The sequence below is a fragment of the Athene noctua genome, chromosome 1, assembly GCF_965140245.1.
Source record: "Athene noctua chromosome 1, bAthNoc1.hap1.1, whole genome shotgun sequence".
NCBI classification, from domain to species: Eukaryota; Metazoa; Chordata; class Aves; order Strigiformes; family Strigidae; genus Athene; species Athene noctua.
The window spans coordinates 184,543,285-184,615,373 of NC_134037.1; positions in this window are offsets into that span (position 1 = coordinate 184,543,285).

The window sequence follows — 72,089 nt, forward strand, 5'->3', positions numbered from 1 at the left end:
CAAAAAAAATCCCACTCATAGCAGTGAAGTGATCTATTCCTGGAACACCAGCTGGATTGCTGTAATAAGTTATTAAACTAGCGTAGTAAAATGAAACCCAGATTCACTATGCAGATTATATAGCAGATCTATTTCCTTGTAGAGCGTGGTTTCATTGCTTTAATTTTAGATTATTGGTCACTTGCAGTGACTAGAAAGATACGCAGGAGATTGACCTTTCATTCACAAGTTTTGAACTAGTATGCCCCAAATTAAAGTTGTACAGGACTATGCCCCTAGCACCCTTAAATATCTTCTTCCATTTCAAATGACTCAGTGAGACAGACTGGCAGACTTATTTTACTAAGAAACTATATCCCAGACCTGGAACTGAGATAAACAGTTACAAAAGACCATCTGAGAAAAGCAAAATCTCTAATGCACACTGATGTAACACAGTTTTTCTTCTTGCAATAAAGAGGAATTTGAATATCTAAAAAGAGATGGAACTGATCTTCATGGCCATGTGTAATAGCACCATCTTGTGATCCCTGCCAAAAAAAATAAAAAGAAAAATTTCAACTGGAAGCTGTGCTCTCTGATAACTCAGTCTTTTCATTTGTGACTCTAATTAGCTTGGGACTAATATGTGACAATATACTAAACATTTGGCCATGGACAATATAGTAATTGAACTTGGTGGAACACTGCATTAAAGAACTAGAAAGGTTGAGATTTGTGATTTTTGTTGTCTTTATCTTTCTTGCTGGTGACAGAAGAAAACACCAAAGAGGTCCTAGTTCTGCTATCATACAAGAAGAACCAAGTGGCTTTTCTAGTTATACATACTGTTTCTTCTTATAAAATAATGTTGCAAAGGCTATCTCAGGAATTGTAACTGAACAGTATCACCACCAGTAAAAGTACACTGACTAGCTAGCCTGTTAGCTCTTGCTTTTAGTTTTACACAATGAGGACTTTGATATTTTAGTCCTCTAGGAACTAAGAAACTGTAGGAGTAGAAAACAGAAGAACACCATCCAGTCTGTTGGTTATTACGGCTGTCTAAACTCCAGCTGAAATAGGGGGAGAACAGACATCTGAGGGTAATAACAGAAAACAAAAACCACATCGGGCTACCTTTCCAAAGCACTACCTTTCCAAACGAGGAATGAGTAACATAACAAGGGTCAGTTGCAGATAGATCTGCTCCAAGCTACTTAGGAACACATACTCCCATGTCTCAGATGACACAACCTATGGTAAATTTAAGCCATAGTTACAAGTAATTAGTGTCACCAATGGGAAAAGCAAGCAGGATACAGATGATTTCCTTACTACACCTGACTGCCTTTCAGAGTATGGGGAATGGAACCAGGCCAGTGGCCAGCAGAATTTTCCTTTAAGCCAGGGGTTATCCGTCTGATGCTTTGCTTCGTAATGCTGTCAGCCTTTAGGCAGTATTTCATATATGACCCTTAACCTGGCAATTGAGGCAGTTTTTAGTTGAGTTCAATGGATTTGAAAATGCTCAATATTTGTCAAAAACCAGCTGGTGAATGATATAAGAACTAGAGAACCTCTCCAGCATTCATTTCACATGTGAGATTTTGATGAGACTTATTAGAGATAAGAAAGGCTGAATTTTGAGTCAAATTTCTCTGCCTGACATTTCAAGTATAGCAGATATTCAAACAAATACTATCAGTTAATTACTTACTGTATTCTCTGGTTCCCCCACCGAGTGATATGTGACACCTTTACTGACACAGAAACTAGCCATCATTTTTGGTGGGGCCAGCCACAGGTTCTCTGGGTTATAGAGCTGCTACAGAGTTCACATAAGTCTTCCTAAGCCTTCTCAGTTGCAGTGGCAAGGAAAGAATGTTTTTTGTTCAAAAAGTGCTGATTTTTCCAGTGTGGTAAATTAAAGCCATTCATCTGTTATAGCTGCCTATAATATAAATCAAAAGCATTATTTATATGTATTAACCTGGGGACCTTACAAGCCAGGAGAGAGCGCTTTATAGAGTTGACATTTGTCCCTGTAGAAGCCCTCCCTCCAGCTGAAATAGGCTATGTTAGCACAGGCTAACAAGATTTCATTTTTTCTAATTTAAAGAGATTTGGGGAGGGGTGGGGGAGAAGTTTGCTGAAAGCGACTTCGTTATAAATTTCTGAAGAAAGACAAATCTGGTCTTTAAGAAATACAAGGTACGCTATATGTTTCTTTATGTTGCAAGACTTAAGTTGCCAGGCACTTCTTTTATTTCCATTTTTGCTGTTATTGCTGAGGTGTTTGACGCAATTGCAGCTGCTGAATACATCTTCCTGCTCTGGTTCTCTGAGCAGACAACCTCTGTTTTGTTAGTGCTTACAAATAATTGAATAAGTGTTTATAAATGTTTTTGTAAATAAGATTTTGTAACTAGAAACAAAGAAAAAATTGGGTTGCTACATCAACAAGGTTAGTGTGTGTGTTAATGCTAATGGTCATGTATGTAAGAGAAATATTAATATATAGAAACTTTTTTTCTATCATTTCCACAAATGGTTTATTTTAAGTCCTGAGGTTATTAAATTAGGTTTTCGTACATCTATCTATGCAGAAATAGATACTTAAAACATGAAACCAGCAAAACAAACCACATTAAAAAACAGAAACACAAATTGTTGGTGCCCTGGGCTGTGGTCACTGGCACCATTAAGGCAGCATGCACCCCAAACCATTGCATGGCATGGTGTTCTTCATGTCACTCAGCAGGTGTTACTGAGATGAGCAAAGGTACTAAAAAGGTAAATCATGCTCACACTTATGTTTAAAATTTATTAAAAACTACTGTGGCTCATTGGCTCTTGACATCCTCTTTGTTCTCGATCTGTTATGGCCTGAGATAGCGCAAGTTGCAAAGCACTGCTGCATGGATTAGTTCTGGGTCTACGCTAACAATCTCTGCTTCTTAGCTGTGCTGTTTCTTGACCAGAGGACAGTGCCTTGCAGAAATACTAGCTTTGGTTGATGCTAATTTGAGGATCTCTACATTTTTGCCTCATTATACATTGTAGGAAGCTTGAAAAATTGTGAAAACTTTGGGAGCAGATGAAACAGATGTAAAAGTCAGTAGCAGAGTATAGGAGCAGTCATGCTATCTGAGGCTCATGACAGCAAAATCCACAAAGCTCAAATAATAATTTGTGGCACATCTTGAAGGATGAAAAAAAAAAGCTCTTACGAATAGGCACAGACATGTGATACCCTCTAGCAACTTGCAAAGATTAAATCTAGATAATTGACTTAACCTAAAGGTTACCAATATGCAGATTAAATTCTGGTTTTGTCGTTTTTCAAGGCTTATGAGTTTAAAAACCAAGTTGGCCAGCATTACTTGGCATGTTTTAAATTCCTTGGCTGATTTAAAATCAGCCAGTACTAGCAAATGCTGTTTCCTATTCCTGGATGTGTCCCCTTCAGGGAAATCTCTCATTTTTCTGTCTTTTTTTTTTTTTTTTTTTTTTTTTGTTTGAATCAGAGGTCCACAGAAAGCCTGTCTGAAGAGTTAATGAATATGTTTCAGTGTACAAGTGTCTCAAAGTAATCTTACGTACTCATCAGACTGGCATCGATGCCTGGCAGTGGCTTATGGCACATATGGCAGTTCATTTTACAGCTTCTAGATTCCTACTGTGGGCAAATTGAAGGTGAATTCATTTTATGACAACATGTAAAACAACCACATTATTTCACAATTTTGTCTGAAGATGTAGAGTAGAAGAGTCAGCCACCTTCATAAAGAATCTTACAAACTGACACTTTTTTATTTTTATAGCCATTACTATACTACAAGGCAATAAGAAAAAAAAACCCTGCAAACTGATCGTTATCTCTATTAAGGATGGAAGGTAATTGCCCACACAGGTTGTCATAAACCCATGCTTGAATTCCAGACAGAAACATGCAAAAAAGAACATAGAAGCCAACAAGAAAATGACATAAAACCCTTGAGACAGAAATTGGTTGAAAGATATCAGGGAAAAAACATCTACAATTTTACTCAATCTGACCTATTTACTGTGCACTTCTACTATTATTTCAGTTGATTACTGCAATTATTCACTGAAAAACAGATTCATTAACTATGTTCCATAAATAAAATCATGCTAAGCTTATTTTCTAATCACCAATCATTGTTTTTATACTTGTAGGGTGGATATGAATATATTAAATATCAGTAAGCTATGTTTATCAGGCTATACTCATAATTTAAGCTTGATATCACATTACAAAATTAAATCACCCTCTGTCACAAGCCTAGAAAAGAACTAAAAATTGGAAATATGCAAAACAGTTCAGCAAGATGGGGATAACTGTATATTTTCTAGCTAGAGCTGGAGAGCTGTTAAAATACTTATGTCACAGGGCTGCATGACGAGACTTTAATAGCAGAGTTGGGAAAGAGGCTTAAAGTTGGGCTCTCCCTGAACAGAACTACCCCTAGCTCAATGGCCGAAAACAGCCTATCTGTGTCTTCTCTAACACTATTTCTTGCATTAGCCCAATTAGAAAGGCGTGAGAGAAATTGCCTGTCTGTTAATACAAGCACTCATATGGAGCACAATTAATGCAAGTCTACATTTTCTGACTAAGCAGGTTTTTTCACTTTGTTGATGGAACTGATGGTGAGCAGAGCTAACATTGTTCATTAAGAAATGGTGTGTATAAATAGTTTCTATGGGAAGGGAATTACCTCTCCTATGCATGAAAGAATTAAGAATGCATACATCCTAGAAGCTCTTGCTCTTTGGGAGAATAGCATCCTTCTTATTTTTTCAACTGTTGGAAATAAAGTCTTAGCAAAATCATTCAACACTCTATAGAGGATGCGTATATACTGTTACATTCTTAAGACTTATTTGACCAAAATTTGGGATATTGCAGGCTACTTCAGAAAAAAAATATGGCATTGGAGTGTGTCCTGGTTTTGGCTGGGATAGAGCTAATTTATTTTTTTTCTTCCTTCTTAGTAGCTACAATAGTGCTGTGTTTTGGATTCACTATAGGATTTGATATGAGAAGAATGTTGATAATGTACTGATGTTTTCACTTGTTGCTAAGAAATCAAGGACTTTTCACCTTCTCATGTCCTGCTAGTGTGCAGGTACACAAGAAGCTGGAAGGGTGCATAGCCAAAACAATGAACCTAAATTGGCCAAAGGAATATTCCATATCATCGAGCGTCATGCTCAGTATATAAATAAGTGTTGATTTGGAAGCCCCACTTGGATTTTTGTGATGGTGGTTTCAGGATTATTTCTTCTGTGAGATCACTGCTTCTGTGGGTCAGAGGGTGGTGAGCAATCACACATTGTGCATTACTCATTTGCATTTTCTATTATTACTATTTTATTTTATTACATATTTTATTACATATTTTATTTTAGTTCAATTATTAAGTTGTTTTTATCTCAACCTACTAGCCTCCTTACCCTTATCCCTCCAACTCGTTGACCCATTCCCTGGCAGTGGGGGAGGGTGAGCGAGCAGCTGCGTGGTGTTTGGCTGCCATCTGGGTTTAAACCACGACAGAGGCATGTTCCTGACACTCCTCTACTCAATTTAGAATAATATATGAAGTCCTGCCATTTCACAGGAAAAATCAAGCTACCAGCAACAGTTACAGCTGTATGTTCTGTAACTGACATCATGAGCTAAAAACTGACTCCTTAGGCTCCTTTCGTTGTCTCACACTGGTGTTGGGTTGAGTTTTCTTTTCAGTCATATTTCCTCTTTATTTTTAAACATCCTTTCTCAGATCCCAGCCAAAAAAATACCCAACCCACCTCTGCCTGGAGAGCATTTAAATTGCTGAGCAATGTTATATGCACATGTAGGTGGGGAAGAAGGGAAAAGAAAAGGAGAAGAAATATGTGTTTAGCAGCCTTAGAAAATTATCCTCAATGACAGACAGCAGTTAGTCTGTCTCAGAGAGGCTCAATACAATCCAGAGGAGCCATCTGTTTCCACAGAGCATCAGATGGAAGGACGTGTTCCACACTAGCCCTGGTCTGAATCTTCTCTCTTGTAGGAGACAAATGAGTTAAGGTGGTACCAGTGAAAGTTGCCTCACAGAATACTCTCCCCTGCATTATCGTCTTCACTTGGGTAATTGACTGGCAATTCTGTCAAAGCAAATGCCCATGACACTAGAGTAGGCGTGAACTATAGTCTGCCTAGAGCCTGTTTTTGCTATTCTCTTTGGTCACAAGGTTTCAATCCGAAATTACCCTTATATAAACCTTTCTATTTCCCCTGTTCAGTTAGTTCATTGTTCAGGGTTACAGTTAGAAGCAGATGCCATGTTTTTGTGACAGTACAGGTGAAAGGGACGTTGCTGTATTGTCTGAAAGTCCATCTAAAGAAGCACCATAAATAGTGATGGACTTTTAATCAATCGTTTAGATCCAAGGAATACATTCTGCTTACCAAAGAAAGTGGGAAAAGCCTCTCACCACAGCTTTTCCTTATTTCAAGATGAAATTACGGTGGTGATTAAGAGAAGCTGTTATTAAATTCTCGGCAGTTCACAGAATTAAAGTGAAGACAGGAGTCAGTGAAAAAGGATTGAGTTCAGAGTACAGTCTGTACAGATTGATTGTATATGATGGAGGAATATCTTAGTGTACTAAGGAGTAAGTCTGTACTTACTAAGAATTGAAGTGATTCTGACTTGCAACTTGCTATCTGTATGTGTGTACATGCACACTACTGTAGGTAGGCATTCTAGATCAGCATGGCCTTCACAAATACACCTAGAAATGCTAAAAGTGTAAGTCAGGCTCAGTGTGACTGAAGCATATGAAAACCATAAGTAAATGCTTTCTTCATCCCATCAGCTTTGATACACAGCATCCAGAGGAAGTGGCAGGAGGAATGTGATGGCCCATTGTGGGAGGGCTTTCTCAGATATTTTAATGACTGTGTCTATATCTCAAGGGACAAATTTTCACTTCATAAACCAAACAGTATTTATCTGGACCTCCAACGGGCTGTAGTTTAGCAAAATAGACACTAGACCAAGACTGTAAATGTTACCACTGAAATCACTCAGTCTATAACACAGATGATGGATTATGAAATATTCCAAATGCAAAGAAAATTTAAAATCCAGTCCAGAGATAAGAAATAGGGCTGCTGCGTTTTCAAAAAAACTGGGAAATCACTTTTGTTTTCACTGTACAAATGAAAGAGATGAACAAAGTTCTCTTCCCAGAGTAGGGAATCCTGTCACCCCTTAATCTTCTCTTTAAAGAGATTAAATAAAGAATGTGTTTTTTTCCTGAGGTATGTTTCCCAGTTGTGTTTCTCCTCTGTAAACCCTCTTCACTTTTGGCATCTTTTCTGAAGTGGATATCATGATCGGATACAGCAACTCAGTAGTAACATCAGCATAAACTGGTATGCATTATATCAAAAGTAGACTGGGTAACTGCAATGGAAATTATATGGATTTTAAAAATATATAAAATCTATACAATGCCTGCTTGAGAAATATGCAGTATAAATTTGAGAAGATGTACTTGTTTTGCTGATTTTTACACTTGTAAGATCCAACGCAAACTCCTGTTGATAAATCCATATTATATTGCCACTGCCGGTAAATTCTGTGTATGATGTATACGACGAGGATTGTGCTGCATACGTGATCTTTTCATTTTGTATATTCCCACAGAATATAGAAGCAGAAATTACAAGACACACATGAACAAACAAAGCAATGGGAAGCATTGGGAAATGATGGCAGCAATGGGAAAGAGTGTCCTTACTTACGTTGTCTTAGTATTGGGATGATATAGAAAAACCTGAACTTGAGAAGCACATAAACATTGTGAACTTTGTTAGGGGAGAAGGATCACTGAAAAGTTCATATAATCTTACATTAGCTATAATTTAATTTGAATGCTGTATTGCTTGACTGGATTCTAACAAAGACTATAAAATGTCAAATGCAGCTGATTCTCTGGGAGTACAAAGCAACACATTTATGTTTAACACACACTGAGAGCATTTAAATAACATATGAAGTGTACCTGTTAGTCATATTTTAAATTTATGTAAATCCTTTTAATTCTTTCTGGTTTTCTTTTTTGAATAAGTGAAAGAATAAAATTTGGCATTTGAAACAAGCTATTATAATGAGCAAGGCAGAAAATTCAGCTATTCAAACCTAATGCTATTTTTATCCTTCATTTTTTCTTTTGTAATTTCATGGAAACATAAAATTTCATAATAAGTGACCTTACTGATGTAGTTTCTTCTATTGGAGAGTAGATAAAATTCATAGATAATTTGCAGAGTGATTACTGACCTCTTGGGTTGCCTGTCAAAAGTGAGAAACTCTTTTGACTGCAGATTCTTAGTATTCCTTATTCTATATTATCTTCACACAGGCAAAAAAGCATCCAGAGCAATTGACAAAGATACCACTAGGAGATATTTATTGTGCTAGCTTAAGTAGGATGCTTTCTACCTCATTTAGTAAATACCTGTACAACAATCTACTTGTGCCCAGAGAAAAATGGGAAGGACACAGAGTAAGAGCTAACAGCAGTAGATAACAGTGGAATCTTATTTCAACAGGTATGACTCAGAAATTTCAGTTAAGCATATGTCATTTTTGTAGTAATTTTTCAGATAAATTAGAACATAATGCTTAAAAATTTTGTCATATTTACTGCTCTTCACCCTAGAGCAGGTTTGCAAGAATGAGTTGGACTCTACTTCTTACTCATTAAACAAAATTATTTCCTGAAGGTAGACTGGTTGGCCCTAGACCTGAAAGGCGTTACGAAGAAAAGCTGGTGGAGTGAACATGATTGTGAGTTAGCAGTGGGATGCATCTAACTTGATTTTCAGATTGCCGATTTTTCAGGATACTACAACAAAGTTGTATGTACATATTTTCATATATGAAATTGCAGAGAGAGAATCAAAGATGAAACATATTTTTATATGGTGTTGTTTTTCTCTACAAAACAGAATTTTTTAATAATCATATGAGGTGTGAACCAACCAGGATGACAATTCTATAAATAAATTCAGGTAAATCAAATCTAACATAGATATTAGTGGATAAGTATGAATCCAGCAAGACTCTACTCAGAAAATTAGTAATTTGACAGATAGTGCAAAGCTCTAGAAAGCAAGAAATACTCTCTAATATACACTGGTCATGTCATGAAAGAGGATTTCTTCCAGGTTAAAATGCTAAATACATCATCAGCTAAACTCTGAACTCCACTATCAACTCATAAGCTAAACTGTATCCACTAGATAGAGACAAAATTAATAAATATTTTAATTTGAATAATGATGATTACATTCAAAATAATTTGCAAACCAATGACAGGAGACCTGTCTCAGAGTCTAGTTCTTTTGGAGTTAATGATACTAACTTCAACAAATGCAGAATATTTTCCTCCCATAAGAGCATGACTTATGGCAAGACTTCCTTTTCAAAAAATAGTAAACCAAATAATTTTTAATCAGTGGGATATTCTAATATGATCCACAAATCTCACGTATCATTTTGTTTGCCCCTGTTCTGGACATCTATACCTTCCCTTGTCCTTTTTAAATTTTTACCTCCTTTCCCTCTATTTTTTTAATCTCTCTAACGCACTCTGTTTCCTCATATAAATCATTCATTTTGCCTTCAGATAACCACAAGAATTAACCACAGATAACCCCAATGACTTATTCTAGGATGGACTACATCATGGTATATAACTTGTGTATTAATCCACAATTTATGCACCATTCCTCCCAAGTTATGTTTTCTTATCCCCTTACATTCTTTTCTAACCTATGGTATTGGGATATTTCTCACATATTTTTCAGAGAAAAATCTGTTTCTTTTCTATCCAATTTTATTTTTCTTCCCATCCTTATCATGAATACTGGTAATTCATATTTGATTATATGTATGGTGACTTCTCCTGCCCTGGAAGTTTTTAGGTGGATCTGAGACATTTCTTATTCATATAATGGAGGAATTCAGAGTAACCAGATGTCTCAGATCAGTAGAAACCTTTAAAGCTTCTGCTCGTATCTATGCATTAGGTATTCTTTATTAGCCTTTGCAAGTCCTTATACTTTAGGATACAAGACAGCAAAGGGTATAGAAATTGAATAGGAAAATAATTTTTCTGGAAAAAAAAAATCCCATTGAAAAATACATTTGATCTGGATGTTAGAACCACTAACGTTGTAGGGGATGCTTCAATCACATTGAGCATAAAATTCACCCAAACCAGCAGAACACCTTTGTCTCTGCCAGTTTTGTGCTTTCTGGAGTAGGCAATTGATCTACACTGCAGGCACTTAACAGTGCAGAAGCTGAACATCCATTTAAACATGGGATACTGTGGTGAATAGTGAGGGGCATCAAGGATGGAAGAGAGAAAAATCAGTAAATACAATCTGTCAATGCACTTAGTAGACAGTGAATGTATTGCTACATGTAAACTTCTCATGCCAGGTGCAACTGTTTTCCAGGTTTCTAGTCAGAGATAAGGAACTAGTAGAGTTAATGTAAAAATATGGACAAGAGGTGGTAAGTCACATTCTTTTTATCTAGGAGAATTGTAGCTTTGATAATTTTAAGAACTTTGTTCATGGTAGGAAATGAAAATAGCAGGTTTAATTAAAGCACTTAATCCTTATACGAAATCTGATTGTATGAGATACAGCACACATAACATATTTCACAACCTCCACTCTGGGCTAGAGACGTGGAAAATTCCTCTAAATCAGCATACTGATGTATGGTCCATAACTGTTCTCAGCAGCTATGGTTAGAAAAACATTAACATAAGATCTCTTCATGAACTGTACAGTCTAAATTGTACTTGTTTGCATATATTGTTAAAGACATTTTTTAGGTACTTCTAAATAAACAATAAAAGCAAATAAAATTCTCTCCTCTTCAACACACACATTTCTCCTCAGAGAACTAAAATAGCTTACAAATTCTCTACATATGCTTGGTTCCTTCTGCCTTTCCAAAATACTCCTCCTGCATTTCTGCAACATAAAGCCTTGTAGAGGTTGCTGAGGTGTTGCACTTGTTTTTAAGCATTCAAGGAGCAGCAATAACAGAATGTATCTTTTCCCAGGGGACAGCTTGACCAGCAGATGACAAGCAGTATCATCAGATGCTAGAGACAACCAGTCTATTGTGCTAGTATCTGTTGCTAGATTTTTCTTGTGTCCAAGATATTCTTTATCCTTCCAGCATCATCCCAAAGGAAGCCTAAAGAAAAAATATGGGAGCATCATTTCATCATGTAAATAAATGTGAGTCCTTGTTGTTTTTCATCTGGTTGGATCGAGATTATGAGAATTAAGATTTTTGAGTCTTCTGAATGAGTTTCACACCAATCCGATAACGTATTTCAGACTTCATTAGAAATAAAATGAAAGCTGATATAAGAAATAATTTACCGAGGACAGGTTTCTCTTGACATCTGGAGAAGATTAAATGTGAGCTTGATTTTTAAAGCTGAATATACAACAGCTCAGGAGTCTACAAAAATTAGTCATTGTCCTCTCAAATGTTAACTCTTAGAAACTGCAAACAAGTTGGTGACAGGGTGGAACATTTTTGCGATGCAAGTGCAACAAACCACCTATCTGTTCCATCTTCCTGCAGCTAGAGTCTCTGACACAAACCTTTTGTTAACAACCTTTATTATTAACCATATAGGAACAGTGCAACTGAAATGAGAATAACAGTCATAATTCTGTGCTTTTCATCATTTAAAATGCACAAAGTCCATTATAATCTGTTCTCCTTCACTAACACAATAGATTCATTTGCTGTAACAGCCAGTTTTTCAGCCATCGTTCAAAATGTCCCGTGATGGGCTGCACTTACTCCCTTTGTATATGTCTCTGGAATTTCTAAAAGTGAAACAGCTCAAAAACTTACACAAATTCTTATTCTCTTGAAGAGAAAGTAGGACACATAACACAGATATTTCACACCCACCATCCATTTGCCAGTCTATCTTTCCTCGGAAAGTCCTTGGAACAGGTACTATTTAATACTAGTAGGAGGAGTTGTTCCTAAGATGGCTTCATTCTTCATATTAAGTATGAAAACATCTAATAACCATGGACACTCAAAACAGAATTCTCCTTAAAAATTATAAGCAGGGTATTTTTGACCAAAACTTCTTGAATGGAAATGTTTCAATGGAAAAAGATCGGACCCAGATCTTAATTATGTTTTTTGTTGTGGGTTTTTTGTTTGTTTGTTTTGGTGTTTTTTTTTTCCAGTTTGGTAATTTGATTCAAAAGAATAAATTTAAGCAAAAGACTTATTAAAAAAATTATAGAAAGCCAAAGAGTGGTTCTGTCTATCTATACCCAAGTTCATTTATTCATTAACTCTTGATGCAAACACAATCATGGATGCACTCATATGAAAGAAAAGGTAATTTTGTCCTTTTGGAAATATTCTGTGAAGAGAGAGAAAAAAAAAGTAAAGAAAAGGCACTGTAGTTCATGTACTACATTTTAGGTACTTTATAGTTTTATTTCTCTCATGTTTAAAGTCAGATTATATAATTTTTTTCTGACCTAAGTTTAAATCCTACAGGGCATGCTAGTTTTTTGAGACAGAGACAATACATAAATAAAACCTCATGGTACAGTCTTGTCATTTTCTTGTTTTCTTCTCTACTCTGTTACTTTATGGACTGTTTTAGTAATCCATAAATATATGTACCACTGTATTAATAATGCAAAAGACTTACTTTGTAGCTAAGCCATTAATATACATCATCAGTTGGTTTTGAAGAATGTCAACAATAGTGGGTTTTATAACCTTGTCATTCATGGGGAGACAATATTCAAAGAAACTTGACTTGCCAGAGACTCACCTTTACAGTAATGATTAAAGGCTTTCAATATCCTGAGTGGCTGTCAGTATATAGAAATTACTGTTCTAGAAGATCAGAGGGAAAAAAAATCCAAGCAAGCTTTTCTTAAACAGCTGACTATCTCCATGATCCACTGTAATGTCACATTGTCAAGGTACGGGTAAACAAATATGCTCCAAGGTATAAATTAGTGAACAGAGAACCATAAGGGAATTTCTTACTCACAGACTGAATTCACTACTTAGCTCGTTTCTTCTGAAGTGATGTGCATTCAAGTGTGCCTTTCTTTGTAACATCATGTGTTGGACAATCCCAGGGCACATGATACAGAACACAGTAGAACATGGGTAGGATGCAATACTTTTCATTCTTAGAGAAACTTGGTATTTCCTATGTTGTTTTTCAATGTTTGAAACTCGTATTTGTTCTTTGCTAACTTTGCAATGGTGCTCTGAGATGATCTACACTATGAGGAAATCTTGTGCTGAAGCAGGAACACAGTATTGCCATTTCCTGTAGAAGGTAGGAATTGTGAGCAAAGATTAGACTGTCCTGCATTCCCATCCATCTGCAAATCTAGAAAGGCTCTGCATTAGATGTGGTAGTGATTCTGAGGTATAAGAGAGAGATAAAAACAAGTATGGGTGGCAGTGACTGTAGTTTCAGAAATATCTAGAAATAAGTATCTTCTAGAGGATTGGAAGATACAGGAGAAAAGTGATGAAACTACTTAAAATTTAAAATATAGACGTACTATAAATGTATTTTTTAAAGATCACAGGAGAGGATAATCTTGTTCAAGGAGACAACTTGCTCTGAGCTGAGAGCTTAAAAATAACAGCTTTGTTTTTCTGTCTTATCATGCACCATCTCACAGCTTTAAGCAATGCAAGGTCTGAGGTGGGCTTATAATATGTTAAAAGGAAAAAGGCAGCATGAAAAATTTCCCCTAGCAACAGAGGCATAACATTTAAAAGTTGTCACACCTGAAAACAGTGTCACAAAAAGATTGGGTGATGAATCTGAAGTTATTACATAAAACTTTATCTCCAGATGTAACCAGTTCACAAGCAGAAGGCAGCTGCTGAACTATCTACTGCTATGTCTTTGTTCCACCACACCACTGAAGCAATGTGATAACTGCTCATGCTTGAAAATTCCTACTCTATAGTACTAAGCATGTGTATCATTGTAACTAGGACAACACTATGGTTACTACAGGAATTAAAGGAAAACAAAGAACCAGACACCAAACTTAGAGCGCACAATAAAGTTCTGCTTCAAAATTAGAAACAAAAAGGGATGATAGACCATGTTGTACATATTCTCCAATTCATCATTATTTATCCTTCAGTGTTATTCACAGGACAAAGCAAAAATCAGCAAAGAAAAAACACCTGCCAGCCACCCTCCATATTCAAAGTTTGATATGAGTTGTAGAAGTATACGTATCACATAATTCATCATACCAGTTTCTTTTTTTTTCAAACAGCATTGTTCTTTAATGTTTAACCTTAAATTCACAACATAGTTTTGAGTCGTTAAACTCTTAGACTGAGTAAAATAAGAGTATGAGAACACCACAGGAATTGTTGCTTTGAGAAATCCTGCTATCCCTTGGGTCCACCTCTATTAGTATTTTTGGTCAGATCAGATGGGCCTTTTGGAAGCAAATCTCCCCATTGTCTCCACTGACTGTGCTTCAGTTCACATTATGGAGTGGTCTCTGAGGCCTTTCAAATGAATTTGAATGAGAAGATGCACCCCAAAAGCACACCTAACACCCTACAAATACCGGCAGGAGTTCAGTCCATGGGAAAAAATGAAAGTAAGTGTGAAATAAAATCTCATGATATACCTCCAGTATAGATGGTATGTTCTTGGTAGCAACCGTTTTGCTCTGCAGATCTCTCCTCTTGATGTTCTCTACTTGCTGATGTTGCTAAACTCTAGACAACTTTGACACACCAGTAGTATTTCAGATAGCATTTAATGTTACATGTGTTATGTTGCTGTTATGTAACCACGTGATGCCCTGTAAGCAGCTAACAGAAGATATTTTGCCAGAAAAAGTAACACTATTAAAATCAGAGTTATCACCCAGTTGTAAAATGTGTTGTAGTAAAATCCAGCATCAGCCGGCTCATAAAAAAATAAGTACTGAAAATGATAAAATTTCACCTCTCCCCTCTGTGGCGTATGATAAAGGAGTTGATGGTTGACACCATCTAAATGACAGACTGACCGGAGAGAAGCATATTATAATTAGTCCTAAACCAGAGATAGGATGCCTAAAAATCAGAACAACTATCTGTGTGCTGCTGAAGGTGCAAACACAGGTTATATTCCAAAAACAAAACTCAAACCCATCATAAAACAGAGCGAGAGACAGTTCTTATTTAGAAAAAAATATAGAATCATAACATCATAGAATATGTCAAGTTGGAAACGACTTATAAGAATCATCAAGTCTAACTCCTTGCTCCTCTCAGGACTACCTAAAACTAAACCATATGTCTAAGAGCATCATCCAGATGTTCCTTGAACTCTGACAGGCTTGGTGCTGTGACCACATCCCTGAGGTCTCTGTTTCAGTGACTGACCACCCGCAGTGAAGAACCTTTTCCTAATGTCCAGTTTGGTCTTCTGATGCATTTTCATTCCACTTCCTCATGTCCTGTTGCTGGTCACCATAGAGAGGAGATCAGGACCTCCCCCTCCACTGCCTCCCTTGATGAAGTTGTAGACTGTGATGAGGTCACCTCTCAGCTTTATCTTCTCCAGGTTGAACAAACTAAGTGACCTCAGCCACAACTTGTAAGTCTTGCCCTCAAGACTTTTCACCATCTTGGTCAACCTCCTCTGGACACATTCTAATAGTTTTATGTCCTTCTTATATTAAGGCACCCCAAACTGCACACAGTACCCAAGGTGGGGCTGCACCAGTGCAGTGCAAAGTGGAACGACCACCTCCCTCAACCAGCTAGCTATGCTGTGCTTGGTGCACCCCCGGACACAGTTGGCCCTTTTGACTGTCAGGGCACACTGTTGCCTCAGTTTAACCTGCCATCAACCCAACCCTCCAGATCTCTTTCCACAGGGCTGCTCTCCACTCTCTTACCCCCCAGTCTGTACATATAACCAGGATTACCCCATCCCAGGTGAAGAATCCAGCACTTGCTCTTGTTAAATTTCATACAGTTGGTGACTCTGGAGCTCTTCAGTCTATCTAGATTTCTCTGTAAGGCTTCTCTAACCTCAAGGGAGTCCACAGTTCCTCCCAGCTTAATATCATCAGCAAACTTACTTGATGTACATTCGATTTCTGCATCCATATCAGATATTTATAAAAACGTTGAAGAGAACTGACCCTAAAATCAAGATCTGGGGAACACCACTGATATCTGGCTGTCAGCCTGATGTAAGCCCATTTATTATAACCCTTTGAGCCCAACCCATCAGCTAATTGCCATGACCAATATCCGTGTTGTCTGTCAAGTGTTTTCCAATAACTCCCAGAATAACCTTCTCCTTAATTTTACCAGGCACAGAAGTGAGATTGACAGGCCTGTAACTACCAGGATCTTTTTTTCTACCTTTCTTGAAAATTATGACACTTGCCAGCTTCCAGTTGTCATGGGCCTCTCCGGACTCCCAAGACCATTGAAAAATAATGGAGAGAGTTCCCATGATAAAGCTATGTGACAGTAATTACCTGCACCCCAGTAGTAAAAATATTAAAAAGGTGTAGCACTGCTTGAGATTTAGTGTGATAGAGACAGTCCCTAAATGGAAAACCCATGATTTTTCAAAAGCAGCCAAAACAGAATGAAGATATCAAAGCACAGAGACAATAAGGCACACAGATAAATATATATTCTTTATTTTTTCTTGTAGAAATGCTATGCAATAGAATTATGATATTTTGCCCTTTGTGATCTCATTTGAAATATATATAATTAAACTTTAACCCCATGGATTTTTATCTTAGAATATCCTCTATTCTTTTTAATTCCACAAATGATCCTGAGACATAAAACCAAAGATAATTTTTTTTTTTTTTCCGAGAAACTGAAAGTTCAAAATGAAAATTGTTACTTCCTATGTGGGTTTCTGTTTCAATAGCAAGTATTTTCTATTATATGTTTGAGAGATTTTTTTTTTTTTTGATTGACGCCTGTTGTAATGTGGATTTTTCATTAAATTTTAGGTTATTTACTCAGAGGGGAATGGCAATCTGGCTGCTGTCCAATGATGGAGAAATAATATTCAGGCAATCAAATACCACAGAGATGTGTCTGGTCTAAGAATAAACCAGAGAGGCTGGGGAAAAAAGGTATCAGTCTTCTCAGAAGACAGGGTCCTAAATGGAGGAAGTCATAGTCTAAACAGGTGTGCATGGCAGGGGTTATCACCACAGGTGGGTGGATTTCTTGCAGAACAATTTAAGTTCAAAATTACAGATTTTTTTAACGGTGGGATGTGTGTGTACATTAAAAAAAAAATCTCAAAATCAAAGACTACAACCATTTTAGTTTTCTAGTTAGCTAATGGGATCACTTCAGGCCATTTGGAAAGGAAATTCAAATGAAATGATTCTGTCTCTGTTAATGGTATGGGACCTCATATGTCAGCTGCAATCAGTTTCAAAAGCTCTTTTCTTGGGGGCTTTGCTGAGCAGCTGTCTAGGAATAACATATTTTTCTCATTCTGTTCTTGGACAAGTACACTTAGAGGTTTAGGAAAGGGGCAGGAAATGTCTGTCAAAATACTTGCTCTCAAAGATCCTATTTAGACTTTTACATCTTTTATGATGGGGTACTCTTCATGAAGTGTGCAAGACATGGAAGATGTCCTGCATTGGGAGGGGCAGTGAAATAATTTTAAAATGAATTCAAAACTGAGTGCTCCATTAAAATGATCCTTGCAAAGTAACTTGTAATCAACAGTAAAAATGCAGTATCAGAGGACAGCATAAAGGCACTCTCACTCACAGAAACTTCAAAGATTTCTATATGGGGAATATAACTTACCCTTTATCACAAGAGTCTCATGGGTGAAAAAAGCCATCATCTCAGCCTTTCATTCTGTAGTTTGCTTGGAAAAAGGACTGGTGGGACAGAAAGGTTGACTTATTTCACAGACATTACAATATAGGGTATTTTTGCCTCACAACTGAACTGAATGCACACTCACAAATTGCTCTGCTTTGGAACTGGCCAACAAGAAGAGATGATAAACAAAGTGACCATGGCCATCTCCTTCTGGGTTCAACCGTGTATTTTACTTGCTTACAAGAAGAAGTCTGTTTCCATTGAAATGAGACCAGTGAATCTCATTCATTTATGCAAAAGTGGAGCTGTCTGTGGATCTCATCATGATGTGGGAAAGTCGAGCCAAAGATAGTCAGTGCTGCTGCCCTGCCTGATATTTAATGGAATGAACATCCAGTTATGGATTTAGGGGACAAAATATAGGGAAAATGTCAAAGGTGACTTTACAATTGCTTCCTCTGAAAGGAATCCACACAATGGTCAAATCTAAAACCAGAGTTAATGCTCTCCAATATTCCCTGGCCCAGCCCTTCCCAACCTTGCGATGCCAATACCCTGTGGAGGCGCTCAGAAGCTCCTTGTAAGAACACCACAGGAGTTTATTTTTCAGTCAAGTTTAGGAATCTTGCCTCTGTTCACTTTGACTTGAGGGTGATGCCATAAAATGTGAATTATTATATTTTATTTTAAAAATAGCTCACATACTCAAGTAACGTAGAGTTCTTTTTTTCTTATTGTTCAAGAGTAATGAGTTGTCAGCTTCCTCCGCACTTTCCTTTACAGAATGAGATAAATACATCATCTTTCAAAAGAAGCAGCACTGCCGTGACATTTAGAAAATGTTGTTCTAGTGTATGTGTATATATTCTTAAAGGGACTACAATTTATGAACTAAAATTGCTTAAGCAATATGAACAAAGCTCATTTCTTCATGCATGCTTTATACAGCAACTGTGATGTGTCTAAAGGTTATACTTCATCTCACTATAATGGGTAGAACACAGAAAGGCTAGTCTGTTTTCACCACTGGCACTGACTGGAGTTACTTTTTCCAGGAGGAGTACCATACCTCAGTGCTGAAAGGTTGTCTTAAAATCTTGGCGTAGAGCCATGACATGGAGAGCAGGCTCATAGCAGGGTGAGTGTGTGGGGAGAGTACTTGGAAACTCCAAGGAGAGGACTTCTCACATATTGTGGGACAAAGTCTAAACGACTGGTTGCACACCAGTATGCAAGGCAGGGGGATAATAAGGGACAGCAGGGGCCCAACAAACAAACTGGAAAGAGCCACCCCCAGGGACACAGGGACAGGTGCAAACCAGAGGATCAGTGTCTTTGGTGGGGCAGCTCTGGAAGGAGCAGATGACTTTAAGAGATAATTAACTTTCCTCCAGCTCAGGGATCATGGAGAAATTCCTCTGTACTTGTCAGGCTGATGCACTGTGGGCTTGAATTTTGAACCAATTCGCTGTGCAGTAAATTACATTACGTTTTAGTCAGTTGCCTTGCATCATGTGCTTAAATTCCTCTCTTAAATTCAGAACTGAAGGATAGGGCTGGAAATTGCTCTCCTCCCACACAGGGTCCAGAGCAGTGCCTAACACACAATTTTCTTGTCTTTGTACCTGCAGAACAAAGCTGCTTAAAAAAGTAAAATGACACCCCCACACACATGCTCTGTACACATATCCCACCATTAAATGATGCAAATAAACCTATCTGTTTACATTGCAAATATAGCTGAACTGGTAGGGCAATAGGGAATTAATTGAAGAACTTACTCGACAATGAAGACCCTTATGAAAAGGAACTCAACCATTAAATTACTTGCAAAAGTGAACGGTAATGGTGATTGGAGCCCTACTGAAAATAAAGGCCAAATGAGATGGAATGAATAATTCCCAGGATTTATGTACAGCACCTTATACACCAGATTTTCTTGCATAACTAAACCAACTTAAAGGAAAAAAAGAATTACAAAAGGGAATAATGTGGTAAAAAAAAAAAAAAAAAAAAAAGGAGGGAAAAAGATATAAATGTCTCTGAGGAAGACAGAAGCATGAATGACAGCAGCAAACCAAACAGCATTTCTCATGGCTATTGCTACTTAAATATCTGTCAGCTCAAATATATCACACCTTATCTCTGAACCTAAATTTTTTCCTCTCCTTCTCCATACAGATAAATTTTACTATTTGCCATTTCACAAGGGAAGAAACTGAGGCAAAAGAGGGAAGCTAAATTGTCCTGTGTTGCCCGTTTTAGATGTGAGCCCATAAGAAAGTACAGGCATCTTGACTGTCTGCAAAAGACGCTCAGATCATACTACCCTGCTTTATGCTTGGAGACGAGCAAGTAAAGAAGGGGCAAAATCCTGCTGCATTGACATACTGTTGTCTAGGAAGGGCTGTGGGACGGATGCAGTTTTGTGGCTCTGGGCTGCTTACAGGATGCAGAGTCTGTGCTTCCAGTGCACTGCTCTTCTGCAGGGTTCCACAGTCTGTTCCTGGCTTGAAGGAGGAATGGCTGCATGTAAATGTGGTCAGAATAGCCAAAGGTACTTGCAGGGAAAGGCGAAAAGCCCTACTGAAGCCACAAAAAAGAAGAGGTTTGCAGATTGCAGCTCTTCCCCCACCTTTTCTCAGTACTAGCAGTATGTATGGAACAGTGGAAATAAGGAAAGACTTGGAAAGGAACTTTTGTCTACTCTGACAAAATAAGATGATTTGGGACAAAGGAAAAAGTTTTTGTCCCTCATCTTTGAACATTAGAAAAATATAGTACTTAGTAAGGTATTCACAAAGTCAGGGTTTGCCTGGGGCTTTCATTAAAACATTGCTTGAGGGAAGGAAGAACAAGACGAATAATTAACACATTTGCATGTTACTTTGGCTTGAGAGCAATGCTCCACACAATAGATGTCTGACAGCCTGAATTCAGTCAGATACTCTGAATGCAAGTGTTGCCACTTGACTGAAACGGGTTTATTTGCTGGAGCTGGTTTAACTCACTAGGAGATTTGTTTGCAGATGGATTGACCAGAAAAAAGTGCAGGGGACTCGGTACTCCATGTGATGGTGATTTATTCCATGACAACACACACACATACTGCATATTTTTCTGAATAATGATGTAGGAAGAGATGTCAGAAAACCAACTCCTGGTACAGACTCTGGAGCTACTTTTTAACCATTTTATGCTGAAGTTTTTTCTGTGTCAGACCTTTCTGATATACACAGTTTCTGCCTGATGTTTCTTCTTGAGATGAAGCCTCTCACAAGACGTGGCTTGTCTTGAGCTCCCAATTGTCTGAGTACTGAAAAGTTGAGACACTGATAAGAAATGATTAAAGAGAATGATCTGAATCTTTATTCATTAATTAGGTGTGAGAAAACAAAAGCTGTCAGCCTGAACCAAACTAACCTATGCTTTTTCCTTGAAGGTGTCCACTGGTATATGCTATGTTGGAAATGACAGGCATAAGCCTTCCAGCAAGTGATAGTTTATGGTCTTGGGACAAAGATTGTACCTCATGTTCAGCAGCACCTCGGTGACCCTATCCATTCTGAATTTGACTAATCCTTTTTAAAACTCACTCACTTTATTGGTCTCTCAAATATCCTGTGGCAATTATTTCCACAGATTACTCTTTACACACTGTGAAAACACAATTTTTTTTTGTAACCTTGCTGCCTAGCAAGTCACAAGCTCTACACTGGTTCTAGTTTTATGAATTCTGCAAGTTTCTCATTTTAAAGACCTCTGTCACTGTAAATTTCACTCCCAATCATCTCTTTTCTAAGCTAAAGAGCTAATCTTGCTTAGTTCGTCCTCATAGTGGAAGCTGCCACGTTCCTCTGATCCTGCCCGTTGTGCACACATTATCCTCTGTAGCTCCAGGGCACTCCCCAGCAGTGAAGCAGAACTGCACACGTGCCATTCAGGTTGTGCAGGTAGTCTAAAACATCATAATTATATTTTTCCCCTTTGTTATTATTTCTAACAAGTCCTAAAATCTGATTTGTCTTTTAATCATTGACCAGAGGTCAGTGCCCTGAGGGCACCACCATCCCTGACTATCCCTGCCCACCCCCTCTGAGGGTTCCCCCGTGCTGCCCACAGCCCAGAACCCTCTTTTCAAAACCCCCTGGGGGTTCCCTCCATATTTCCCACAGGGAATTCTCACTGATCTCTGAGAGCTAATTCTTCTGGAGACTGTCTACAACTACACCAAAACCTCTTTCCTAGAGTGGTAGTAGACAATATAGTGAACATGGTTGCACTCAGAGTTATTTATTTACCCTAGCTCTTATGCATTATTCTGCATGGATTTTAAATAATTTGCCAGGTCTTAAACTGCATTTCCCAAATCTTTTTGGTAAAATCATAAGCATTTGACTTTTTTAGGAACCCAAGTCATCATAACTTCACCATTTCTCTTGCAGTTCCTCAGTCTGTTGTAAAGTCAGACCAAATATTTTTGTACCAGCCACCAGCTCCGACATTTCACTGGTTTCTTCTTTTTCTGAGTCTTATTCTCTCTTCAGGGGACCTACTTTTTTCCTTCGACAGCTGCAGAAAAGAGTGGAAACTCCAACCATTCACACCTTATTTCTTCTGCCCTCTGTGATCCAAGGAGTCTCGCTGCTGGGAAGAAAGTGAGATTGAAATCTCACATGCCAGCAAAGAAAAAGGTAACATTTCTGTGCACATGAGGACCATGAATCACTGAAGTATGTTGTTGGCTTTTTAGCAGTATCCTTACTCTATCTACACAATTTAAGTAATATATTAGGTAGAATATGTAGTTGAACATTGCCCATAATCCCAATTTAGATGTGCATTACACTATTTAAGTAGCTGACAGAATTTGACAATGCCTACAAAATTTCCTTGAAGGAATGAAATAGATTTCAGCACTTATGTAATCAGTAGTAATGTGAAAAACATTATTTGTGTCTGATGTTTTTGTGGGTATGGCCTTTTTCAAGTTTCATTGCAGCTGTGTGAAGATTATAGCAATTCACATTCCCTGATCTTTGACATGTTTTCCAATAACTCTATTGCAGTTTTAGAAAAATTTTGTTTTAGGTATTTCCTCTGCCATGTATACTCCTTTCTGAAAGAAAGGAACTAAACAGGTATGTCAGCTGTCTTGGGGAGCATAAAAAGATTGTTAAGAAAAAGTATTGAAGTTAAATATGAGGCACTCCATTTTGTGACTGAGCAGTACTTAATAAAATCTCAATACCAGAACAACTCCATTTTACACGTTGAAAACATTCCTCTCCCTCCAACATTTAAAGGCCATCACCTGAAGTTACTCTTGACCTTTGTGTGCCTAGGAGATGTTGAAACAAACTCTCTCTAGCTGAGTAAGAATGGACAATAATATTACATAAAAATCCATTGGAAATTAAAGCCTTTTATAGAACACAAGACAGGAAATTGGGTCAATACATTCAAGAGAGAAACAATATCCTTTGATTGCTTGTATGGAGGAGAAATTATTCTAAATAATCCACCATTTTCTATTTAAAGAAACTAACTGTAACCGAGACGAATTGTTACTTATTTTATATATATATATATATATATACTTATATACGTACAGCACACATACAGATAAGTGACTAAAAGCAGCTTGAAAAGTTTTTCCCAAAGGGTTTCAAGAGTCGAGTTTTTGTTCTTGCACCACTACTCCACCTCTGAATAGTACCATGGAACACAAAAACACTGAATGCTGGAGTGATTCAAGAACCCAGAGATACAAACCATGGGGGATAAAAGCAGATCTAGGAAAGCCTAAGACAAAAAGAAGGTTTATTTTCTTTGGTTTAGCTCCAAGAGATTAGGGTAGATAAACAAAATAAGGAGCTTGCCTAACAGGTGTGAAACCCAGGAACATTGTTGGACCATTTCTTGAAATATCATAAAGGTAAAAGCAAAAACAAAGGTAATGACAAAGAATAAATAAAAAGGCCAAACTATGGTGAAAAGCAAACAAACAAGGAAGCAGGTACAGAAGCTTGACTTGAGTAGTCTCACAATGGAGAAGAAAGGGGAAAAAGAACAGTTTTCAGGTGGAAATATAGTTTATAGATCACTAGCAATAAGGCTAGGCTGGATCTTTAAGTGATATGTTTCCTTGCGTACAGGCTGCTTTATAGCTCAGTGTAAAATTAAGGGAGGAAAGGGAGAGTAGTGGACATGTTGTTCCCGGCTCTTCCTCCTTAGTGTTTGTTGGAGAAACAACAAAAGGAATAGTTAGTTGAGTCTCCATTATACCTCCCTTCAAATCCTGTCAACTGGCTAAAGAGAGTGTATGACACAAACTGAAAATCCATGTTGGGATGGGTTAAATACAACCGGCTAAAGCAGGCTTGAAGGGCATTTTCACCCATCTTGTCCTTCACTGCTTGCAGTATTCCCATATCAACCTCTGATTCATCTTCTAATACAATATAATATGAGCTCTATTCTAGAAAAGATACAGAAGCCATGAAAGTTGAGAAAGGAATGAGAGGTTAACAGACATAAATATCATACCTATTGGTTAGATTTTTTCTTCTAAAGTCACATCAATGCTTTAAACATGACTTTTACTGTTAACAAAAAAACAACCAAACACACTCCACAAAAAATATAGCCTGCAAGGTTTTCTAGGGTCAACAAAATGTATGATGCCTGATTACACAGATACTTGTGTGCGTGGACCCCTCTGGGTGCCGAGCTGGCCTGCACTCCTTGTTGGGCTGGCTGTCCCTCAGAGCGAGGACGAGCTGGCTGCTGGCTGCTGTCACTTGAGAAGGTCCACAGCTTTGGGACTGTGTCATCTGCTCAGCTGGGGATGCAACACCATCCTCTTAATTTGTTTAAAACTTGCAGTGGCTTAATGTCACTGGATAAAAGAGGCAGACTAGCAGGCAGCCCAAATGGTTAGAAAATGGATTTTTTGGGCCATTCACCTTTGACAAATTGCTTAGCCCTAGAGTAACTGGGCACATGTGAGTTGGTGTTTTAGTTCAAATCAGTTGAAGCGAATCCCTTGTTCATGCTCTGTCCGGGGCACTGATTTGCACTGCAGCAGCATCTTGGAGCGTGGAGAGTAGTGGTTTCTTTTTGTATGAAACTAAACAAAGATGCACTCAAGGAGAGCTAAAGAGGAGTGCACTCGGACACAGGTGAGACTAGAGCGTGCTCAAAGTAAAAGGCCCTCAAACCTATACAGTGTTGACTTCAGGTCCTCAGCAACAAAACCACTGTCCGGCTTTCCTCAGTTTCTTCTCGGCCACACTACTGGCTAGTGAAACAGCTACTGCAGTTCAAACCACCCAGGGACTAAGATCTGCCCAGCTGCCAGTCCAGTTAGCTTAGCATATAGCAAAAAATAAGGCTAAAAATACAACACTTTTCCTCTTGTGCCTTTAGGAAACAGAGAAAATTTAGGATAGGAAAGCCTGAAACCAGATGTTTTCCATCCCCTCATTCATACCATTTGTAGAGTCCTGTTTACTCCTAATAGCCCCGTTCGTACACATCAGCTTACTGTAAGCAATTAATTCATAATATGTATTTTAAATTGAGCCATGACAATCATTCCTTTTGGTATCCAGTGCTAATCACCTCTTAGAGAGTTTACACTGCCAATGGATGGAAAATATGTGTGTAATTTTGATAACACTTTTGCTGACAAAGTCATTTAACTGATGGCAGTGAAATCTAAGATTGGAAGCGAACCATGCCAGACAAAATAATTATTGCCTGCTATAATTTTCCCCCCAAAGGCCACCTGCATTATTTATATTATCTATTAAACTGTGCATATTTTAGAGTTTAGTTACATTTTCAGAGTGACCTATTCAAATCAAAACAGAATTTTTCTAACTCTGGATTATAAATGTCACATAAAATATATTTTTATAATTTAAAATGAAAACTATGAATAGCAGTCACCTAATGTGAGAGAAGGGAAACAGAGATACAGTGGGACTTAAAAGGCTCTATTCTGACTTGTCTTGATAACTCCTGTGTTTGGTTTAGATGGTCTGTCCGGATTAAGGGGTATATTTCAGCAGCTTTTTAAGCTTAACCTTCCCTGATGGCCTTTTAGACAGTACAGTTTTGCCACACTGTTTTATAGACTCTTGTGTGAAGAAGTGCTGCTCTCCAATGAGAAGTCCTGCTCACTTAACCCAAGTTTAATTTTTCAGGGATGTAGAATTATTTGAAGCAGGGCACTCTGCAAGGACAGTTAGTAAGTGGACAGTAATAAAAAGTGAAAGTGTATTCATATCCTGCCATGAGCTTTCACTGTCATTCCTTACCATATTTAAAATGTATGCTTCTATTCTCCTTTGTGCATATTCTTAGAGTTGCTTCAAATCGGGCTTCTGTTTTTGATCTAAACCAGGTTGCTCTTGCCATTTCTTTGTACTGATGATGTCTCAGACATCACTCCCACAGAAACTTTAGCAATAAACATTCTTCTGTATGCAACAGGAGTAATACTAAATTTTAGTTACAACAGATATAATAACTGCGTGTTAAAGAGATCTTTTTTGATGATGGTACTTATATGGCTGCTGTATAGAACTATTAAAATTTGTGTTTGCCATTTTCAAACGTGTTTCTCAAAACTAATGCATCTAAAGCTCATTGATACTATTCTCAATCTGATTATTTTCTGTTACAGTGGCTTTAATGCAACCCAGAGGTGCTGAGCACTTTTGGAACAAAAGTCCATAGCAAAAGATGAATTTAAGAATCTGCTGTAAGCATCATGGACCTTCTGTTCCCTCATAGGTTATTTTATACAATATATAGTTGAATAAAAGGAAGCCTTTGAGATCAAGTACAATTCAGTGAATATTGCAGCCAAGCCCAATCTGTCAATATATATGAGAGAATGTTTTCATTTTCACGGTTTAGATCATCAGTTGTTTGTCACTGGAAAATTGATATGAGAAAGCAAGCAGAACACTGTCTGATTAAAAGTGTATGGATCAGGAAAACCAAACACCAATGATCCTCTTAATTTCTTTAATTAAACACAATTTTTTTCTAAGGGTGTATGACTCTCTGAAACACAGTATGAGTTTTAAAGTGCTAAATCCAAATGAAATTATTTCAAAACTGAAATCAGCTACATTGGTGCCTGCCTACCACCGAAATCCTGAAAGGGGTTCACAGTATTTGTGAATTGAACACTTGGAGGACAATGGCTGGGGAACCTCAGCCCAGCAGTAGCGAATAACAAAGCAGAACCAGAGTAGTCATGAGTCACTACCGTAAAACGAGACATAAAAGTTTGATTTTTTTTTTTTTTAAACCAGAGACATTTTTCCTCTACCACTGAAATTCAAGGGGTTTTGTAATCTTACACCTCGTCCAGGCTCATGCCCAGTGGAGAGTTGTAAATCTTTCTGTATGGGTTATAATGCCTCTTTGCAAATAAGAAAGTAACTAAAATCCAAATAATTTGTTGGCTTTGGCCTTCTGTTTCATGGTAAAAATAAAAACATGTGGCAGAGCTGTCCAGGGAGATTTTATATTTTATTTTTCATGTTAACTCAATTTTATGGATCATTGAGGTATTTATCCTACAGCTTAGCCATACAGTACTCTACCTCATTGTCTTTCTAATGAGAATATTCTGTTAATGTATTTTTTTTCGAGTCCTTACTCTTGGGCTAGCTTTTGATTCATAATAGAAATTACCTGTGACTTGATGGTCATCAGCTTTTGTTAATATCTTTTTGAAAAACTGTAGAAAAAGCCCAACAGTTTCAAAAGGTTAAAGATGACTAGTTTGTCCTCATACACTGTTCAGTTAGCTTTAAAAAGAATTTTAAGGAGAGCTGTAGAACAGCATTAATTTTTGCATACTTCATGCACCATGATAGCATGAATTCAGGATGGAAGTCTTTCTCTTAACTTTCTTGTCTTCTTTAGTTTAGACCTTTGATACGACTTTTTGGGGGTGTTACTGGTTTTTTTTTTTTGGTGTGCAGACAACTGAGAGAAAGAGCAACTCATTGTATTATAGCAATTTATAGAATTCAAAATAAAAATAGGTTTGTCCTTGACTCAAAGGCAGCTTAACTTATGTAAGAAATGGACAGTTATAATATTTTCCAATTCTTCCTTAGCACTGTATAAGTATTTTTAGATATTCAGATTCATTCATAGTGTGAATAAATTTGGAACACTGAGGCTGTTGAAAAATAACATTACTGTAATCTTCATTTTCAATAAAACTAGTCAGACAAGAGGATGATTACCATTTGCAAACAGTAATGAAGCAGTGAATTAATTTTATGAAGGTACGATGGATTAAACTATTTCAAAATGATTGTTATCAGCACCACATATAGTTGCTCTTAATCTATATTTTGAGTATATCTTTATTTAACCAGGATAAAAAAGCTGCCTAATATTCCTTTTGACATAGAACATAACGAGATAGCAATCTCTGCGAAACTCATAATTCACAGGGAAATTGTTAACCAATTATAAACATAACACAAAATATCAATGGCTATGGTGTATTTTAAACACAATTATGATAATAAAGTATAATCAAATATATGCAAGCAGTAGCAATTACTAGTGCATATCATTAAGCCATCTGCTAATTAATCCAAAGCAATAATATGGTTTATTTAATAAGTTCCAGCATTTCTCTTTGAAGATGTGTACAGGAAATAAGTGGTTTATGTCTGATGAAGCAGGAAGTGAATCTATGAGGCTAGAGCTTTGCTGTAATAACTTGGAACCTCTCAGATATTTTTATTTAATTGTTGTCACTGCTGCAAAAATTTTAAATATCACCAGGCTGCTGGAAGCAAAACCTGCAAGGGGAGAAGAAGAATGCAGGAGCTGCCTTTGTGTAGAAAACAGTTCATAACAGCCAATAAATTGATCATAGAAGAGAAGAGGTCATCTCCAAAGCCTGAAATGATAAGAGAAACTCCTATTGATTTCAGGGGCCTGCATATGGGATGGGAACACTTAGTACCAACAGAACTATAGTGGTTTATATTTTTTTACTACAGAATTCAGTAGATTTACTTAACTGCTCCATCTGGCTAAATACCTTGTAGATAGTGTCTGGTATTTTAAGTATGTATCAAACATTTTTCCCTGTCATCCTGAAGTTTGCTGCTACACATACAGAATGTGTTTTGCCCTATTGTCTCATGTGAATATCTCTTATCAGTTTATTTACTCTGTGAAATAGTATGTTCTGCCAAGTACAGAGGCCTATCCTGCTGTCATGAAATAAAATATTTAAAGTATATTATAAATGTAGCATTCCCTGAAGATTTAGAAAACATCCTTCAAACTGCACATTAATACACCCAGTGCCAAGCCTTTTGACACAGCTTAATTTTCCTCTTAAAGAAGGAAAGATGTTGCAATTTAGTGCTTTATGAATTTTGTAGTGTTTGAACTGCTACTTCTATAAATCCTAAATTAGCTATATTTATTTCAAAAAAGGACAGTTTGTGCAAACCTTAGGGAAAAGGAGAATTAAGTGCTATTTCCACCAACAAATTGTTTTTCTGGAGAAGGAAAGGGGGCCTTTGGGGATGTGAGGTGGGGAACAGTCAACTTCCATTTCTCTCGAAGCAAATACTGGAGGGATTTATCAGTTGACAAGTCAAATACAGAAAATATAATCTGATAAAAGGCTGTGGTCTGATCCACCAAGTCCTCTGAAACCCCACAGAAGAAAATATGGTGCAAACAGAATAATTACAGATTTAAACCATTGTAAGGGTAGAAGCATTTCATATGGGTTTTATCTGACATTAAATCAGCTAAGTTAAAAAAAAAGAAAAATAGTGCTTGTTTTTTTCATGGTCCTTAATTTTTCAAATAAAGGAAAAACATGACCTTGCATGTCTTCTTCATTTGGACAAGAGAGCTGGAACAGTGTTTCAGGATAAATTTTAAGGAAAGAGCATTTGACAGCAGAACGGGAGATGATTTTTGCGTTCCACGTAGTGATGCACACTTCTGCTGCCTGAAAGGTTGTAGAGTGCCCAGCTTGTTACTTGACACTGACAGCTTCTGTGAAGTGTACCACTCCTACTCGGTATGTAAGTCCAGATGTTATTTTTAAACGCCCTCCATTTGATCACAGGCATAAGGCAACGCTGATGGTGGTAGGGCTGCTGCGGTCCCACTGCAGTGCCCTGGTCTGTGGTATCCAGCTGTGAAGCAGAGGTAGGCTGAGCTGAGCCCCGGGTAAACAGCTCACAGACCTTGCACAAACAGGTAGGACTCTTGGATTCATCTTATCTTCCTTAGCAACCTGGGTGCCACTACAAGATACTTTCAACTGTTAGTCGGGCACTGAGACTGACACCCAGGTCTCCTCTGGGTGCCCAAGTCAACAATCAGGATATGGGAGACACAGGCCAAGCCAGGTCCTCTGTGGGTGGCAATCTGGAGACAAGCCCTACCTGGGTTTGCAGAAGTAGCCTCTCTGCACTTCCACTCAGCTGCCTGCTTGCCCGGTCATTCCTCGCCAAGAAACGACTCACCTCCTGTAGCAGGCAGAAGAACTGCACAGCAGTCTGCCCGGGGTAGGACAACAACCCCATGCAAGATTTCCCCTTTTTTATCTCTGTGAGTGAATAGTGTTAATCCACTTTATTTCTCCCATGTCTCACATGAGATGATGAAGTGCAATTACAAGCCGAACATGTGCTGTACATGCACATGACTTACAGTTAAACATCATTATGCATGTTTATTCTTATTACTCAAATAAAATTATCCATCTGATCTTGAATCCTTCATAGTTACATGAAGCCAGTTTTAACAAAAATTAAGAGATAGTACAAATAGTTCAGAGATGCAAAATCAGCTCACCACAGAAGTGTCAATGTAAGCTAGCAATTAAAACAGGAAAAAAGAATGCTTTATACAAATATAAGGAAAAGCATTTGCCTTTGTGAGTAATAGAGGTCTAGGAATAGTAATAAAAAAATTTTCCGTCATTTGATGTCTCAGTCAAAATAAATAATACTGTTAAAATATTATTTTACTGCTGTCTAGGACCTTAAAAGACATTTTGCAATTGCAGGTTACTAGATTAAAAAAAAAAAAATTGCCATTGGCACTTTATGCAAATCAAAAAAAAAAGAGAGTTGATTCAGTAAATAGAGCTAAAATAGACAAATTATTGAATGCAGCTACGATATGTTCACAGTTCTTCATGGCAAAAATCTACAGACTCATAAATCTATAGATAGGAACTTTGGCGAAGTTCATTCAAAGGAATTATTTTTGAGGGGGTGAGGTGGAGGAAAATCTTTTATGTCATGAGCTGTTATTCAAACTTGAACACATACAAATTTGACAATTTCTAAAGCCCAGGATATTATACCTATCCAAGGCTTCCACTCATCTTCTAGGCCCCTCGCTGTTTTCTACAACTACACCTAGTAACTAGCTCAGGCAAGTCAGATACAATATGCTGTCAGCCAGTCTCCAAAGTAAATATATAGATAAATAAGTATTTGGGTTTCTTGGTTCACTAATGGATGTAGGCACATGAAAGAGTCTAAAATTTCATCTTCGTTTCCCACACTGTTTCAAAAGAAATCTCCTCACAAACAGTGAAGACATTTTTTTGGGAAGTGTTACTCTGTGGTAGAGACAAGCCAATGTTCAAATCTGGATTTAGAGGTTCAGACATTTGGGGCACATTTGGGACTTTTGAGCAGGTTTTGCACATTCCAAAGGCAGAAGCCAGCTTGAGAATTTGGGTTTAAGTTTGGGCTTTGGTGCCAGGCCCTGCTAAGAGGGGGAAGGGAATGGTTTCTCTGTGTAGATGATTATGCTGATTACTGTGATAGCACAGTTATGAAAGGAGCTTTCACGCCTCCCTTCAGCTTTCCTCTGCCCTCCTCTTTCCCCCATTTCTCTTCCACTTTTAAAACATAACAGTGGACAAATACTCTTTTTTTTTTTTTTTTTTTCTCCCCAAATTCTCCATAGAGCTCAATATGCAGGCAAATACATTTATATGCAAATCAGTTATATTAAAAATGCTGTGTGCTACCTCCAAGACCCTATCAGAAATGAAGCATTTATGCCTCAGCAGGTAATACTGTGTTAAATATTCCAGATTCTTGTATTGTGACTGAAGTGAATTATGGAGAATTGTTGAGGGTGAGAAATGACCTTTAAGCCCATTAAGTACATTAGAGGCTGATTGTTGCACAGCCTTCCAGGATAGTAACTAATTGCTTCCAAAGCAATCCTAGTGATTCTGCATTTTTTTTTATTAATCTTGTCATTTTATGAGTTCCTTATTCTTTGATTAAAACTTTTGTTCCTTTTTTCAATTAACATTCTTTTTTCATGTTCTATGTTTCTGCTTTAGTGCCATCATTCACGCTATGATTAAAGATGATGAATTATCAGCATTAACTTACCATACATCATTTAACACTCAAGACAGTTTTCTTCCCTTTTTTATATGTCTTTTCCTCCCTCTTTTCCCTTTTTGTTAAATGCTATGAATACATGAATTTTCAGTTTGGCTTTATTCTCTCCAGAAAACAAACAAAAAATTTTAGTCTATCACATTTTTCCTTTGAATGTTGCATTATCACCACTGGAAATGAAAAGATAGGAACAGAAATCAGTTTTAAAAAGATTTTATGCTTGGTTGGGAAAAAGTCGGTGTGCATTACATGATAGGCATTTTACTTCATATTGAAAGAAATGGTTTATTTCCTCATTTTTCCATGAATATTTAACTGTCAAAAAAATTAAAGTAGAAATTCAGGTCTCTCAAACTCAGTTGGATCTACCTGCTTAGAAATATTTTGTAACCCTCTGGTGTAACCTTGGGTGGAGGAGGCACTCTGGATTTCAGGTGAGCTGGAAAAGGAAGGAAAAGCATAAACTGTGGGTAATTGGTAAGCTGTGATGGTGCCATGAAGTGCATCTCAGGACCCACTAGAGGAAGGGCAAGTCCAGGTTCATTTATCAGGGCTGATAGAAGTAATCGTGTCGGCACCAGCCTGATACACCAACATTCACGTGGAAGGAAGGAACAAGCTTTCTCTCCTTTCTTGCATGCTGGGACGTGACTGGCACGAGAATCCCTCTCCCACGTTGAGTATTACCATATTCAGCCTGCATCCATGAAAAAAAATAAAAATGTGGGTGCTATTTGAGCAGGAAAGCATTGCTTAGCATAAATGAATTTATAATTCCTCTTTGCCTGTGCTTGGTGAAACATGACAGGAGACAGCTCTGAAATAGCTTATAAAAGCTAATTCAGAAAGAGTCACCAGTTTAACACAATATTAACTGAATTTCAGGTATGAAAACAATGGAAAAACAAAGGAATAAATATTTAAAGATGTTTAAATGAAGAAGAAGAGGTATACTCTATGGGCCTTTAAAAAGCATAAATGCCTACAGTCTGCCCTGCAGAGAAAAAAAAAGGTTTCCAAATCCACTTGTCATTAGTACTGCGGGTTCTGCAAATCTCTGAAAATACTGTAAATTTTATCTCGACTTGTAAATATCAATTTCGATGCTGTTTCATGGGGAAACACTTAATCTGATTTTAGATCTCTGGGTCAGATCCTTGATTTAGGAATACTAATAGATGGAAAAGATAAATTCTGGATGTGATTATGAACCAATGTGTTTGCACCCTCTGCAACTGGGATTATCATACTGCTGTGATGAGCAGGTCTTGGAAATTCTTGAAGTTTGTAGGAGATAACTTCTTGTCACAGGTACTCAGGGAGCCACCCAGGAAAGATGTCCTCCTAGACTTGCTGTTTGCCAATAGAGGAGGACTCGTGGGGGATGTGATGGTGGGTGACTGTCATGGCCACAGTGGTTGTGAAATGGTTGAGTTCAAAGTTCTCAGTGTAATGAGAACAAAAGGACAGCAGAGTTGCCGCCATGGACTTCAGGAGAGCAAACTTTAAGCTATTTGAGGAGCTATTCAGCAGAGTACCCTGGGAATCTGCTTTTGAGGGCTTAGGAGTCCACAAGTGCTGGTCAGTCTTTAAGAATCACCTTTTAGAAGCACAGGAGCAGGCAATTCCACTTTATCGTAAGTCAAGCAAGCAGGGTAGAAGATCAGCTTGGCTGAACAGAGCACTCCTTGTGGAGCTCAGGAAGAAAAAGAAATTGTATGATCTCTGGAAGTGAGGTCAGGCTTTGCAGGAAGATTACAGAGCTGTGCTTTGTATATGCCAGAGAGAAGACATGAAAGGCCAAAGCTCGATTAGAGTTGAAACTGACCTCTGTTGCGTCAGATAATAAGAAAGTCTTTTTTAAGTATGTTAAGAGCAAGAAGAGGTCTAAAGAAAACATTGGGCTGATATTTGTTGAAGATGGTTATCTAACTAACAGGGATGAAGAAAAAGAGGAGGTATTCAATGTGGGTTTTGCCTCAGTCTTCAGTAATACGGATAGACCTTGGGCTGCCCAGTCCCCTGAGTCAGAGGACCACAAGTGCGGGAACAGGGACTTTCCCTTTGTGGACACTGAAATTGCAAGAGACCAGCTGTATCAGCTGAATGTTCACAAGTCCATGGGGCCTGATGGGATTCATCCCAGAGCACTGAAGGAGTTAGCAGTTGGCATGGCAGGACAATCTCTCCCAATGATCTACCAAAGGTCTGGAGTGTCTGGTCAGGTCCCTGATGACTGGAAGCTAGACAGCCTGATTCCAATCTACAAAAAGGGCAAGAGGGAAGACCCAGGGAACTACAGACCTGTTAGTCTAACCTCAATTCCTGGACAATTATGGAGAAGATTATACTGGGGACTAGTGAAAGGCATCTAAAGGACAATGAAATCATCAGGCACAGTCAACATGGGTTCACAAAGGGAAAGTCCTGTTTAATTTGATATCCTTCTATGATAAGGTCCCCACCTGGTGGATGAAGGGAAGGAGCTGGATATAGTTTTTCTGCATTTTAATAAGGCTTTTGATACTGTCCCTCACAGCACCCTTCTGGAGAAGTTGTCCAACTGTGGGTTCATAGTGAATATTATTCATTTGAATAATGCTCTTAATAACATGCTGTAACTTTTGGTCAGCCCTGAATTGGTCAGGCAGTTGGACTAGATAATCTTTGTAGGTCCCTTCCAGCTGAAATTACTTCTAGTCTAGTCTAGTCTAGTCTAGTCTAGATTCCCATAAAGACTATACCAAGCTCTGAAAAGACACCAGTTAATAAACATCACTTCTGACTAAGGAAACATTTAAAATTAAGTATTTGCTATTGAATCTGAAGAAATTCACATCTGCCCTGCTCTCAAATACTCTCTTGGGCCATTGCCAGTCAAAACAGGATTCTGCGTCTGGTGCTTAATCTGATCCTGTACCATATTATGGTCTAACTTTTGGAATTCTATTAATTTAAATCTTTGTCCGTTCACACAAATGGCTTACCAGGTCCGATGTCTGATAACTAATAAGATTTGTTAAAGGGCTCACTTTTTCTCTCAAGAGTTGCAGTCAAAATGGCTGAGTGTCCTGTGGAATCCTATAGTGTGGACAGCATGTATTATAAGTAGTTAAATTTTATGAAGTGCCTTTTGTTAAATCTTATTGTTGGAAAAATATTATATCATATTCCACTTTGTTATCAAGCATTTTATATAGGGACACATAATTCTTCAAAAGCAAGCAAACCCTGCAGCTTCCCAGGGTGCCTAACTGCCATGCCTAGCTTCCCCCTAAAACAATAGGTAATACATATCCTACCAAACTAACTTTTAATTAGTCAAAAAGGGGATCTAATTTCCTCATTTGAGCGACAGTAAAGCCAACAAATTTCTTCTAGTGCATCTGCCATTATTCCTCTCTCTCTCCTTATCCCCTAAAAAGAAAGCATTTAAAATAGATAGTCTTCTGATATTTTCTAGATATATGTTTGGGCATAGTAGGTGTGAATGCTTAAAAAGCATGATTCATATTAAAATTATATGACATCCAGCAATAACATGACGGAGTTGAGAATGAAAATGATCACCTAAAGAAATGCTGCAGAGGGGTGCTGAAGGGAATATTTGCCACCATGCAGGGAACTTCAGCAAGACTAAAATGTTACAAATTACTCAGGAATCCTCCCGTGAATTCTGTTTTTTCTCAAAAGCCACTTCTCAATGTACAACACTGAAGGCATATTTCAGTCTCTCTGAGCATACCTTTTCTATTTGCCAATATTAAATTCCACATGCCAGCCTTGGTTTTGCATCTTCATTAAATTCTTTTGTAATCCATTCATGTTCTCCAAGTATTGACTTTAAAAAAACCTCCTGCTTTTGTCATCTGTAAATTTTGTTGCACTCCATCTCAAATCAATTTCTAAATCACTAATATAAATGTTAAATAGAAAATAGCTCCAGGCAACCTTGTCTGTCATATTCTGTCAGGAGGATCCTTTATCATTTATTATGATCCTTCAGGGGCCCGCTTACTACCCATTATTAATCCATTTTCCCTGACCAGTCTTCATATCTCCCACATGACTTTCCTTACTAGTATCTTATGATCTATGTTTGGAAAAGTGCTGCTAATATATATGCAAATCCACTTCACACTGTTAACCTGTTAACCATATCAGATAAAGATCACATTAGTCTCTATATGTTTCCAGCTTCATGCTGACACCAGCTAAAAACTCTGTTTTCAAATACCTTAGTATATTCTTTACATATGAAAATGCTATCCCAACTCAGACAATATTAAACGTTGACAACATCTGCTTTCTTACCCTTTGCCAAAATGACAAGGTTGGTCCTCTAGTTTTGGTAATAGGATAGTTTCTTGTTACTCAATATGGAAGATCAGATATTTCTCCCAGACAGCTCATGTAATTCCTTCCCTAAACCGAAGTAGTTTCAACTTCTGTATTTCTCAGCTGCATCATACTTCCTAATTTGCTACCGGTGCTGCTTTTACCATCATGTTCCAGGAAACAATAAGGATCAGCTAACTGTTCTCCCTCTCTCAACAACTACAGAGATCAGGCATGTGAAGTAGGCGTTTAATTATCCTGTCATTATCCCATCACCACAAAGTGATTGCTTTATCATTTTAGTGGGAAACTGTAGTCCTCACTTCTTACAAATACTCATTACTCTTACATCTCCTGCTAGTTAGGTTGGCTTTCAACATCTTCTAAAGCACTGCACAGAGGGTGAAGAGAATCACCATATCAACTGCTTGCACAGCTACAGAGGTGTCTGGTGGGTTTGGGATTTTGCAGTGAGAAAAGGGAACAAGCATAGCTGGAACAGGATGGTCCTACAGGATGTGCTAAGGTGGGCTTCCCACTGGGACAGGCAAGCAACAGTCAGCTGCACCATGACAATTATTACACGGCCAGACAGCCTGGGGTACAATGCTGCACTACCTCTAGGGAGGAGGAGGAGGTAGAGGCTATGTGCAGGTGCAAGAGTAGGAGGTCTTTTCACGGAATGAAGAAAAAATTTATTTCTTCCTTCAAGCCCATGGGAGATTATCTTCAAATTAAGATAGTTCAAGACTCAAGGGACAACAGAGCAACAAATTGACTCTCAGGGTGATGTGGCCCCTGGAAGAAGGAAGGGAATGTCTAAATGCACAACCTCTCTCTGTCCAAAGCCAATAAGGATGTGAAGATTTTTCTACAGTGAGTGTATATGCATATAATCTACCCCCACTTCCTCTTCCTATATATAGTTACAGTACCTCTTTCTGGTGCTATAACATATGCCTATCTGAAGTAGAGTACAGCTGTTATTTTAAGAAGAAAAGCTGTTTAACTGGGTAATTAAACAGAATATGTTTTCTACCACTTATAGAAGCTTTTTTAATATTTGAGGGAAATGAAGGGAAGTCACAATACATGTATTCTCCAGCCAAAGTGATGTATACATATTCTCTAGTAAGAAAAGCTGTCTGATTTTTCAAGAACTTATTGAAATCTCAGGAGTTAACTATCTTGTGCAGAAATGTTGGGAATTTTGGCAGAATCTATGTTTGGCTAAACAGGCAGCATCTCTTTGAACTAAACCACAAAAAGTAAACATACAAGAGGTCGGAAAAGGTACAGGCAGAAAAAAGAAAAAAAAAGAGTAAAAAAGCATCATCTGGGCACTTAGAGTTGAAACCAGAAAGGCCAGAGTCTGTCTGGAGCTACGATAGGTGAGGGAGGTTTAGCACAGCAATAAGGGACTTCACAGTCATACTATTTGCAAAAAGAAATTCAGGAAAAAATGTGGATTCACTGATGGCTAGAGGGGACAACCATGAACAATGTAGAAAATATTGAAGCATCGAATGCCTACTTATATTGGTCAGCAAAGCCTCATCCCAGACCTCTGTGTTTGAGAAGGGGGAGTACAGAAACCAGTGGGGGAACAACAGGTTAGGGACTCCTTAGAGAATCTAAACTCATTACGATCCATGGAGATAATTGGATTCACATAAGGATGCTGGCAGAGCTTGTGGATGTGTGATATTATTATCATCATCTGTGAAAAACAATGGGAAACAGGTCAGGTCTCTTCTAAGTGGAAAAAAAGCTAACACTGTGCTTGTTTTCAAAAAAGGCAAGATGAAGGACCCCGGGAGTTATAGGCTAGTCAGTCTTGCTTCAGTCCCTGGAAAAATCATGGAGCATGTTCTCTTGAAATCTGTTTCCAAGAATGTGAAGGACAAGAAAGTAATCAGGAACAATCAACACAGATTTACCAAGGGCAAGTCTTGTTTAACCAACCTGATGGCCTTCTGTAGAAAAACAATTGGTGATGTGGATAAGGAGAGAGTGGTAATTTTAATAAACATTGATTTCAGTGAGGCTTTTGACACTGTGTCTCACAGTATTCTTGTTTGTAAGCTCAGGAGCTGTGAGCAGGACAAATGGGCTGCTAGAAACCTGACTGGGCTGGCACTCATGAAGGATAGTGATCATTAGTTTGATGTCTGGCTGGCAAACATGAGCATAATCTTGTACTCTACATCAACACTGGGGGTCCACATTGTTTGTTGTCCTCATCAGTGACCTGGATGGTGACACACAAAGCATTCTCAGCAAATTCACAGTTTAGGGGCAGTGACTGACACAATGAATGGCAGAGTTTCAACCTGGAGAGATTTGGGAAATTTGAGAACTGGGCCAACAGACACCTCCTGAAGTTCACCAAGAAGTACAAAGGCCTGCACCCAGGATGGGATTCCCATGGATCGGTACAGGCTGAGACATGATGTGCTTGCCAACAGCTCAGCTGAAAAGGGCTTGAAATACACTGCTGAAATGGCCATCACGGTGGACTCCTGGGTGAATGTGAGCCAAGAACATGCTCTCATCACAAATAAAAGAAACTGTGTAATGAGTTTCATTAGGGGTATCATGGCCAGCAGACTGGAGGAAATTAGTATCCCCCTCTACTTGGTCCTGGTGAAGCCACCTCTTCAATGCTGGGTTCAGTTTTGGTTGTTCCATTTTAGTAGACATGGTAGAGAAACTGGAGACTGTTCAGCAGTGGGTTGCCAAGATGGTCAGCAACCTAGGACATGTAACCTACAGAGACAGTTTGAGGGAATTTGGTTTACTGAGTCTGAGGAAGATGAGGCTAAGGGACCATCTAAGAGTAACATACAAAACTTGGAATCTAGTTGCAAAGAAAGTGGAGCCAATGTATTCTTGGTAGAGCAAGATGGTACACAGAGGTTCTGTGGTAACAAATTGTGGCTGTTGAACAGCCCCATTTTAAGAGAAACAGGTTGGAAGCCTTGGCGTCATTCAAGCAAATGGCAAAACTCCCTTGAAAAAATATTTTTTATATAAACATATAAAGATAAATCTAAGAAAAAAAGGAGGAACTAAAAAGTAACAAGATGTGATAAGACAGACTCCCTGTTAGTACATGGAATACGAAAAAAGATACGGACTATGTGCCCTGTGAAACAATCCTAAGAAGGTCTTGGCCAACTATACAGTATGTGAAGGGAAAATGACAGGTGGCAGGCAGATCCCTCCTGGCAGATAATGATTTAGCTTGTGTTGTTCACTCTTACATTGTTACTGCTGCTGCTGCTGACAAAATCCCTCCATGGATGCAAAGCCATTGGTGTTCAGGGAACAGCAGTCGATGCAGCATGTTGTAGCACTTTTTCAGACTGACTACGGTTTGCACATCTCATGGCAATTTACCTGTTCTCTGCACTCCCCCATAGAGCAGACTCAAAATTATTGTCTTTGTTCAAAATATGGTCAGGGCTTTGAGTGAGTGAGGGTCCAAATGTACATCCACAGAGCATGTGGAGGAAATTGAACTAATTTCTAAACACTCTATGTAACAATTAGCAACCAAACTAGATTAGAAAAGGGAAAATTAGCTCAGATTTGTGATATGGCAGCTGGATTAATTAAATTTCCTAAGGTACCTCAAGAATTATACTGCAGTTTAGACCTGCACCATAGCCTCTCAGTGTCCACAATTCCAGTGGAGAAGACTGGGTAAGCCAGGACAGACTTGTGATAAGGTTTCAGCCTGAGGCTAAGTTTTCCAGAAAGCAAACCGCCAGATATTTTCAAGCCAGTTGATGTGTTAAATGCTGAGTTATTCTGAAAATTGCTATGGATGAAATAATAGTGAATACAAGATGAGGACCCTATCATATCAAAAAGTACCATTCACCAGTGATCAAATCTCACTACAACTGCATTCAAATTGCCTGATTCATCATGAGGCATACTGTTGTGAGGATGAAAACATCGGGAGCTTGTCAGGCTTCAGTTGGATTCAAACATTCTCCTGGGAAGGACAGGTTGCTATAATCCTGAATTTATAACGTTGCCATCAATGACAGTGTGACAACTATTGTTGCAACATCAGCTCTGGGGAATAAAAATGTAAACATATCTCAATCATGCTGTTTAGATTTAAAAAGGGAGTAAGGATATGAAATATGGAAATATCTAGATGTCTCTATGGCTTAACTGGTATTTGACAAGCAATGTTAGTCTCAAATTCAGATGAAGAAAAAAACCTGCCTTCAGAATGGTACTTAAATAGATACATAACTATGTCCTGAATCAGGTGTTATTTATAGGGAGATTGTCTGTCCTAGCCGTGTCAAACACATTTGCTTTCTTTGTCTGTGGGACTGTCAGGAGGGAAATTCATGTCACACTTCAGGCTTCTGGTCTGCTTCCATTGCCTTTCCCCAGAATGACTTCCAAAGCAGTTGTCAAACCCAGAAGGATATTCAAGATATGTGGGCTTCAAATTATTTTAAGACCACAAGCCCCAAGTATAGTTACGTCAGTATAATGCACACGGGTAATACAGTTGGTTGATAATCCATGTTCTAGCCAAGGATTTCCCCCCTTTAGGGTTTGTTTTGGACCCAATGAAAAATGGAGCTGTGATGCCTCCTACTGGCTTTGTTTGTATGTTTTACCTGCTGTGGGTCAGGAAAGTTTCCCCGAGATCTTGGAAATGTTAGTGCTGATGTAATGAAGGTAAAGACAGCCTCAAATAAGCTCTCTGATACGAGGACAAGGAGCTATTTAAATTTAAAAGTAACTGAAAGATATGAAAGCAGTAACTGTCTCACAAATACATGTCCAACAGGAGTCATGTATGCATTTTATCTTATAATTCTGCTTACTGAATGGAGAAGATGGGTTTTGACAGGTTATTTCATTTGATGTTATAACAAAACAGAATCTGCTTTTTACATTGATATTACTCTAACACACAGAAATTTCCTTTGACTCAAATGTTGATCTGATTCAAAAATAACAGAGCGCGATCACAAGAATAGTTCTTTTTTTCTGGTGCTACGTCTTTTCCACAGGCTGTAAATTGTACCAGACATAATTTTAAATTGCTCTTGGGACGAAGAGCCTGATAAGTCATTATGTTTGTAGTAAGAATTTATGTCTCAGTACTACCGCATATATCTAGCCTTCTCATGCAATCTAGAGAGGACACTACAAATCAACATGTTCCAAATATTTAACAAAATATAGCTCTTGTTATTTAGGAAGAATTCTGTGTTAGCTTACTTGTTAAAAATACAGCTTTTAATAAAAGGATTAATCTAATAATTGCAACAGCAGTGTTCATCTGACAGATATTGGATGCTGGTGGAGCTCCCACTTTGACCACTGGGGGCAGGAGCCCCCCTGAATAAGCACAATGCAAGTTTTTTGAGTTTTCTTGGCATGATCACTGACTAGGCATATTCTTGGACTCTGTATCCTCAGCCCAACAGTGATCCACCAATCTGTCCTGTAATTTAAACACACTCTCTTCAACAGCTCCAAGTGCTCCTAACTTTTCAAATTCTCTCCTGAAAGACAACTTTCATTCAGATGGATTTACTTAACACAGGTCAGCACATGATCATTAAATTTAACCTTGGACTCTTTGTCCCTGAGAAACACACAAGAAAGACATTGTGGACAATACTAGACTTACATTTAGATAAATGTGTAGCATGAAATAGAAACTATATATCAATCATATAGATGGGTTTAAGAGCTTTCAAATCAGTGTAACCTTAAAAAGCAGAATTACTGTGTAATAATTTTTGTTAATAATTCAAAGGAAGCACAGTCAGGACTGGATGGAAAGATTCAGGAGACAGAGCAAGCAGCTTTCACAGCTAACAGCTGCCACACAGAAGGAAAGAACTTGCACTGGGAACTTGAAATGCACGAAAAAGTAAACAGGAACCAGTAAGGGAAATAGCAGCACAGATGTACAAGTGATCATAGCACTCCTTGTCTGAGATGAAAATATGAAAGAAAAAACTACTAATTCATAATCTAGCTTCTTGAACTAATTCAAACTTTGGTGGACACAAATAAACAATATAATGAAAGTTGCAAGTGCAATGCAGAACCTGAATGAGTTTCTAGCCCAGAAAGAAAAAGGACAAAGCCCAAACAAACAAGTATAAAATGCCTATAGAGTTTAGTACTGAACTTTATCCAAAGTTCCTCTCAGGCTCTGGATCCAACTTTTGTGAAGAGCTGACTTTTACTATAGCTAATATTTCTTCAGGAACATGATAAATTACTTGACAGGTTGAAGAGTCTAGGCAAGCAAAGGTGAAGTAACTCAAAGGCTAACTTTAGCTCATCTGTCTACAACAAAGAGGATATTTTTCTGATGGAACAACCCTGTTCAAGCTGCACAGATAAACACTGCCCTGTGTTTACAGTCATTATTAACACCCGTGTTGTTCGAGGACAACATTAATATCAGATACTACCACAGATGGAAATGACTTCATGGAAGGATAAAAAGCCAGGTCTTTCACTTAGGAAAATAAAAATATTTTAAAATGTGTGCATGAAACAGAAAGTACGTAGACATTCTTTATCAAATTTATGAAGTTATTCCTTTTTTTCCAGCTGTGATTTTTTCACTGTAAGTACTTGTGTCATCTCAGCCCTCTTCTTAGCCTGTGGAATCAATTCAGTTGATGATAAGGTATTCTGAATGGAAGTTACTTCAAATGAACTTTTTACAGTACCTGTTAAAATGGTTACTTGTTTTTAATAGCAGATTCTGGGCACTCTGTCAACAAAAATAACTTATACCACTACTAAACATGGCCAAGAAAATTACTCCAGTTTCTTCTAGTTTGAGTTCAGTTTTACGTAGAGCAAATGTTATGTTGCAATTTGGTAAAATTTCTGGCTAGCTGCTGTCTAGAATGGATCGTATTAAGAAGTGTATTGTATTACACCACACACATTGTGTCAATAACCATATAGAATGAGCATTGTCTTCTAGATATTCTCTATAGTATTATATTGAACTGTTTAGTGTAGTTCTCATACCACCAATATAATTAAGATATTTAAGTTATTGATGCCATTTGCTTCTCATTTTTTGACAAAACCCATATAATTCTATATTATATAAAAAAATATTTGAAAAATATTACTGGCATATTTAAGGACACATGTGTTTGGAAGAATTACTTTAATCCCTGGGAAGTTATTTAATAAAAATGGATTTTTCTACCTCAAGTAGATATCTGAAAAAAAGACCTCCTCATAAATATTGGATATAGAAGTGTCCTTACAGTAACAACCACCAAAATTCCATTTTAAGTAACAAAAACTTAATAAAGTTCACATTTGGTTAATGATGTTTTTCTCACTCTATTTTTTTACTAAATGCCAGCTGTTAATAGCATAATCAAGTGTGTCCATACCTTCTATAAATATCTATGTTCTTCCCTGTAGAATGCTAATAGAATTGCACCAGACGCAATGATGCCCTTCAGATGCAGATTTTACAGTTTAAGGTAAAGTAGGTTTGATCCTCCAAATATCTGCCCACTCCCTTCACTTTGGTTCATTCCAGCTAATGCCACTGAAGTAAATGGAATGTAAATGCCCATACATCTTCAGAGGGTTAAACATACTGCTAGCCAAATGGAATGACCAGTAAATGTTGCTCAGAAAAGTGAAATCAGGCCAGTAGAGCTGCTTTGCTGGAAAAGTTAAATTGCCTATTATTCAGGCACACCTGGTAAATATCAAAATACCAAATGCTTAATGAACTACTCTGTTACACCAGGTTTATGTCAGAGAAACCCTATATGTCTAAGCAGGGGGCTTTATAGGCCCAAGGGGCTAAGGGTCAAATTCCAACCCTCTGGAGTCCCTCCCCTCTTAAACCCAACTTTTTAAACATATTTAGTGATTTATATCCGATTTTAGTGACCAGCCACTTCTGAAGTCATCACAAACACCTAAACGGTATTCAAATCTCATCTACTTAAAAGTGAAAAGAATCTTAAGATTCCAGTTTCAGTTGCTCAGGTGATCTTAAATAGTGTTGGGAAAGCAGGAAAGAGGGACCAGTTCCTCCTTCCTGAAGAGCAGAGGATGTCCTGCCCCACTCTTAAGAGCTTAGATGGTTCTTAAGAGTTTAGACAGCTATCTTGAGAAGATTGGTTTTGGCTTGTGAATGCTTTGTGAACAGAGATGCTTCATGATTGCCACATCCAGATGTCAGAAAATGGGGGATTTAAAAGATCAGCCTATATTTTACTTTTTCCTACTGATGCCTGTGTGCTGTTCTAACGTTGCCCTTCCTTCAGCCTCCCAGTTGCCACGTGTCCTGCTCTTGCAGTGCCCACCCCGTCAGACTTCACCTGTAGTGTGTGAGCATTATCTAGCTATAGCTGTGCTATGGTATCAAATTCATTAAACATATTTTAAGTGGTCTGATATTGGTGAATTCTTGAATGCTATACAGGTATTTTCATTTTTAGAAATCAGGACTGTTCCCCAAAACGGTTTACTCCTTTTCATACCTAATGATTTTCTAGGTCAACCCTTTGTGTTTTCTAGGAAAGGAGTGACCTTGTTCTATGGCATTAATTGCATCAAATACACAGTGACTTGCAGTTTTTTTCCTTCTTTCTTCTTCATTTTGATATCCAGATATTCCTCATTTTCCCTTTGGGCAATTCCTATCACAAACAAAATTACTGTTCTATAATGATATAGCCACAGTCTGCCAACAGTAAAATGTCACTGACTGCAGTTACTGTTATGTGGAGCCTTTCCCAAAGCTACAGATCAGGCAAGCCTACCTAATCTAAATCTTATTCACAGCCATTGTCCCAGTACAATTAACAGAGGTAATGTTTTCTGGTCTGAGCTCACAATTTTATGTTTTATAGCTCTGTGAGTGGCATTTCCAGGTTTTCCTAAAGTATATTCCTCCAAAGTGTGTATGCCCCTTTAGGAACCATTTCACTGACATGTACGCTTACTCCAGGTTTTGTATTGTCCTATAATGAAAGAGAACATGGAAAGAGATTTAGGACTGAGTTTGCCTAGCTAACATACAAAAGTAATTTGGCAGCTGGGGCTCCATGGGGAAGGATGTAGGCAGGAAAAAACACTGTCTGGTTCATAATGAATGTTTTTTAAATCCTCACAAGCCTAGGTACTTACTGACAAGCCCAGCAACCAATGCACCTTTTTATGCAAATGTTCGTGTCCCCCCCCTCCCCCCAAGTACCTGTTTTTAAGCATCCATCAGTAATATTACAAATAATCAATGGCAGTTAGTCTTATCAGGTCACAACAGAATAAGGTATATTTCACAATATAAATTATTATTTAAATGTCATTAAGTAGCATTAGCTCTATGGTAACAAGCGATGGCACATTCTGTACAAACAGATAAGCCTGCTCTTCCTACGCCGGTAGGTGCTGGGCTGAGTTTGTTCTCAGAGGGAGAAGGATATGATTACGGAGATAAAACAAAATCGCACATTACAATCATTATGGGGAAAAGGGAGAGAGAATGTTAAATGTATTTAAACTGCAGGAGGTTAAAACAGCGTGTGCCAAAAATCTCTGAACATGTCAGGATTAATAACAGCTGGAAGCACAAGCAGAGCTGACTCTCTTTTCCTAATGCACAGTTCAGCATTTAAGGTGCCGGGATGCTGAGCTTATTTCTGATTTATCAAGCTTTTTCTTTCTATTCCAACACTCCTCCCACGTAATGGGTATTACTGATGATAAAGAGGGTAAACAAATGTTAAACAATAAATTAATTTCTTACCTGTGGTGTAGACAAGGAACGATGTTTCAATACACTGGATTATGCCTTCACACTGTTGAGGAATAACTAAGGGCAAGCAATTAAGAAGATATCAATTAAAAAAATATCCCAGTCCACGGGCACACTCTTAATGAAATAATGTGAGAGAACAGGAAACTCAGAAAAAGCCCGTGTCTTTCAAATAAAAACATAGCACTTTTGAACAAAATCGCCTGCAATAAGATCAGAAAGCAAGGCCTTTAGATCTATGAGCTGTAAAATCTGAGGGAAGTGGCATGTGAGCGACACTGACTGATTGCATTTCAAGCTGCATTTGAAGTGAGGACTTTCAACACTAAAATGTATGCGTATCCTACTCCAAGTAGAGTCAAATTCTGCTAATCAGCACTGATGGTATGTTTTCATCTTTTGACAGCCAGTAGGGCCACTTCTTTGATGGTGTTTATACACCTCTTATATGGGTAAGGCAGCCTATTCTAAGCATTTAAAAGCTCCCAGTGTTATGTTAATGAGCAAAGTTTTATGATAAACGCTTACTTGGGTTATAAATGCTAAAAGCATGAACTAAAAGGAATACCATCCATAGCTGGTATGCATTAATATCTTTTAATGTAAGTATGCTAAAAGAGGATGAAACCTTCCATTTTCTGGCTGGCTTCTTAGGTCTTCCTTGTATCAATTGCACTATCAGAACGAGATAGTGTGACAGCTACTTGCACTAACAATGTCCAGAGGTGGGAAGCAGAGCTACTAGTTTCTGGTAATATAATATTAGTCCCTCTAAATAATAGTATTTTCTACATGAAAATTCCAATTATTTCAATATCATATCTATTCTACAACACAAAGACTGAGTCACAGCTTGACAAAACATCTTGCCCACGTATTAGGTGGAGGGTCTAAAACAGATGCAGGAAAGCACTGTAACATCTGACCCAGTCCGTGTTCCCTGTAGGGACTTATATTGACACCGTGATGGAGTCAGCTTTAACCAGATCCTAAGCCTACAATTTAGCAATGAGAATAAACTCAGACAAATCTCCAAATTCTACCCCACCACATGCACGAATAAAGGCCATAAAAATAGCAAAAATGCAACAGTGGGTTTTGTAACAGAAATGCTGTGTTTTGTTTTATGAGGAATGACACGGAGTTAATCTGCTAATTGTGCATGGGCCAAGCAGTCATCAGCCTTTAATTTGTATGATGTAGTGATGTAAGACCTTCTATCTTTTCTGCAGCCAATCAGTCATGTTAGATGTAATGGGAGCTATATATGGTTACCCTAGTGAAAATAAATCTGTAAATTATTCTGGAATAAAAACAGTAAAGGAATGATGAATTTGTCCCCACAAGACAAGCCAGATACTTAAGGGTTTTCCTTCAAGCCAAATCACATTTTGTAATGAAGCACAACTTAAAGCCAGAGCCAGCACAAAAACGGTCAGAAAATTGGGACCGAAACTGTGACTAATTAACAGCTGGATGGAGGGCAACTGATTTTATGGGTTTGCCATCAGGGTGCCACTGTCTCGGTGGAAACTGGGTGGCCAGAGGAGACTGGATCTCAGACTTACAGGGTGCTACTGGAGATTCTTGTCAGTTCAGAATGAAGCCAGCACACTGCAATGTTTATTTTAAGGGTTGGCTGTCACTTCAAAACCAGAGAGGGGGGTCTCTGGTTGATGGTGGGCTTTGACTGCTCTGAGTGGAAAGGCTTGACAAGGAGTTGCTGCAGCCCAGGGACTGTGGTTTGAGCACTAAAAGTGATCTGGGGGCTGGGAGTGAGTAGTTTGGAAGAGCTGCTGACTGGTGAAAAGCTTAGACTGGTCTCAATTTCTGGCACATCATTGTTTCTGGCACACATGGGATGTGTTGGGGACGAGGCAGCAATACTCTAAATCCAGAATGCAGTGAGAATAGCAGTACCTACAAAGTCGGTTCCTGTCTTGCACAGGACACTTGGAGGTTGGATTCATTAAGTCTTTAATGAAACTATTCATATGGATCAGAGGGTATGCGCATGGATGCTCACTCAGGATGCTGTGAGAAATGCAATGTCATTTTAGTGTGACTTCTGATAGGGGTCTTTTGTCTTCCCTTGCATGATCTGAGAGCTTTCCTCCTGGATTTACTTTTTTTTACAACCTAAAATAAGTTGGCTATGCTACTTTAGAGGGTGGGTTTGGTGGTTGGCATTTCCTCAGTCAGTCCTATCCCACATTGTCCCAATGCGACATAAACAAGAAAAGGTCAAGAAAAAAATCCCATTATAGAACTGCAAGGTATGCTCAGGAGGGGAAAGACCGAAAAGAGGAAAGATACAATAGCATTTGCTGTCACTGTATCATTTCTAGCCAGGTCGAGGCACAAAATCTTGCTTCCTACCTTGATAAACCATTAGTAATAGGTCAGGAGTCAGCTGCTTCCCTTATCGGCACCAGGAGCTTAAATGTCAATGATTAAATGTTTCCATGGAGATCCCCTGAGCTTTACTAATGTGGGCACATTATTTACACCCACACTCTGCCGGAGAAATGATAATGACAGCGCGTTTTGTTGTGCCCCAGCATATCTGAAGCAAGTGGTGCAGCTGGACTCTGAAACGGCATGTCAGAGCACAGAACCAGATCTTGGGGATGTGAGAGGCACCTGTTCGTCTGATTTTCGGAAATGGCTCTTGCTGGAAAGAAGCAGCCAGCATTTTTAGCGTTACATTCTGGAGAGATGACTCCAGTGCAGGGGGACTGTCACAGCTGCTCGGTATTAACAAATGAATTCTTGCAGGAGGCTGCAATAGGTAGTACATCAACTGTGTGACCTACATAGACTGCGCACAGTTTAGTTGTTAATTTATTTCAGCTGGGGAAAGAGCAGATAAATTCATGATCAGAGGAGTGGGGGAATATCTTGTTTGTTCCAAATTGGTTCAGCCTGGTTCAAGCCGATTATCTCACAGGGAAGTCACTCCAGAGTGACTTTCTCCATTAGTCTTAATCATTGACGTGTGAAACATATTGGTGATGTTTTGATGAATACTTCATCTGCCATTTAAATAAACTCATTTTCACTCCTTTCTACAAGCATGCAAATTCCCAAGTTATGATGATATTCCTGTAAGTGAATTTTGATGTCATGTACACAACATTTGTATAGCATGTCCCCAAATACTTACTTTCCACCTGTGGTAATGTGGAAAGGACACATTTTTAGGCAAAACAGGAAGAAGTGCCATGGGACTTCTGAACCTTCTGCAGCCTGTGCAACTGCATACAGGTGGCTGACAAAATAGTTTGCTACGTAATCTAATAAAATAATTTTGGTATATGATAACCTGATAGAATACACAACTGTATATTTTAAAGCAGTACAGGAGTTGTTTATGTAACCAATAATAAAATATACACTTTTTCCATTAAAGAAAGCTTCATATTGAAATCAGTCTTCATATTGAAATCAGTCAGGATTGTTGTGCTGGTAAGGTAGGTTCTTCAATGGCTTGTCCTTTTTTCCTCCTCAGAAGCAAAAATCCCTGGAGGATACAACTGACAAATGTATATGGCAAATGAAGTTTATATCAAGTCAGATCAGATATATCACGAGGAACTTAGATTCCCACCTCCTCCACTGCCACTGGCTTTCACATAAAGTGGCTCAGCCCAGAGTCACATATTCTTCTCCCAGTCCCTGGACTTGTTGGTTTATAGCATGGACCATATCACTAGCTTTGTTGTAGGTGCGATGGGGACTAGATAAAAAGCTTTTTCTTTTCTTTCCAGACATCATCCCCAAGTCATAAAGAAAGCAGAAGTTTGTTTTTTGCAAAGAGAGGATAGGGATTTCTAGCTCACTGTAGGCAGGGCTGGAGAATGGAGCAGGACTTATTGAAGCACTGGTAGCTAGCAGGTGTGTGTGTCCTGAGAGCTGGATGCTCAGCAAGGCTCCACTCTGCTGAGAGTTTTCCCTTGATGAGAGAAAAGGCTGAATCTAGACCTGGCTCTTTACTGAACAACTGGGTTGTAGGCATGGTTTTGCAATATTATTCCTGGAATTACCACTCTGTGTGATGGTATTTCTGGGAAGGTAGCACAGCACTGCTAACTCAGATTTCACGTACAGCTTAAATTGAATCCTTCCAGGAAGTGTGACTGATCTGTAGGAAGATGCAAAAGTCTTCCTTATATCAAATCTGTTAAAGTTATTTGTTTATAATTTTGGAAAAGAGAAACACTGCTAGTGAGGACAGTTTTCTGGATGTAGTAGGGACTGTATGGTCAAATTAATTAGAAAACAGGCTTAGATTGATTGTTGCTGATCTTGCTTCAAACATGCTGTGCATTGAACAAATGCAAAACAAATTAATTAGGTTCACAATGAATTTAAGAAGACGATTCTTCTGTTATCAGTGATGCTAGTGAACTTACCATCTACAGAATGGATTTCTGATGTAGGCACCCTTTTCAATGCCAAACTTGAAAAAGATCTAGTTTATTAAACATCGGGAAAAAAAAGTAGCAATGGGAATCTCTGAGTATTTTAAACAGGAAGCTGAGCTGGTTGGTCACTAATCTTATTCTGGTTCAGGCTAGGAAAAAGAGGAAGTCACCCCAGTTTCATGGCTGTAAATGGAGGTAGCTCTCTCAGCCTAGAAGTTAGGCCCATTGTCCACAAGTATACAAGAGATATTGGTAGTTCTTATCAATTACCATGTAAAGCTGAAAGTCTTCATAGAGAGGGTGCTGACTGAATGGGTGGGAATCCAGTGAATCTATGTGACACAAGCTTAGGTCATAAAAATCTTGTTCAGTACATTGGGGAAATCTATAGTTTTGTTTCCTAAGTTTTTCTTCTTCAGAGGGCCTTGGACCTTTTCACTTCAGATGAATCTGAACCAGCTGACCAGACAGTTCACATGCACTTTGTAATTGAATCTGCAGAAACCCAGAGGTGGAGCAAGGAAATGCTTAAGCCAACTGCAATCAACTCACTTTTGATGTATCCCTGTTGGAGATCAGTCATGCCACATATGTAGAGACCACATATGGGCTCCATTCAGAATTAGTTCAGGTTCAGCTGGGTAATTAGCTTGTGGCTGATAAGCAATGCTGCTTGATGTACTCTGATGTACCTGACAGATGTACCACATCCCCAGAATCAGGAGTACTGAATGTGAGGAAGTGTGTAAAGGGCATCCCTTTCCAAAGGTCCCCTGCTTGTCTCCCCTACCCCTGAACTCACACCCGCACCTTTATATTTTAGTCATGACCATCAGTGGTGTGAAAGACATATCTTATCCAACCTGTACAGAGATTAAAGACAAAGAATTAAGAGCAGAAGGAAACCTAAAGAAAGAGCGGTGGCTAAGAAAGCTGAAGCTTAGGGACCAAATTCCAAGGTTCTGACCACACTCCAGGGTGCAAGGTCCCTGCCCAGGACTCTGCCAGTGGCTTTGCACAAAGTGCAGGAGGTAATGCTGTTCATCTTCCCTTCAGGCCAACAGTTAAACACTCCCCCAGAGAGACCTGGGAGGACTTGTTTTCCCAGAGAACATCAGCCCACTTCACTTATCCCTCAGACGAATAACTCAGTCTAACTACCAAACAGCAAAATTTCCTGGAGCTGATATGTCATTTTTCACTAAAGTCCAGAACTGATACCATTATTTTGACTTCCTCCCCATTTTAAAATTATAAATCTATATAACAAGGAGTTAGAGAGGTATGTTTGATACTCATTTTAAATCTAGACATCCAACAGAGAAAAAGACTGCCATATATACCCTGCAAAAGAACACTCTGTTCTTTTTTTAAGAACATAGAAGAATATAATGTAGACATCTGTATTTTTTTCTTCTATAAAGAAAAAGTAGAACACAAAGAAAATATCTTGCACTGTGACTCAGTCTTTAACATCTTTTTCGTTTATTCATGCTTTTTTACACTGATGCTCGCTTTTTCTGTAAGTACCATATACCCTTTCAGAGACCCATAGGAATTGCTCTGAATCTTCAGTGTAATATTTTTATATCATATTTTGCTTTGTATTGTGCTTCTGTCAATACAGCAGGTTTTATTGCTGTGCCACATGGCATCCTGAGCTGGGAAGAACAGACTACTTGCTTTAGATCTCCAATGTGGAAAGAAGGATTGTACCTATTGATCCTTGTCAGGATATACATGAAAATCTAACACTTTAAAGAAACGCACAACTTTTACAAAATGAACACTGAATTTTGACAAGTTTTGAAACAGAGAAAATCATTAGTAGTTCTAGTTCAATAATCTGACTGTAGCAGTAGCTAGTATCTGATAGCACAGAGAAAATGTTCTTTCCCACCATGTTCTCTTAACTGTATGCCTCTTTGCTCTCACACTAAATGTAATTTAGTTTAGTTAAACCCCTTTTTCTGTACTGTCTTTTTTTTTTTTTTTTTTTTTTTGCATCTGTGAGGCAGCAGATTTTATCTGGGCCTGAGAAGGAAATAGGATGATGGTATATTCAAAAAGTTATAGGACTTAACACAGTAATTGCAGAATTATTATAAACACATGCACACACAGAGAAAATCTTTTAAACTCTGTGCTACTGCTATACATTAATGAATTTCCAGTCTGTGGGAACACAGGAACAAAATACAATTAACTCTGTGATTTAAAGTAAGTATTCCCTTTGATCTGGATCAGTGTTGGTACTTCATTGTTGCATTAAAATAAAATCTATCCTGACTGCTTTCCGGATAAACATGAAATAAACCAATGATGAGTAGCACTACTTTTTGGCTGCAGTGTGCTTTTCAGAGTAGCTGAAATAACGCATAGCACAAGACCATTAATAAATATGCAGCTTCTATTCTTCAGACCTTCCCAATTCAAGACCTTCCCTATTTAGTCTTTCGCATTTACAGAAGAAGGAACTAAGCAGGTAATGCCCCTGAGACTTCTATCCAGTAGAATAAATAGCTTGGTCGTGCTTCCCTTTTCCTCATGCCCGTGTGTTATTTCTGCTTGCTCTTACACTGACAGCAATGTTGTATTCTGCAGCAGTCTGTGCAGGAGCACAGAACGATACCTGACTTTCAGGGTATCATGAGCTAGGACAGATCCCTAGGGCTATTCTGTGTCTTGTTCAGGAATACCAGACAGTAAGAGACTGAAGCAGCCAGTCTGTAATGCCTCATAGAAGGAAATTCATGTGTAGTAACAAGTTCCCTGGTTTTATTACTAATGTTACCATATAGTAAGAGGTAAATTTGTTTATTTTCTTTAGGGTGTGTCCATACAGAGGTGTACAGACAGCCTCAAGATCCTGGCTGGAAGTGACACAGTCATGTCTGGATGATGCCGTGCCTGAATAAACTAGAACTAAATGGAGCTTGTAGCTCATAGAGCATGTGCGGGACTGTTTGCATACCGTATCTCTGTATGCGTGCCCTTTGCTGGCCCTTAATTTTATGATAGATAATAGGACCAGGGTCACCAAGGCGTTCTGTAGAAAATCTTATGTCCATCCCAGTAAATTAGTAAGTGTTGTTTAAGAATATGATGAAAATTTGACTCTGATACTTGCTCTCAGAAGAGCTTTTGCTGCAATATGCCAATCCTGTAATGCTCCTGTTCAGCCTGATGTGAAAGGTGAGACATTTATGGGAGGAAATTTCCATTCTCTCTTTTCCCCTAATCTCTACTCATCCAGAAGTGCAAGAATTCATACACTTTGCACAACAGAAAACATTCTCCAAACTAACCTCATAGCCTCTTGATATCACTCTTTACCATTAGCTTGTCTGATGGTATATCACAGAGGTCACACCATCTCCTAAAGTTTACTCTGCAATATTTTCTAGAAATGAAGCAAAATATGTTTAGCTTGCAGCAGTCAACTTTAACATGACTAATATCGTAATGAATTTCATAAACTTCTGATGTATGTAACAACATAGATTATGCCCAGCAGTTTTACCACTGAAAAAAAACCCTGCAGAAAACTTCCTTTTCTCTGTATTTTTTTTTTTAATAGCAATTAAGTCATGACCGGGTTGTAAATTAACTTTTCTTATTCTCAAGGTTCTTCTGCTACGCACAAGGCATAATTATGCAGGCGTAATTCTCAATCTGTTATTCTGGAGGGGTTAAAGACCTCTTGCTTTGTACAGGTTATTTGGGTGATGATGTGCTGAAGAGTCACAGCTGGTCGATGGGGATGAGCTTGTGTTCTCATCTGCATCTCAGTCTCAGAGAAACGTGTACTTCCCTGTCTGTATTTCTGTCTTCTGTTAGGGATGGAATAAATCCTCATTTTTATTAGATATCCAACCTCTGCCATGATACACAAATGATTATGTAGATATTGTTTAATGCACTGCTTCACTCCAAATACATTGTTTTTCCCCAAAAAACCACCCAACCTGCAATTTTGCCATGTTTGACATACACTAACAGGATTTGACTTTTTGTCATCCCTTTTTGTTATGCCTAGCTGTAGCAAAGTATAATTCCATAACACTAAAGCAGATGCACATTGTGATATCTGACATTATACAGAGGTCCTGTTAAGACTGACACTGGGAGTGCTGTTTTGTCAGAGAGTGGCTTACCATGTATATGATTTGATTTTTTTTTTGATAGCCCCCCCCCCCCCCCCCCCCCCAGTGGTTTGATATTGTCCAATGTGGCCATTAGACTGGCTATTATTTGCTGTGATGCTGCTGGAGTTGCACCCTTAGGCAATCTGCACAGACTTGCTGCAATTAAAACTTGCAAATAAAAACTATGCAGTTTGTCATTGTATGACTAAAATGTTTTACTGTTAAGTCTAAAATGGTCACTGTGGTTGTGTATGGGGATCTTGCCTGGTTCTCAGAAATCTAAATAGCAGTCTGTACAACAGAGGTTGTTTCTACTGTGTACAATCATTATTTGTCAGATTTTTGGATTCATGTGTTCAAGTTTGCTAGAGTTATTTCAGTGGGAATGCATTTGACAGCAAATTTCCACTCAAGTTAGGGAAATTTATAAACCATGTTGATTTAATCAGATTTTTTCCATTGGAAAGAAATTGAGAAAAAATGTGTACTATCAGAATGGACAATATGCATATATGTAGAGAAAGACAGATAAAGGTATTCTGTTTCAAGGCTTTTTTTAAATGATCCCACTGAAGTCTGAAATTTAAATTCAATTAGGTAGTCCCACTCCAACACAAAAATAATTTTTTAATGAGAAATTTTCCTACAGAAATTTAATGCCTTTGAATTTGTGATTATTTCTAAAGAGGCTCAGATCTGAAGTGTGGAATGAAAATAGAATCTGTTCTCCACACCTCTCTAGTTCTTATGAGTTACTGTAAATACCACCAGCTCTCTGGACAGCAGTTTCAATTCCAGAAGGGATTCCAAGTATTCTTGAGGAAATTTCTGTTTTTAGTGATCTGATATTATGAATGGGCTGTTTTATATGCACTTCTATCAGAAGTGAAGTGAAAGTGAAGCTTTTCCCTTGATGTTCAACTCCTCTGAGAGAGATAGGTTTTTACTTGAAGCTAGTTCTTGTGGTGATTTTTTTTTTTTTTTGTGTTTGGTGGTTTTTTTGTTTGTTTTTTTTTGTTTGTTTTTGTTTTGTTTTTGTTTTTTAAAAAAACCCTGTGTTGAAACTGGTACATACCTACTTAGTTATTGGGTTTTTTAATGTATTTCTCTATTCTGATCTTTTTGAAGATCCCTCTATTTTCATACTATGAGGCTCCTTCACGCAGGAAATCAGCAATCTCACTAACAGCATTCTTCTTTACTAGCATGCTTTAAAGATGTTTGGGAGGATCCTTTAAAATGCCTTTTGATAGTTCTTGTTTTCTGTCAAAATGGTTTCTTATCCTTGAATGCACATATGAATTTCGTACATGCAAACACAGTTGCCTGATGTCCCTTTTCAGTTTGTATTTCTGATTAGATGGTCATGGGGACCTTGAAGTGAAAACTACCAGCTGCTTCTTTGACTATAACAAAGCCCCAAGCAGTGGCTCATTGGCATCACACTGCAAATTTGCCTATTGATTCTCATCATGGCATAAGACAGGGGAGCTGGTGACCAGCAGCTGGACTTAGAGAGTCTGGCTGAGGCAACCACAGCTCTTGTTTATTTGTGTGCTACATGCCTCAAAGCATTTGCATGCATCTGAGAAGTATTATTGCTGAATTTATTTCACATTTTTAGGAACAGGTATCTGCTGCATTGTGCTCACATGTATTCACAGTTCAGCTGAAGGTTATGGCACTTCCAAAGTTTAAGCCTACATAGTTTCACTTGGTAGTCTACTTGTAATAATTCATATTTTCCTAGTTGCGTTTTGCCTATATAATTTAAATATGTCTGGGTTTTAGTTTTATTTTTTTCTCTTCCACAATGCTGTGGAAGTCTTTGTTGTCTGGTGCGTTCACTGATGTCCCGCTGTCTATTTGGCATGCCATTTCCTATTTGTGGGCTACTTTGTCTTTGCATCTGGTGCTTCTCTGAGCTTTCCAGATCTTTTATTTTTGCCATTTTGCTCTGCCTTAATATCCTCCATATACACTATCATTCTCTTAGGTCCTGCATATTTCCTTGATATATAGCAATATGATTGTTTTGCTTTGTCTTTAAGGTTCGGCATAATGATATCTCTTGTCACAGTTACGGTTAGTAACTCAGGATACTTCATTTCAAGGCTAGATTTACCAGAAGTGATACAGAAGACGACAAGTATGTTTCTACCACCCCTTGTAGGGCACTGAGATAAAGCTGTATCTAACCTTGTTCTTTCATCAGGATTTTACCACCATATCCCCACATCTGCTCTTCCAGTATCTTTTTCTGCTTATTTGCAGTATGTGTGTGATATATTAACTTCTTGCCTTTTTTTTTTTTTGTGCACAGCAGACAAACTGCTGTGATTCACATTCTGGATTGAACTTGGCATATTCTCTAACTTTTGACTTGTCCAAAGCATTTAGTTATTAGCATGAAAGCTAAAAATATTATCAGCTGTTCAGCAAACCTGAACCTTTGATCCCTGTTGTTAGTCACAAATTACTGCATCTTTTAAGAACTGTTAGTTGCATGAGTCAGCTACTTTTTACAACGTAGTGGTAATCCAACTGATTGCTTATTCGGTCGTGGTTGCTGAAAAGGTACTTTTTTTTTAATCTCCTTTGGGAAAAAAGATGCTTCTGGAGTAGTTCTTGTACTGTACTCGAGTCCTTCTGTTTGGATGCTGACGTATCTAGCTGGTAATAGAATATGCAGCAACCTCTATTCACAATATGAATATTGCATCGTTACATTTGTTTTCTTTTTCCTTTTATTTAAACCTATTATTGTTAATTAGTTTTAACATGGTTAACTGAGGAACATTTATCTGCAGTGAATATTGCTTCCTCTTTTTGTCAGTGAGTAATATTACTATGCCCTCAGGAACTGACTCACTTTGGCCATCATGTTCAGGGCAAAACAGCAAAGTAGGGGGAACCAGGACATCACAGTACTCAGGTTTTCTTCTTCCTCCATAAACTGCCTTCTCAAACACTGTAAATAAATCCCCAAGTTACATGTCTCTCCTCTCCCTGTGTCACTTTCCCTCTCTAGCTAATTATTTTTGAAGACTTCCTTTCAGTGTCAGCAGGGGTTGCACTAGATGACAGATCACAATTAACACTCCTGTGGGCACAAGCCAAACCAAAGAGGGAGGAAAAAAAAAAGGAAGAAAAAAAAAAAATGGAGAGAGAAGGAAATGATCTGATCCCTCCCACTTTTGCAGAACAGATGGGCTTGGAGCTACACAATCATAAAGCATTGTGGTGGGTTGACCCTGGCTGGATGCCAGGTGCCCACCAAAGCCACTTTATCACTCCCCTCCTCAAGATGGGCAAGGGAGAGAAAATATAACAAGAGGCTCGTGGGTTGAGAAAAGGACAGGGAGAGATCACTCACCTATTACCGTCATAAGCAAAACAGACCTAACTTAGGGAAATTATTTTATTACTAATCAAATCAGAGTAGGATAATGAGAAACAAAATGAAATCTTAAAAACACCTTCCCCCCACCCCTCCCTTCTTCCCAGGCTTAACTTCACTCCTGATTTTTTCGACCTCCTCCCCCCCAGCAGTGCAGGGGGATGGGTAATGGGAGTTGCAGTCACTCCATCACAAGTTGTCTCTGCTGCTCCTTCCTCCTCAGGGGGAGGACTCCGCACATTCTTCCCCGGTTCCAGTGTGGGGTCCCTCCCATGGCAGACAGCCCTCCACAAACTTCTCCAACATGAGTCCTTCCCAAGGGCTGCCCCAGCGTGGGTCCCTCCCACGGGGTGCAGTCCTTCAGGCACAGACTGTTCCAGCGTGGGTCCCCCACGGGGTCACAAGTCCTGACAGCAAGACTGCTCCAGCGTGGGCTCCTCTCCCCGCGGGTCCACAGGTCCTGCCAGGAGCCTGCTCCAGCCCGGGCTTCCCACGAGGTCACAACCTCCTTTGGGCACCCACCTGCTCCGGCGTGGGTCCCCCACGGGCTGCAGGTGGCGATCTGCTCCATCATTAACCTCCATGGCTGCAGGGGCCCAGCCTGCCCCGCCATGGGCTGCCCCACGGGCTGCAGGGGAACCTCTGCTCTGACACCTGGAGCACCTCCTGCCCTCCTTCTTCACTGACCTTGGGGGCTGCAGAGTTGTTTCTCTCACATATTCTCACTCCTCTCTTCTGGCTGCTATTGCCCTTGCACAGGTTTTTTTGTTCATCTTGTTAAATGTTATGCCAGAGGTGCTACCACCATTTCTGATGGGTTCAGCCTTGGCCAGCACTGGGTCTGTCCTGGTCCCAGCTGGCACTGGCTCTGTCAGACAGAGGGGAAGCTGCTAGCAGCTTCTCACAGAAGCCAGCCCTGTAGCCCTCCTGCTACCAAAACCCTGGCATGCAACCCCGATACAAGCATATATGTGGGATTTTAATTTTCTAAGAATAGAAAATTCTGTGTTTTTCAAGAGATCCCTGTGCAGGGAATATGAACCCATACCACATTTAAAGAAAAGTAATATAGAAAATAGTGAATGTGAAATATGTTTTAGAAAGAATGAAACATTATTTTCTGTACAATTACAAAAATTAGTTAGGAGCAAAATCATCTGCTGGCTATATTCATGACTTCCAATGACATGAGTCCACAAAAGGCTTAAGCGTCATGACTATCAGTAAGGAATAACCTCATATTTTAAGAAAAAAGGCCATGAAAAAGACACAATTAGAGGCTCTTGTCTCAGCTTCTTTAAATTAACATTTAACACTCTCTGTAATTATTATTTACTTGTAATGAGTCAGTAAGCCATTAAAACCAAGCAGGAGGCTTATTTCTGCTATGCACACTCATGAAATGATGTTCAGTAGAATTGCTTCTGTTTTTACACTTATACAAGCATGAAATCAATGATCAATGATTTTTTAACCTCTCAATACAGCTTTATTTTCAAAATCACTCTTTCAGCCCAGTCTTCCTATGCATTTTCTAGCATGAGTAATGATTCCTTAAAAATAAAATATCATTGGTTGCACATCAATGTAAGTGTAGAAATACGAGTACATTCTGCCGGAGATAAGCATGAATTTTCCATTCAAACTGGTTTTGAAGTTTCCTTTAGTTCATGCCTCTTAACTTTACTCACCCTGAAAAGTTGAATTATGCAAAATTTCAGGCAGCTTTTGGGAAACATGAGTGAAGTCTAAAAAATCCATTGCATTTGGGGAGTTCATAGTGAAAAGTCATGTGGCCTAGTGAAGCCTCTGTCTTCTGCCTGGATGTCCCAAATTATTGAGGTCTACGACTGTCACAATATACAAAATTCTGGAGCTTCTCTCTCTACTTCTATTTATAGAGGACAGAGTATTTTAACCGGACATTTTTTCTCTGAAACATATCTGCCAACTGTGGTTACAAACTTTACAGTCAGCTGTGATCTTTATGATGAACTCACTTGGCCACCTGCTTAGTGCTTAATTTTAGATCCCTCATAACATTTTAAGACAACATGGTGAGTTGGTAGGCTCATGAAAACTGCATTTTGCTTTTTGCTTTCAGCTTGTGTGAGTCCTCAAATTACATGGCTTAGACAAAACCTCTACCTCTTTTTGCAAGATAATAAATAGCTTGCACTTAGATGTACCTATTGTTGGGATATTTTGGATATTCCCTGGGACATATGGTTTATAAAATCATTCTACTTAGGGAATACTGAAGTGCACAGTGCTTCCTGTCCAACTTGCACTGCTGGGTTGTCATTCTATAGAGCCCTACTGTGAAAATGAGAAGTAGCAAAGGCAGTTGTCCAGAAGTAATCTAAATTTAGTTGTATCAACCCTTGAGCCATCCGGTCTTGCAAGCAGTCTTGCAGTAATGACTAGTTTAGAGAGGCTCATGGAAGATCTGCTTCAGATGCTACAGTCAAAAGTCCATTTGCCTCTAATATTTAATAAACTAAAGCTCTGTAATCAAAGACTGAAAGCTAGACAATATGCTTTGAAAGGGAGAAAAGCTGACAGCTTAATGCCAAAGGTCCCTGAAAGAGCATTTTTAGAGAGAACAATTCTGAAAGACAAACTCCTAAGCTGTCTCTTATAAAGTGAGGAATGACTATATATATTAATGAAGAGAAAAGTCTGCAATTAAAATGGAGCATGAGTGGGATAACCAGACCAGTCACTTGAGATTTGAAAGCCCCAAGAAGCTTTTCTATTCCTTGCTTACATCTTATTCCTAGCTGTAAACAATATTTGAAGAAATGAAAGCCCCAACTCAAAAGGCCAAACATGAGTGCCTAATGCATCCCTGTTGAAATATCAAACTCCATTCTTTACATATGTGACAGACTGCTTTATTCCTCTCTTCCTATGGTTATTATTGACTAAACCCATTCCTCTCATAAAATCCCCTTGCTCTTGACTTCCCCAGCACACCCAGAGCTGCTCTTTAATTAGGCAGTCCATTCCCTAAGCTGTCTATATTTTTCTTGCTTCTTTGTCCCATTGGAAATCAGAGTTCTCTGCTTTTGTGGGGCATGCACTCCTGTAGCTGTGGCTCTGTGTTTCTCACCCTTTTTCTCACTCTCTATCCCCATTTCCCTTGCCTCTTGGCTGTCTGGCTATGGTAGTAAGCCAGATGAAAGAGGTTCACAGAGTATGGGTACCGCACATATTCACAGATGTTGCCATTGCAACCAAGACACTAGCCTGCTTACATGGCCTGAAATTGCACCTGGGAAAGGACTAGAGGGATGTGCCAAGCATAAGGCAGGGAAATGACACCTTTGCCTGGATTCAGCTCTTGTATTTTCATTCCTTCCTGATCATGGGGAACATTGAAGCTGGACACAGGATCCTACTCTCTGAGTGCCTGGGAACCAGACAACTTTATATGCCTTCTAGGGATAAGTTTTAGTGAGTTCTCCCCTATGCTATTTTCTCCTCTCTCCCCTTTACCTCATCATGCAGAAGAACTAAGCTTACAAGTTTGGAGTGATGATTTTTATCATTAATTAATGGATTAAAAGAAAAAATCATTTATATTTACCAGTAATTGTAATACAGAAATGCTGTGAACTATAAACTGTCATGTCAGGCATAAAAGGAACTTTAATGCTGAACTCAAATTCTAGCTGTGCTCATAAGCTCCATAAATCACAACTATAAATAGACCTGAGTTAGTGCCATGGGGAAAGCCTCTGAATATTCATAAGGCTCTTTTTTCATATTTTGTCACCAGAATAAGCCTTGAAACTCTAAGCAGTTTGTATCCAGTGAATCAGTGGCAAGGTAATTGCATTATGATAACAAAATACATCAATGTGATAAACAACTGATATCTGCAGATCATCTATATTGTCCTTGTGTGTAAAGTGAAAGCCATTTATTCAAATGTCATAAATAGCTACTTTGATTAATAACATTAGTTGCCCTTGATAAGATGCTGTTTTCTTGAGGATATCTGGAGGCTAAATATGTTATGACATTCAGAAAAGAAGAAGAAGAAAATATTCTTTCATATTTCTTACACATTTTGTAATTATTATTCATTACTTTGATGGCATCATAGAGGCAAATGATGCATTACAGAAATAAAATCCTTTCTCTGAAGATTTTATAACTTAAAGGACCCCAACTTCTTCCTTCAGAAACATCTATTTATGTCTGAACAATTTTTTTTTTCAATAAATGCTAAATCCCCTGGAAATAAGTGCTTTAGAAAAATCACACTAATCATGTTTATTAAGTAGATTTAGTAATTATTTTAAGCAGAAAAGCTGATGGAACAGATATAAAAATTAAATTAGCATTGGAACAGATATAAAAATTAAATTAGCATTTCATTTCCCAATTTCAAAGAATCCTTTTTTCTTGACACTTAAAGAGAAGAAATCCCTTCAAAATATATTTCTTTTTAAATATCTAAAAGGAGGGAACAAATCTTTTGAAAAAGGGCAAAGTAATGAGGGGGAAACAAATTTTAGCTCAGGTTGAAGGAGGTGGAGAGGAAACTCCACGTGTGCAAAAGAGAGTAGATTTTGTCTCTAATTTGTGATACAAACAACAGGCAGAGATAATATGCAAGCAGTTTAGAAGAGAAGAACAAATATTGATAAGCAGTTTAGTTATGTGAAAATTGAAAGGAAAACAAATACCAATTGCCCACAGTTATAAAAAGATTTGCTTGGAAGCAAAATGCACTTCTGAGGCCATTTCTGATTACATTGCTATATGCCATATAGTGATGTAGTTGAATAGCTCAGGAGAACTGAACACTTATTTGAATTTTGCAGTAGGAATCAATTCAACCGTATCAAAGCTGAGTTGAAGTGTATTAATGAGTAAGTGTGAGGAAATTTCTAATATCACTCCTCAGCTTGCAATGCTCTACAGCTACATGGAGGATAAAGTTCTTCAGGAAGGTTACTTATCTGCATATACTGTTTTATTCCAAAAATTGCTGTAAAAAGATATGTTATCACTAAATCCCCTTTTTGCATATTAGATATTATGAATTTTATTTGCATATTTGATGGCAAAGTTTCTATTGTTGCATATTTCTGGGAATTCTGAAGATCAAACATGTAATGGATACTGACCTTCTGAGATGGAGGGGAAATGTGGTCACCCACCCACCATGTCATTCGCAGGCTGGGTCTTAAACCCAGTCATGACTTAAAAACTGGTCAGTCTGTGTGAACTCATGCAGTTTTTCACCAAGGGCACAATATGAGTTGTTGAAAGCTTAATGCACACTGAAAAACCTTTACTGCAAGCAAGAAAATAGAAGGTGGCAGGAATCCAACATCAACCGAAGATTTTAACTTGTGGGTTGTTTTCGCAAAGGTGGCTGTGAAGAGAAAAATATTTAGTGGTTAATTAAGCACATTTACATTAGTATCATTAAAAAATAAGACCACAGTTACTATGGTACCATTACTGTGATAAACACATTTGACAACATTTGTTGTTATTTGAATCATTCATTCTAACTGGGCCTCCAAGAAGTCCCAGATATGAGTTTCCATTTCCAAGTACACACAAGGGAAAATCTGAAATCCAGACCAATAAAAACTATTTCATCATATGTATGAGGAATGCTGAATAATATTATAATACACAGTTTAGTATTGTAAGAGATGTATTGGATATTGTATCATGTTCTCAGTGCCTAATACATGTAGTAGAATTTTTATTTTGTATTTTCAAAACTAATAACTCTCTATCTCCTTCTATTAAGGTAAAGGTTCTGAATGTATTATTCTCCTGATGCCTCTGAAATAATTTCTTTATAACACACTGAGATTCTGTATCAGTATTCCTCTCAGTATTCCTCCCAGCTTCAAAAACTCAGTGCCTGATATTTTTCTTTTAGAAGCAGTAAACTCTAATACAGAAAGTGCAACAAGACAAAAATATTTTTAAAAAGGCAGAAAATGACTCATAGTAACTTGGGATAAGCCTGCTCAAATAAATTAGCAATGATCAATCATAAAACTGAATTTGGCATTTGTAACTGAAACAGCCTCATGTATTAATTGATGGACTCGTTCCCACTTATTTGGACCCAGATAAGTGAGCGCCTAAGGGTCAGAATTTTGGGGTTCTCACCAGTTGCATCAGGAAGTTGTCTCCCACACATTCTAGGAATCTCCGGGACTGGTCTCATTCTGCCGTGTTGTATTTCCAGCGGATGTCTGGGAAGTTAAAGTCACCCACAACAACAAGGGCAAGCGATCATGAGATTTCACCTAAATGCCTATAAAATATCTCGTCCATCTCTCTGTCCCGGTTGGGTGGCCTATAGTAGACTCCTACTACAACATCTGCCCTGTTGGCCTTCCCCCTGATTCTAACACAAAGACGCTCCACCCTGTCTTCACTACACCTGTGCTCGAAGCAATCATAACAGTCCCTAACATACAGAGCCACCCCACCGCCCCTCCTTCCCTGTCTGTCCCTCCTAAAGAGCTTGTAGCCATCAGCTGGCACACTCCAGTCATGGGAGACATCCCACTATGTTTCTGTAATAGCCACATCATCATAATTTTCCTGTTTCATCACAGCTTCAAGCTCTTCCTGTTTGTTACCCATGCTGTGTGCATTGGTATACATGCACTTCAGATGGGCTGATGCTTTGCCCCCTTCCCCCTTCAAATCTAGTTTAAAGCTCTCTCAATGAGCCCAGCTAACTCCTGCCCTAAGATCCTTTTACCTCTCTGGGACAGGTGCATCCCATGTCATGACAAAAGCTCTGATGTCTTGTATACCAACCCATGATTGAAAAGTCCAAACCCTGATGGTAACACCAGTCTTGGAGCCACAATTTCATCTGTTGAGTTCTCCTGTATTCTTCTTCATCCATCCCAGCAACTGAAGGGATTGAGAACACAATTTGTGCCCTTGACCCCTTAATTAATGTGCTGTTGGGAATGATAATTAAAGGCTTTCCCATGAGTGTGCAGAAAATGTGTACGGGAACTTCTTATCTTGAAATCTGGTTGTTTGGAAAGAAATCCAAAAGAGTATGTTAGACACCTAGTCACTCTAGGCACAAAGACACCCAGAGCAAGGCACAGTTAAGGTCAATACAGTTCTTTTAGCAAATTCTGTACTTCTATTTGACAAAGTGTGTTAGAAGACTTACACTATTCTCAGATTTAATAAGAAACTAAACCCACCAGACAAGCTCTTCTAAAGAAAAATAATTATATAATTCTGGTTTAAGTATTTTTTGAGTAGAGACTAACAGTAGTTTTAATTATATTTCACAGTTTCTTGCCACTTGACCGGGATTGCTCTGCTTTTGAAGCTCAACCTGGACTTGAGCTATGACTGTAATAAAAATAATTTATCTTAAACTGCTGTCATTAAAAACATCATTACATTAGTCCTAAGACAGTCATAAGGAAATAAAATAATTTTTGAGTATTATAACGGAAAGCATCAGGTATCTAGGAGAATGAGCATCTTCCCACACTTGACCTACAATCTGCTTTCACACTTCCCTCTGGCAGTAACTAAAGAACAGGAATTAGCATGGACTTTGAATAAAAATGGTTAAATTGACTCAGGTGTAGGAAGAAAAGACTCATGCATTCATTCTCAAGCTCAAAACAGATCTGAAGGTGGGATACATACATAGCATACATGTGTCCCTTCTTCCCTAGGGTTTGGAAGATTGGATTAATGGTTGGAAATTCCACTAGAATGTTTTTTTTCAGCCCAAATAGAAAACAAGAACTATTGACAAGTTTTACATGGAAATGTTATTAACTTGTTCTATGTTGCATTTTTTAAAAGGTTTCTGGCATATTAAAAATTATATTCAAAGTTTTAGGACTGACAGCCTCTGAATATTTAGACATGAACCCAGACAAAAACTGTGCAACGTCAGTTCCAGCCAGAAAACAGAAATAATTTGGAACAGTTAATATGTTTAATAGAAAATATGAGAAACGAAAAAAACCCAAAGTATTTTAATTCCTAGATCATAAGAAAGCAACATCATCTTGCTTACCAAACAAAGATAATATTTGAATAATATGCCCTGATAATACCAAGCCTGTTGGTGACAGTTTAGCATGTGCTGCTATCATACATGGCCACAGATGGAGTTTTGTCCTGGCCAGCTAAACTTCTCCAAGATTTATCAGTCTTAAGGAAGATGTCTGTATTGAACATACCAATACCACTATCCACACAAGAGAGCACAGACCAATAAATTAGTTGTGCTCCCCTCTTTCAGTCTTCACTTCGTGTAATTTTCTTGATTAGTCAGTTCGTATCTTTCACCTCCAGTACTTTATAATAGTACCATTTCTGAGTACATCTCTGTAGTAAACAAAATGAAGAAATTATAGTTATTGTAAGGGCAAAAAATTGTCCCAACTTTCAACTTACACATATTACTTAAAGCTCAGGTCAAAAAGATCAAAAAGGCACCTGCACCCATTGAAAGTCAATAATCTGCCACAGTCAGAAACCCCAATGTATTATCATTTCCATTAGGTCAGTCTTTGTTGCAAGAATTAAAATACTGATATAATAGAAAATAGTCCTGAGATTTAATTCATGAAGATTTTAAGATGTAGCTTTAGATCTCCTTGGGGGCTTTCTCTGTATGCTCTGCATTTTCCATGTGGCACTATTTTTTTTTTGTGTCATTATACTAAAGACCATTATAGCACTCCCAAATGAATGTTAGCAATGATGAGATCTTGACTCAAGAATTATAAAATTTTGTTTCTGATGTAAGGAAGAGCAATGCTTCACAACCAAAGGATTAAAAATGTAAAGCAACATTATGATCAGGCTGCCATATATGCTGTTCAATAGCTCCCTGAGGAGCTAAGGAATTCTTTACATACAAAGTGAATAGCAGATTGCAGAATTACAATGCTATGCTTTGGGCAATGAAGAGCTCAATAAAAATAGTTAAGGCTTGCATGGAAAACCAGGTCAGTAGATAATATCAAATAAAATATGAAAATCTGTCATGAGTAAAGGACATTCCAGTGAAGGGATGTTTTGAGTTTTCCCCTTATTCAAAGATTTTTCCAACACAGGTGATAGATTCATTATGAGATACTACTTATGGAGCAATTAGAAGAAGGTGTTACATGTAGGGTGGACTTGAACATTTGTGTTTGTGCTTTATTCCATCTAAGTAGGAAATGGTGGATTGATAGAAGCAAGTGTTTGCAAATGACAGTAAAGAATTCCAAAGCACAAGCTGTTTCAAAATGATGCTGTGAAAAGATGTTGAGCAATACTGTTTCTGCAAAACCCCTCTCCAAGGAGCAGTACCAAGCATATCAGTAAAACTGAGATAGCAGATATTGAGTAAAAGACACTTGTTAGGCCCTGGTCCTCCACAAGTTGAATACATGGAAGAAGCTGTTGACTGCTGTGGGGTTTAGCATCTAGGAAAAAAAAAATAAAATCAGTAACTATAATGGAAGTCAAAAGAAATATCTGAAACTGGCATTTTTACAGCTTTCAGCATCATTGGGCAATGTCAGAAGCAGACTTCAGCTATCATTCTGGCACATATAAATGTAGCTGTCATCCTCTACTCCCTGATTTTGAGTTCCTTCAGTTTTGTTGACATCATTGTAGAGTTTGGTGGGAAAATGAAGAAAAACTGTAAGTGGAGTGTAGGGGATGGCAAAGATGGAAAAAGTCTGGTATTTTCCTATATAGGTATTTTTTGACTTGCAGTTCTAGCAAGAATGTAAGACATGGTCAGATCAGAAATCTATATAGCCCATCTTGCCTCTAGGAATAGTTAATAAAAGATGCTTAGAGAAAAAATGGTAACTACAGACTGATGCTTTCCTAGCAAAATCTACCATATTTCAGTAGTTTATTGGTTTCCTAACTGAATTCAGCAAGAATTTTGACTCTCTCCCATGACTCATTTGTTCAAAAATTAGAATGTTACGGACAACTAGCTGGGTGAAACAACTCGTTGGATGGTGGATTTATGAGAGTGGTGTTAATGCATCACACTTGCTTGCCTGTGACAACTGGAGAACAACAAGGGTCTGTTCTGGGATGTGTCTTACTTAACAGCTTTATTGAGTGTATTCTTATCACATTCTCAGGTGACTCCAAACTGGGGGGATCAGATGATATGCTTAAGGACAGAGCAGCCATCCAGAGAGACCCACAGAGGTTGGTGGGTTAAGCTGAGAGAAACTCAATGTAATTCAGTTTTGGAGAGGGCAGAGCCTTTGGATTGACGGGCTGGGGATGGAGCTGGAGCTGGAGAAGCTGGGGAGCAGCTCTGTGGTAAAGTCCCTGGGATGGTGGTGGGCAACAAGCTGAACGTGAACATGAATTCTCCACTAAGTTAGAGTGAATATGCAGAGCTACTCCCCAACACTTTGCAACTGAATGCTTTCCATGAACTTTAATTGCACATTTCGCTCGTTTGAGTCTTAGAAAACTAATATACAACTGTAGCAATCCTGTAGATTCTTTTTACTTCTGCTTTGCAGAATTATAGATTATAAAAGTAAAAAGAGAATAAGTTTTTATAGATATTAAACATTGGCTGAAGCATTGTACTCCAAATTTAAACAAAGTTTGACATTATTATTTTATTTGGGACTATTTTGAATACACAAATGTATGCACACATATCCGTCTCTCTCCATGTCTCTCTCTCCATGCATATTCCAGGTAGAGAAAAATGTATAATTTTAAACTTACCATCAGTAAGGTATTTTACAAGACATACGTGGTTTATATGGACAATGTAAGCTATCAGTTGAAGAGTTACAATACATTCTCCTAGGGCAAGGGTCAGAAATATCCATTTAATCTGTATTATTCTTGATGATTATCTGGGCTCTTTCCAGATGTAAGGAACCAGTCAAGAGATTTTCCTGAATTGGGGGAGGGGAGGCAGGGAAAGGGAGTTACCTGCTGCACAGGAAATACCAGAGGGAATTGTCTCTTGTGGAATCTGATGTTAGTAGCAGCTGTGAGGGCTTCCAAAGGTATGCTGCTAAAGTTTACCTGTACTATTTTTATTTGCTGCTGTTGTGATAAGGCATATCCTAAACCAGAGTTTGAGACACCAGCTTTTTAAAATTACTGAAACTGTTTTCTTATAAATAGCACTGAGGGATATGGTGTAGTTGAGAATGGTCAGTGTTAGGTTAATGGTTGGACTGGATGATCTTCAAGGTCTTTTCCAACCTAGATGATTCTGTGATTCTGTGAAATAGCACTTTAGCTTGGGAGGACCTTAGACTTCTTGATGACTGCTAGTAGTCTTCCATCCCCAATTGGTCATGACCTACAGATGGAAAAATTCTTGGAGATTAGCATCTCCAAGTCCAATTCCAAACTGATTCGGAGCGTCACTCCAGCAAGGACACAGAACTTCTACTTAATTGGGGGGTGGGTGTGTTTGGTTGGTTGTGTTGTGGGTTTTTTTTCTTTTTTTTGTGTGTGTTTTTGTGGTTGTGGTTTTTTTTTGTTGTTGTTGTTGTTGTTTGTTTGCCCAGGCAAAGCTCCACAAATTTTATCAGTTAGGTAATTTCACATCCAGAATCTGGCAGAAGATTTCTTGTTTGGAGTATTTTTACTGGGGCACTGTAATAGAAAATGTTACAGAATACTGTTAACTTTATAATCTCAGATAAATTAACTGTTACTTTCAAATATGACCTTCGCTGGCAGTCCAATGAAAAATGATAATGACTCAAAATCTTTGGGGAAATTTCTTTGCTGAGGACCTCTAGTTCCTTCAGAAACTAAGGGAGCTTGTGCATATATGGTATCTCTTATCTCTTATGAATAAGTCAAGAGCATCTTGAATACTGTTTTCTGTGTTAGTAATTTGCATGGATTTGGAAGATAATAACAAGACAGCAAGCCAAAAGGAATGTCTGAGCTGCTTCTGATTTTCATCTTGCAGTGCTTAACAATATCTTTCATAATATGCAGAGAAGAGAAGAATGTTTAAATTACATTGCTAAGAAATTATCTTATTTCCATGGACAGATTCCTTTTCATGGGCCTGAAGGCAAAGAGAGCTGACACGTGTGCTCCTTATTCCACATGGAATACAGCAGCCCAAGCACTAACCTTGCTGAATCCAAACAGGTTTACTGCATGCAAAGATATCTTGGATGATTTTTTTCAAAGTGAAAAATTGCACCAGAAGCAAGGCAATGGTTGGTTGGCTTAACTAGAGATGCTTTTGCCTGATCAGAGCTTTGAGTTTACTTACAGGCATAACACTTTCCTTAATACTTGTCTATACATAGAATAAAGATTTGTTTTACATCTTGTTATAAATGTGCATCTTTCCAGCATACCTGTACTATTAATTTGAATTACAAGATTTCATTGGAGGTTTTGGCTTATTTTACAGTAGAAGCTTAGAAAACCTTTTGTCAGACACTTTCCTAAGAAAAGCTGGGCATTTTTTAACTGCAAGACTGAGCCTTCTTGTCTGGAGAACTTACCTGATTATGAATTGCATTATAAAAGCTGATTTCACTGTCATCACGCTCTTTTGTTGCTATAATGGAAAAACAGCTATGGAAATCACTGAAGGAAGTTACATGGCCACTAAAGTCACCATGCAAGCTTTGCTGGTGACTTCATGACAGGAAGGTATTAATCCAAATTTTCAGGGACAATATGGGAACAATTCAGGGACAAGGCTCAAGAAAAATGACAAAGAGTGAATGACAAGAAATATAAAGATCCCATAGAAGAGAGAGAAGTGTCAGAAGAAAATAACATGAAGCAGAAGAAACTGAAAAAGATTTTTAGGTCATTACGTTATAAATATAAATAAGAAGGGGTTTATTCGAATGCATATTCACCAGTCATCTTTCCATGAGTGCTCCAAGGAAAAGTTTGGAAACACTGTGTTACGGATACAAAAAGTTTTAATGAGACAGCTGCTTTTCCCCTACATTTAAATTTTTGATTTTGTAAGCAGGTTTTCCTATGCAACTGTCTATTACCTAATGAAGTTACTGTTGAGATATTGCAATTGATGCTAAGCGATTTTTAAGTGGTTTTGATAACACATGCATTATTTATATTACAGTACTATTGAGAAAGTTGTACCCCATTTTGCTAGGTGGCAAGTATAAACATAACCCCTCTTCAAAAATGCATATAATTTATCTAGACAACATAGAGAAATTGTAGGACACAGAAAATGATAATGTTTTACTTAGTAGTGAATTGGGGTAGGATTCTTCTTCATCTATTTACAGAGATGTTTTAAATGCCTAATCTGTCTTCTTTTTGTAGGTGGTGGAGAGAAGGTGAAAATTATCTGATGTCTTTTAGAATACTGTTGTAAGGTGTAATGAGCAGTACTCTAGAGATACCCATTTCTGAGTGTTATCTGTAGCTGATATTGAGACAAGTAGCTCAGATAGGACTTTTTTTTTTTTTTTCAAAATTAAAAAAAAAATAAATGTCA